The sequence below is a fragment of the Chenopodium quinoa genome, unplaced genomic scaffold, assembly GCF_001683475.1.
Source record: "Chenopodium quinoa cultivar QQ74 unplaced genomic scaffold, ASM168347v1, whole genome shotgun sequence".
Classification (NCBI taxonomy): domain Eukaryota; kingdom Viridiplantae; phylum Streptophyta; class Magnoliopsida; order Caryophyllales; family Amaranthaceae; genus Chenopodium; species Chenopodium quinoa.
The window spans coordinates 6,966,507-7,038,595 of record NW_018743574.1 but is presented as its reverse complement, the minus strand read 5'-3'; the positions used below and the strand labels follow the sequence as shown (position 1 = coordinate 7,038,595).

The window sequence follows — 72,089 nt, the reverse complement described above, 5'->3', positions numbered from 1 at the left end:
CATCTTTTTAGAAATCATATTAACATAATATAAATATAATTTACTTACAGGCTTGCAGCTTCACTGTACCCTTTTTTTTTTCCTTTTTTTTTAATTTTTTTTTTTTTTTTGGTTTGGAATGAACTAAACTAAAAGTGTGGCTTGTTATCTTTTAGGAAAAAGGTGGTATAATCGTAATGAGTTTTGTTTGCACAAGCAGGATTCTGCAGGGGATCTGTTTTTTGGTATGCTAGTGATACAACTTTTTTAGGTTGTAATGCTTTGTTATTACATTTAAAGTTTTTTTTTTGTTTGCAGCATAAGTGCAGAAAAGAGGAGTAGAGAAAGTTTACTTGAGTTCAAGAAAGCCGCTCATTTCAATTGCGCCACAGAAAGAGACTTCACCATCCCCTTGAGAGAAGTGCATATCACCTGTGCTAAGATTAGCTCCTTCGACAAACACTGGCAGGTAAATCTTTGAACCTTTGCTAAGATTTTTGATGTCGCAATTTCCTCCATTCTCTCTACCTGGAATTGTTCTTGCTGCCTCTTTTGCAATTCTTTCCCATTCTGGTGTGCCTTTATCTATCTACTCAGGAGTCAGGACCAGTATTCCATCAGAATAATCAAACAGCATTCTCTTAGTATTTGTTTACAATTAAACTCCGTACTTTTCTTACCTTCCCTAATAGGCAGCCTTTGGGTGATGGCAAGTTTGCTAGTGGTCTAGAATGCAGAACTTCACACAGCTTTAGAGACTTCAAACCGTTTTCTTGAACTTCGCTTTCCCTTTCGTTCCATATATCAAGGAGCTCCTTTGAAGGAGCAGTCCCAATTATTCCAGGGTGGGTTAAACCTGGGAAACGTACTCCTGATATATATGCATGTAGAAGCAAACATAGATCTTGTGTCAGAACTCAGAATGGAACAGTAACTTCACAAATCTTTCTGGGTACCTAGTTAACAATTGGAAACTATGTAACTGAAACTTGGGTATCCATGTCTAACTTTGGTCTTCGTTGAAGTAACAAACTCAATTATTGTATGAGCTGTTTTCTGATTTTTGGTTCAAAAGGATATGTCAAGTGTCCATACTCATATTGAAGTGTCAAGATTCCGGCATGGGTATTTGAGGTGAATTGAAGAGTCCGAGTAGCATAGGTTGGAAAAGCATTAAAACCATAAATCATCCATTGCAGTAAACCTTAACTAATAGTTGCGGACTAGTGGATAAAGGTCTCACCTGGTATATGAGTTGAGTACGCGTAAATCCCTTCAAAATACCAAATAGCCTTAGTAGCAGAAGGGAAATGGTCAGTCAAAAATCCACCCCCATTTTCTCTGTCAAAAGTTGCAGTATATCCCCATTCATCCCCAGGCAGAGGACCCAAATTGCATATTTCCACTGAGAGAAGATCACCTGGTTTAGCCGGAATTCCATCTACATCCGAAACTTTAATTGGCCCACTTAAGTAATGAACCTGGTTCAATTTCAAGTCAGTTATAAACACAACTAAACTTCCAAATCATATGATTGTATTCAATCAGAAATGTTGTTGATAATCTGATGTCTGTGCATAAAGTTCGGCATCTTAAACAAATAATAGTATGAAGTTTGATATACTACAAACTAGTATAGCCTAAAGGTATTAAGTTCTTACAGTTGAGAGGTCTATAAATTTTATATCAGAAGCAGAGTCATTATCACTGATAACACCTCCTGTCCAATCTACCATCTCAATTCTGAAGAATTCCCCTGCTTTTACCTCCGCGACTGGAGGTATTTGAGGGTGCCAACGATTATGAAGAGGTAGCTCTTGCTCCCATGGTTTCTTCTTCAAGTCTACTGGTACCACTAATGTTGGTGTACGAGGACCCATTTTTGTGGTTTTAGTTTACTAGCATACCATATGTTTCTGACAACTCAACTTAATAATATTCCAGTGACATTCCATGCATTTGGTTGATATATTGTCTGATTTAGACTATAGAAAATGCCTAATAGTGACAAATTTCTGTAACCTGTTTTCTTTCCTGGTGGTCCTTTTCTCATACAAGTATTAATTTTCTTAATGGACAAATATGAGATGATAACTATCAATCAAGGCCTCAAGGGTACTGAGTTTGACATCTAGGGTCCTGGTTTGCTTCTTTTCATAGATGAATATCTTTTCTTGATACCCGTACACTTTTTTATTTATTTATTTATTTATTTTTTCTGTGTTTTTATATAAAGAACAAATCCTTTTCTTTTCCAGTACTTATATTCTATACATGAAAAACACTGCAATACGAATATACAATTAATATGTATGTATATACATACAACATACATATATGATGTGTGTTGGTACCAGCTCCCCCCCCCCCCCCCCCCCCCCCGGTCTCAAGTCTAACGACCTTAGTGTGCAAATTTGGATTGAGTTGACCAGTAAGAGATCCGATAATACTTTTCGTCTTACCATCCAAAAAATGTATAGAATTGTATATGCATAAGAAATTAAAAGCAAAGAACATAGTGAATTGTGAAGTATAGGTTATATTATAAGACTTCACTTATGATCACCTTCACCTTTCCAGGAAAAAGTGACAGTGTTAAACTGGACAGTCTGAAGTTATCATTAAATATACTACTAGTTTACTACGTAGTAGAAAAGGAGGTGAGAGTGTGAGACAAAGCAGCATACCACAGAAAGGTCAGCATGCTTGATGTCTTCAGCAGAGGAGTCATGTTTGATACCACCTCCAGTGAAGTCTACCATTTCTACCCTGAAAACCTCCCCAACCTTCACTTCTGCAACATCCGGTATATCGGGGTGCCACCGGTTGTGAAGGGGATGTTCCTGTTCCCATGGCTTCTTCTTAAGATCTATAGGAACTACAGTTCTTGCACCATATAATAAAGCCATTGATTCAGTCCACCTGAAAAAGAAATGCTCAGCTAAATGATTTACCTTTCCACTAGACTATTAATTTTTTCCCTGGTAAAGATGTTTTTCCTGTGTCATGTTATTGGTTTATCTGTCTTAGTGCTGATAGGTTGGTTAGTGTTGGCCGGGCATAAAATTGGCCCAAATCATGCACATAACTCGAGTCGTACTCACATAAAAGTAGCCCGGCCACAATTTAGGGTGGATAATTGTTGTCCAAACATGACTAGGTCTAGCAGGATTGTCATTTTCTTATGAGTTGTATAATATTCATTTCGACAAAAAATCTTTGAAGATTTTAACTAAGGCCCTGTTTGGTTTGATGTAAAATGTTTTCATGGAAAATGAATTTTTCATTTTTTCTCATTTTTCTTTGTTTGGTTTGTTAAGGAGTGGAAAACAATTTTTCAAGGGTGGAAAATTCCATCCTTAATGATGGAAAATATTTTCCTTCCAAAAACAAGGGAAGCCACATTTTCCTCTCTCCTTACCTTTTTTTTTTTACTTCCCTCTCATTCATCCTTACATTTTCACTCTTATTTTTTATTTTTCTTGGACTTTTCTTATATGCAACCAAACAAAGGAAAACTAATTTGCAATTGTGTTTTTCCTTGAAAATATGTTTTCTATGAAAACTAATTTTCCAAACGGGGCCTAAATTACAATTCTATACGAGCGGATCAGTAGTAGATATAAAGAGTTAATTGAAAATAACCACTAGTTAATCGTAACACCGCGACTAAAGTCCCTTTTGAGACAATTGGTACGTTGATATTGACGAACGAGTATATTATTTAGACATTGGTGGTTTCTGTTGCTTCTCTTAGTGGATGGACCGTCCTTGTAAATTTGATTGAAACTCATTTGTCTTTCCTTTAATTGGGAACTTTTCTTAGGACAAGATTTAATCGTTCTAGGAATAATGAGTGGAAAATTACGTCATTATTCATTAAGGAATCAATTTTCTTTTTCGGTTTGGGAACTTTCAGTCTTTCAAAGGACAACATTAAATTTTTTGAGGAATATAATTTCTGAAATCATGTCAATTATGTTGTTTATAGTGTTGTTACCTTTTGAGTAATATGGATCATGATTGAATTCGACATAATTTTTGGATTATTTTTAAAATTTAATTTAGGTCAAATAACTATTCATTTCAAATTATAACAAATAAGTCATAGGTTGAGCTCACATTATGTTGTGTACAGTGTACCCACTTCATGTTTCATTTGTGATTAAATCTATTTCCTTGTTTCATTTCAAAAAGCTCACATTTGTATGAATTGGTTTGGTGGAATCGTGTAATTCTCCTTAATCAGGGATATTTTCGTTAATCAATATATATAGATGTATACACCCTAACTACGATTTTTATATAATTTACGGAGACATGTTTATAAAAAGATGTTTATACGAGGCTATGTTAATCTTGATAATGATGCAATACTTTGTCGGATTAGTTATCAAAGTCGGATAATAATAATAATAATAATTATAGTGTGTGACGATTTTATGCAAGAGCTTAGGGACTTGATGATTATACTATAAGTACACTTAGTACATAGGTGCATGAGGTGGCAATTGGTCCAATCGGCCGAGCCCATGGGCTAGGAGCTATATCTAATTAAGTAGTGCTAGTAATAATGTTTGTTAATATGTGGCCATCAATTAATTTTCACCTAAAGTTGTAATACGACGCCAATTATATAGGGATGCTATCATTAGGACTTGGGAATTACATCTTAATCAAACATGACTAGCTGAGTAGATTTCATTGTTTAAGTACATTAGAGGATATGATTTAGACTAGAAACTACTTAATATTTGTTAATGGAGGTATTATTTGAATTTTTTTTTTTTTTTTTTTTAGAGTTATCATTACACATTATTTGGTGCACAATATGAAGATCGAGGATTATCAGGTGTCTACTATTTGAGTTAATTGAACCTTTAATTATTTACATTTCTTTGGAGCCTCCAATGCCCAAGTTAGTTCCCATATGTTTAATTATTTGTACACATTGAAAGTATTTAGAGGAGTGAGTGGTGTATTAGTGTATAGTCAATAAGAACATATCTAAACTCATATTATCAAAAAACTTCATTAAATACATGTTTTGTGAATACTACTTTAACCTTTGCTTTTCATACTTTAGGGCATTATGGTCTTTTTCATAATGTTACTCATAGTAATCTATGATCTATCCATTAAATAAGAGTATTATCATTTAATCTTAATTTAAAGTGCTAACGTTATGGAACTCTTTATACTTGTATTGATATGATTGAAGTGATTTAGAATTAATATTATAGCTAAACTAGAAAATGTTTGTCTCTTTTAGCTATACGACAAAATTACGGTCCCAGCAGCTTGCTTTATTGAGTTTGTGATATTTCATTTAATTTATCATCAAGATAACGATGTTGCTGACTTTTGCTTCCAAGTATTCTTCTTATAATATGTAAGGATTTATATAGATTTAACTTGGGTCACTTCAATTCAACTATTCAAGTGCAAAATACTTCCCTAACTCATCAAATTTTGGAAAATGTTTTCCTTCGTGCACCATCTTTTGTTCCCCCTAATTTAGAAATCCATTTAACTCCATGCCAAGGAAACTCATGAGAAATTTCGAAATTTCTCTTTTACCGATACATGTTTTATGTGTCGATTCGATTCAATTAAATTCATTCTTTCCGTTATTTTTTAAATAATAAAAAAAAAACAATTTAATACGAGTAATAATTAATCTTTGATTGACTTCGTTGCATGCCTTCATCAAGATACCAAAAAATAACCGTGTTTACACTGTGTTTCATTCAAAACTAAGGCAATAAGACGTATATCATTAATATAACCAAACTACTTGAGTAATATTTTATTTTCCTCTAAAAGCAAACAATTAACACTACAAACAACTCCACAGTTAAGTGTCCTATAACAACCAAGAAGGCCAATAATCAACAGTACTCTGTAATACGTAACGTACCATATAAGACCAACATAATAGGAACATTATATTAGGTCCTCCATTCAATCATAAGTATGATGTAATCCAAATCATTTATCAATATTAATACTTTAATAGGGGAATGAAGAAAGCTACAATAAATGGTGTAGGAGAGGACAATAGTAGTCATTATGAGTTATTAGAATGTGTGGAAAATTCATCTCCTTATTTATGATGCAACTCTTATTGACATGTCATAGAGAGACACGTTAAGATATTAACCCTTTGTTTTTAAAGCTATATGTCTTTGTGTACGATACTACTACTACTACTTTGTGTAAAAGGTGTAGATTATTGTATTCACTTTTTTTGAGAGAAGATTATTGTATTCACTTTATTTTCAAAAATAACAACAAAAAAAAAATGTTGATAAGGTCAAATTACAAGTATGTAGTAAATGTTCAAAAAAGGTCTACTTCGTAATACAAACAACTTTTGATGAATGAAAATAAAGTGAATAAAACGTACTCTTACTTTCTGTTTAAGATAATACGGAATAATAATAATACCCCAAAATATTTTACCTTAAAAAATAAAAATATAAGAAGACTAGGTAGATAGTAGCAGGAAGCCTACTCTTTCAAAAAAAAAAAAAAAAAAAAGGGTAGATAGTAGATAGCAGGAAAAGGCATGAAAAGATTGTAAAAGGAGGGTGAGGCGGATAAGGATGACACATAAGCAAAGACAAAGACATTAGTTAAGTAATAATGGCAGTAATAACTAATAAGTAGTCCGTAATAAGCTTAGTTGTTAGTTTTGTAGTTACAGTAGTTGTTGTAGACTTGTAGTTGTGGTTGCATTCCCTGACTTCTGGGTGGTCTCTACAGCCAACACTAAAAGCTTGTCCTTTTTCTATTCATTTTCACGCCCCCCTTTCTTTTGGGACTCCTCTTATTGGTCACTCACTACGGCTTCCTTTTTTCTTTTGTCTTTTTTTTACGTCATCTTTTTTGTAAACCTTGTTCTCCCTTTCCTTACTGTATAAGAGTAATACCTACTACGGAGTACTGTAATCTAATTGTCCATGTTAATCACCAAAGAGTTTGAGTTTGAGTTTGAGTTTGAGTTTGAGCTTGAGTTGATTTCATTGACCAAGCTAAGTCGACTTTGAGTAGATTCCAATGCTTGCTACAAAATTATGACCTAAGTAAACGGATTAACCATATAGTTAATTACTCGACGTACGAGTATATATTTTCCGTAATCCGTACAACTTTAGTGCGTATTAGTAACTTGGATGCTTCTAATTTCAAGTGGTTTGATCATGATTAAATTGATGAATACTATCAGTGGGGTTAGTTTATGATGTTAGTTGGATTAGCCTATGTTGTTAGTGGATAATTGTTAGGACTAGCTTTTGTTTTAACTTTTAAAGTTATTGGTTACTTGTCAATTTTAATTAGTAACTAATCAAGTCCCGTCTAATTTCTAGTTAACTTGCTAGAGTTGCAACTGGGATCTGTTAGGGTGATACTAGCATTTCTATTGTAGTATTGACTATTGACTTTTGTACATTTTCATCTTTTTACAAGTTTTGTTTAAAATTCCTTGATGTTTCTGGATATTTGTTTAGTTAATTTCATTCCTTTAATTTTAAAAAATAAAGTCTTGTCTTCCTTAAGTCATTTGGATATTAAGTTGTAGTAGACAATAGTAGTCTTTGTTTTAGTTTTTAGTTGTTTCGCGTAAAATTACAAAAACTACTAGTCTTCAAAAAAATAGTAGTCTTTGTAATTTTACGCGAAACAACTAAAACTAAAACAATGTTTTCTAATTAACTATTTGGCCATATTTTGGGGCTTAGACAAAGGGTAGATCTAGAACCTTATAAATTTACAATCCATGTTCGATATTATTTTGCTTACACGTGAAATCACTCCAACTAAAGTTCAAAATCTAATTGATAAAACTGATACATAGAACCCAATAGTTTATCAACCTTGACAAAAGAAATACGAAACACTTGGTATTTGTATAAATAATACAAGACGCGGCAAACCCGAAACAATATCATAGGCGGTGGTGGCCAAAAACTCCAACATCCTACAAAATTGTCTACCTCACTTATAATAATATTACAACTAGTTCTTCTCTAATGTCATCAATACAAGGCTTCCGATCCTCATATCATTATCTCCTCAATTAAACCTTGGCTTATTAATTTATAGTTTTAATACTATAGTTTATTTTATGTATTTATAAGTTGAGAGTCCACACAATTACACATCATCATACAAATGCAATATCAGTTTTTCTTGTTAATAAATAAATCAATTTAATTAAAAAATTATAACAGTAGTAAAAGAGTTTGGTGGCCTGGGTAAGAGCATGGGCATGGCTAATGACCTCACTACCCATGTGGAAGTGACTTGGATAATAATATTTTTATTATTATTATTTTCTAAAAGAATAATTCGTGGGCCTTACCTCTTTTGCTGATTGAATTGCTCCTTCAAGAATATATCATTGATCAAACCAAATTGCATGTCTCACATCCAAAGAGATTGGATGATTTTTATTTTTTTATAAAACGGCATGGAATAACATAATTTGTTGATTTTGAAATGAATATAATCTACTCCGTAGTATACTAGTGGTGGATTGCTCCCTTCCCCTCCTATTTTGTGCCTATACTATTCCAAAACATTTGCTTGCTTGATTTATTTTGTTACTATAATCCATCTTTCATATGTGAATTAATATTCACATCATCACATGTACATTTATTTAAAGAGGGCTTAAAGAATTCAGGGAATTTAAGCTGATAAATCTTGTGATATTATTCTCGTTAAAAAAAATTTTGTTATTTTATTGTGACGTAAAATAAACACTACTTTGTATTGTGTATTGATAGCAATAAGCTAATATTACTATTGTGGAAATTAGAAAGTTCATATCTTTCATGATGTGTCATGCACATGAGAAAAGTTGATGAATCGGTGTGGTGTGGGCGTGTGGGGTTAACTACTTGTAATTATGTCCATAACAACTTCAAGATACCAACAGTAAAATGTAGACTTCAATATGTAAACTAGAAGTTCTATGATAACAAAGAGAATATATTTATTAAGCACAAACTATAATTATTCAAGAATCATGTTCAAATTATAATTAATCCGGGGTATTATTTGAAATGTGATGTTGATGTAAACCTTAGTAACATCAACAAATATAGAGTATCTACATCAAGCGAAAAATGCAATCATACAATGAAAATGTTAAAATTAAATTATATTATATCAAAATTGTAATTTGTTTGAATAGATTCCTTGATACTAATAAAATTGTAAAGAAAGTACAAAGATTGGATAGTCAAATGTGAATAGTTGAACTCGAACACTGTTTTTGTTAAAAAAAAATGGAAGATCTAGATAGATCATGAAAGTGGCATTTATTTAGGAATGTCAAAGTATAGGAAGACGTGAATAGTTAGCAATGAATAAAACCTTCCAACAAGAAATATAAGAATATTTTATTTAAAAAAAAAAAAAAAGAAAAAAAAAGAGAGCAAGTTGATTGGGGTTCATTCTCCTTGGGTGGAGGAAGTGGGAAGGAATCCAACGGTGGACTCTCTTTCCCCATTTGCGGAGAAACGCGGCCGTTTGCCCCTCTCTCCCCCCAAGTCTTTTGGAATCTGACCCCTTTTCTTTTTTCTTTTTTTATTTATCCTTTTATACTTATTAAATTAATAAATTAAATTAAAAATAAATAAAACACAAATTGCCCCCTTCTTTCTTGTTGTTAAAAACTCACAAACCACATTACCACCCCACCACCAAACTAACTCAACCCTTGGGTTAACTTAACCTAACCCAAGTACCCAACCCATCTCTCAACTTTGTTTCTCTTCTCTTAAATCTATAAATCTCCCTTCTTCTGCTCCCTTCACACCCTATTATTCTCCCCTTTCTCTTTCTTTTTCTCCAAGTTTTTAAAACAGCCTTCTTTCTTCTTCTTTCTAGTTAATGCACCTCACTTCTTAATTAATTGATTATTTTCCTAAGACAACCAAACAAAAATGAGTTGCAATGGTTGCCGAGTTCTTCGAAAAGGATGCAGCGAATCTTGCATCTTAAGACCTTGTCTTCAATGGATTGACACCCCTGAATCTCAAGGTCACGCCACTGTCTTTGTCGCTAAATTCTTCGGCCGTGCCGGTCTCATGTCCTTCATCTCCAACGTCCCCGACTCTCAACGCCCTGGTAAGAACCCGTTTATATAAGCATTAAATATATTTCCTAAAAATATTTCCGCATCCATATTATTTCTGGACCAATGTTTATTGATTTTTTTTTAAAAAATTAATTTCAGCTCTATTCCAGTCACTATTATACGAAGCATGCGGCCGAACCGTGAACCCAGTAAGTGGCGCCGTAGGGTTACTATGGACAGGAAACTGGCACGTGTGTCAAGCCGCCGTTGAAACCGTCCTACGTGGCGGAACACTCCGACCAATCTCCGAATTCCTTGTCGGAGCTCCACCATCTCCGGTCCCGACAATTGTTGACGCCGATGACAATTCCGAGGTTGTTTGTCCTTCCAATTCTAACACCAACACGTGGCGGAAGCAGATTGGTGGATTAAACATGATGCACCAAGATGTTAACAACAACATTAAGAAATCACGGTCATCTCCACCACCTCCAAGGTTCACCAACAGTAAAAGGCGGAAAGAAGAAGATGATTATCACGTGAAACATCTCGATCTAAGCCTTACACCGCCGACTTTTCTCCACGCGCCGCCGCAACAACGGCCGGGAACGCCGTCGTTGAACTCCGAAGAATCGGCAACTACTGTCAGTTTCGAGAGTGATAATTACTACCAACCTAAACTCTTGAACTTATTCGTCGGTTAAACAAAACGAAGCGTTTTGGTGGAGTAAATCCAACTTATTTTAACTTAGATCTATTTACAATTTACCCTCTTTAATTAATTTAGTGGTGAGGAAATTTTGTGTTTGATTAAAAATAATCAAGTGGAGTGGGATAAGAAGGTTATTTTCGGAAATTAGATTTTTCCGGGAAGATTTTTGTAAATGACCGGCGGCAAAGATTTCTCACCCTAAAATGCGGGGAAAGGAAGATGAATGCTGGGCGGCGTCTATTTTCTTCCTTTTTTTTTAATTATTTTTTTCTTTTTTTTTTTTTTTTTTTTAATTTTGGGGTAATTCGGGGTTTCTCATTGGATCTGTCACTTTTTTTGATCTGTGACTATGACTACGTGTAAGTTTACGTATGAGTAAAAATAAGAATTGTATTTTTGGCTCAATTATTTTATTTACTTCTTGTTGGTGTAGTAATTTTTAATCTTTAATTAATGTTTCTAATTCTGAAAGGTGAGGTTGGTTGTTAATTTGGTAGTCCATCACAAAATAGCTATGAGCCTATAATATTGCTTCCTTTGAAATGGGATTTATTTTCAATTACCACAGGTTGAAATGTTAACTTTATGATCTATGATCTATTCATTTAAACTGTGTATATTTTAAATGAAACGAATTATTTGTATTTATCAAAGTTGTACCTAACACTTTTTTTTAATATAATATATTCAGATTCTTCATCTTTACTCTACTCTGTTACTTGAAAATCTTTTAATTTGTCCGTCAAAAATAATCCTTAAAAAGTTATAACATTATCCTCTTGTAATAATGGTTTATTAGTTAACCATGGCAAGATCTCTTTAGGTGACTTAGTTTAGATATGAATGACCATTCAAGTACAAAAAATAGTGTAATTATAATAGTGAGTTTTGCTCTTTAGCTTCCAACCAATCCTTGATCTTTGATCTTGTTGATAAGTTCATTGCATTGACTTGCTCATCTCTAAAGTACGAAGGGTGCCATCCCTAGTTAGTGGGAAACATTTAACTAAACCTTTTTGGATTTCATTACATCAACAAATACTGTTATTTATTGAAATTTGAAAATATATACTCCAATAATGATAGAATTCACCAGCTCCTCAATTTAAGAATTTGACTAGAACATCAGTGTGTAGTGATAGAATTACTCTTGAGAGAAACGTATTAAGAGAATGTGATTTCATAGTGTTAGAATCAAAATCAAATATTGGAACAAAAAAGTCAATTATCAAAAATATCATTCATGTTAATGTTATTGGACCAAAAAGTTCCACGTCGATTTTGTAATGTTCCTTCACCTCCATTTACCTAGAGACTCCACACAAAATTATTATGGAGTACAATATTAATTTCATTCAAGTAATAAAACTAAATTGTGATGTATCATATTACTATGTACATAATTGTATTCGAGTGTGTTTAAATCAACCAAATCGATATAATGGAATATAGCCAAATAGGCTAGTTTGGACGGGTACGGGAAGTACAAAGCTAGGGAGAGAGCAAATTAAGAGCCAAGTAGTTAGTAGTAGTAGTACGAAGAAGAAAGCGCGTGGAAAGAAATGAAAATCTTGGAAGATAAAATATTCGAAGATCACATTCTCAGCGTTGCAGGATTGTTGCGTATCGATCCACTACCTTTTAATATTATCCAAAAGGACGACTATCCACAGATTATAGCTGCATTTAGTACACCCATTTTAAGAAAAACTCCTTTTTTTTCTTTTTTATTAAAATTCTAAGCTCCAAACTATTGGCTTTACCTCACGTTCAATTATGAGCTTCTCGCCTTTCGGCGGACAGCCTAACTTGGGTGACCTAAGAGAGAGAAACTTGCAACTTGTTTTATTTTCTAGAGAGAGAAAGTTTTGTATGTATCATAAGACGGCTTTTCAAGGGTTGAAAGAGTCGTATTAATAAGGGGAGGGGTAATAGTGTAATTTTGGTGGTAAGCGACCCTACCAATTCTTTATAAACTTTAAAGCATCAAAGTGTATTTGGTATGGTACAGTTACTTGATGACCAACTCTTTATCCAAGTCTCCCACTTGCATCCAATTGTACGGTCCATGTCAGCGTTGATTTTGGCTGTCTCCATGATAACCATATACTAACCCTTCCCTCAACTGCTTATTTTGCTATCATCTTTTTTACCCCACCCACAAATCTACAATTATACAACTAGAGATTGGTCGAGGCTAGTTAGGTACGATATGAAAATAGTCTCATTTGGTACGAGCTTATTATAAGTTGGGTATGGAACATCGATAGGCTATGGTTTCCGCATGAACCTGTCATGAGCACAATAGGTTGGCTCACTTTGCTTGTTCTTATTTTTACACAAGTCTAGTACAAATACAATTATTTCTTGAATCTTTAAGCACAACCTACTTAAGCATAACACATGTTGACATATCATGTGAGCCCAGTGGCGTATCCAGAAATTCCGAACTGTGGGTTCGGAATCTTAAAAAACAAACGATGCTCATATATTAATTAAATATTCAATATATAAGTTCAAATTTTTTATTACAAATGGATGGATTAAACAGTTACAAAATAATAAATAAATAAAATAAAAAACTCTACAAAAGCATTCTTCGAGTTTTATACTTTGAAAGCGTGCTAAAACATTACTACTTCTATAAATGATAAATCTATAATTATATTGCAAAAAATGAATATTACACGAAAAACAAAAATCCCAAGTCCCCAATAAACACAAATTTGACAATGAAATTTTTTTCTAATTATCAATTAAAAGACCAAGTAAAAATTTTAAATTCTAAGTTTCTAAATTCAATTTGTACGTCAACAATATATCAAAACTAATTAAACAAATCAATAATTAATCTAATTATCACTAATTTACAAACAAATAAAGATTTAATAATTAAGAGGAGTAGAGGAATAAGGAGACTGTTGAAACTAATACGTACTAGAGGATAAAAACAATAATAATATTAGATAAGTATGAAGCAAGTAAAATAAAGAACTCATAATATTTCTTCATGCTTAATTCACTAAATACAAGAGCCACATATGTAGGCTAACAAACAACAAATAATAAGCTAAAAAACTGAAAGTATTATGCCATGATTAAACCCACTAAATAAACTCATTAACTTCTAAATTCATTTGACTCTCTAACTTAACAAAATGACCAACATACTACTCCTAAAATTATTGAACCAACTATGGACTAACTCATAAAGAACAACGGAAGAAATCGAAAGGAAAAAAAAATTAATTTCACTATCATACAATGTTTTCATAAACCAACTATGGCTGGTCTCGAACCCATGATCAGGATAAGCCTCACTACTCTATTAGTTACTCCCTTACCAATGTGCCAAAGTTACATATTTGTTTATTTACTTCACAAAAATTTGTTTTAACCTTATTTTTTTTCTTTTTTTTTTTTAAAAAAAAAATCAAAACTTATAATTTTTTTTCAAAAAATCTAGGGTTCAATGAACCCCCTTGAATCCCCCTAGATCCGCCCATGTGTGAGCCTACACAATCCAGTTTGTGCCCATTTAAGTCTTTAACACTATCAGAGCTATAACTTAGTATATCAGGGTTGCAATTTGTAACCCAAGGACATTCATTATTAGATGGATTGTAAGTTGATTGTATGCAAAGGTAAAAACGATTACTATACCTTATAATTCATGATATGTATAAGCATGTACTCTTTAACTCTTATTAAGAGTTCAACAAAAGATTTTTACGGTCAAAATTGACTATCGGGAAAATAGAAAAAAGATATTAATAAATAACATGAAACTTAGGAGTGATGCTAAGAACTAATATGGGTTAGTTAGGTACTTAAAGCCACCTATATATTCAATTAAAAAACACTTAAAAGGGCTAAAAAGTTATAATGGTACAAGTAGTCTACTTTGGGTTCCTTTCCTCCATCTTGGGGATTGGTGGGCCAGCATAACACGTCAGATCTATTTGTCAAATTGTTATTGAAGTGTCCAAATAGATATTATTAGTCCAATAACAAATGAATGCCTAATTAATTAAATAAAAAAAAAAGCACATAAATAAGTTATCTTTTGCGCTATTTTCCCCTGCGATAATGCAGCGTCTCGCCGCATTTGCAGTGGGGCCCAAACCAGAATTTAATTTCGTCAGCGCATTATCTTCCACCTTCTTCTCCTTTTGCTGCCTTCTTTTTGCTGCATATATATCACCATATCTCTCCCTATTCCACCTTTTTTATGCTTAAATTATTGTTTAAATATAATTGCATCTACCAAATTATGAAGTCATGCAAAAATAAAATAAAATTATGTAAAAGTAGATTATAAATCTAGAAGTTTTTTTTAAAAAAACAAAAGTAACCTAAAGCATGTACAAATTTTGTTATGCTATATTGATCAATATGTATTTTTAAAATACAGTATTGAGTAACTAGATATTTATAAGAATTATTTAATCTAATTAGTCATAAATTAGATTCATTGATGTTCAAATATGTGTATTAGAAGTTATAGAAATGCAAATAGAAAAAAAAAATATATACTCCTATAAAAAACAAATTGAATACCCCTTCAACCCTACGTGTATTGTTTATAATGTTGGTTTAGTGGTATAAATTTTATAGGAGTCTCAACTTCTCAAGACCTTACGAGTTATAAGCTATACATACATTGTATGGGTCTCGTCATTTATTATAAGACGATAACCACACATATGATATACGTAGTACTTCATAATGTTAGTATGTGTCACACACACAACTATATAAGAGGTTGTTCCTAGTTTTCTGTTGCCACGCCACCGGCCTACTAAATGCATGTTACTTGTGATCCAAAATTGTAGAAATTGTTTTCAGCTCTCCTGTTATGTTTATGAGACTATGATTCCTATGTCCCATGTATTCCTTGGGTAATAAATTGGGGACCATAAAAAACTTGTCATTTGGTGTAGCTTAGAGATATTCTTAGAGCTTACATCAATTTCAGTTAGATCTTTGTAATTTTGGACCACAAATTACAAGTTGCTTTTTAAAGCCAATTCCTTGCATTTGGGGGATGTTGTCTGTCAGCATCTTTTGGCGGGGTACATTAATCTAGCCTGTTATTTTGATTTCTTTGTCTAATTTCACAATCAATATATTTACCAAAATAATGGTCTGAATTATTATTGAATATATATGTAACTCCAAAGGACAAAGTAGCTGGAATAATGAACATCCATATAACTCTAACAGTGACAAATTGACAATACTACGTTGAACATATATACGCTCGGCCCTCGATTGTCCACTGATTGAGAAAACAAATATCATGCATTGAGCCCACTGCACTAGTGCCTTCTCTCTTCTACTTAAATTACATCGATTTCAACAAATTAAATCAGCACCATAGGATACGTTTTATTCGACTTATTTTGAACGATATAACATGAATATATATATGAAGTACGTACTTGTATGTAATAAGACCATGGATAAATTGCAATTATTTAATAATCAATTTTATCATACAAATATTGGTGAATTAAAGTTATGTTTACTTCATCTTGTTTCTACTCATTTTTTTTATATAAAAATAGGTTTCGACGAATATTAATATATGTTCATAAATTCAATAAGATAAGTCTTAAAAATATAAGTTATAATTAAAGGGACATAAAAAAGAGCTACCTAAAGATAAAAAGAAACTACATTTTGACCCAATAATATAATCAACCCAATATATGTAGTATTTGACAAATGTCTCATGATTCAATTCATGATTATCACATATATTTGTAATAATATTGATACAGGACTCATAATAATCATAACCAACCAATGACCATTCAAGTTTATATCTTTTAAACAATTATTTTTATAACAAACGAATCTGGTTTATAAATTCATAAATCATAATGGACGTCGTTATTGCATTTGTAGTTTTTGCACTTGTTAAAAAATCAACTTGTGTACGTTCAATTGAAACTATTTAAGTACGAAGTACGTACTTTGTACCAATTAATGGATTATTAATGTGTATTATTAAATTAATAATGAATACAGTTTTGCTTTGGTTAATCAAATAAAATCAACTAATCATGTGGCCGGTATGTTTAAACAACCAAATTAATTACAGATTACGTAATACTTGGTACTAATTAATATTATAAAATCTATGTCTGAATCCAGCCCCTTGTTCAATTATTCTTAACTTAAGATGAAGGAAACCAATGGGCTTAATTATTAAGGTTAAGGAGACAGGAGGCTTAGGTTAACTGGTTAAGGAGGCAGAAGGCTCAATGTTTAGTGCAAAGGTTGCCAAAAAAACTTTATTAAAATAAAAGCCAATAATAATAAAAATTAAAATTGATAAAGAAATTAAAAATAAGAATCTTCTAATTAGTGAGAGGACTATGAATGAGCCAATTGCATAAGAACAACAACTTATTTAATGAGGGGCCCAAAAGGATGACCAAGTTATATTCTTATTAACAAAACAACTTATATAAGTAGTACTAGTGGCTCTACTATATTATTGGAGGTTTCATGAACAATGGCCCATTTTTTGCTTTCTTTTATTTTTTTAATTTTTCTTAAATGATTAATAATTGTAGAAAATCAGAATTATATAATGAGAATGTGACGCGGATTTCACCACCGTTCTCTATCATTGAATTTAGACACCTACGACAAAATTTCCCAACTCCTGGGCTCAGATCTTGTCCTTCCATTAACCTTTTTTTTTTTTTTTTTTTTTTTTTTTTTTTTTGGGCACCAAATAAAAATGTGTAAATAATGATAACGGTTAAATACGGGTCTGGGCCGCACCCGTCACGGGAGAGTGCAAGTCCACCACTTTTACAAGACCAAGGAGGTTCCACCTCAAAACCATATGACAATGAGAGGAATAGCCCCTTAGCCTTATATAGTGGTGGTAACTCTTGAATTCTTTCAATGTGGGATTTCATTACCACTACACTCCCCTTTTAGTGTTTAGTGTAGGACAAGAGAATGCTCACATGTGGGTTGTTCATGGGCTCAACAATAACCTTTCTTTCATGTCACAGCCAATTACAAAATAGTAAAATACGGACTACTTAATTAGACCAATTATTTATAATATTTTTGTAAGTTTGTAACAATATACTTTGTTTTCTATAATAATATATATTGATGAGGTCTTGATCTGATGGTTATAATTAAGAACCTGTGTATAATTATATCATGGATTCAAATCCCTACCCCTTGTTAAAGTAAAGGTATCAACATATGAGTTATGAAGTAGTAGAATTATAGAAGATAGGTAAGTCAGTTAGAATGTGACAATATGATTTAAAGTGGAATATTAAAACTAGACAAAAGGTGTCCCAAGACACTAAATGAATGGAGGAGAAATGAATGTATGTATGGTAAACTAGTACTGCCTACTAGACATTGTGGAGGTAAAGACTAAACAGAATTATTGTATGTATCATATCTCCTTTTATTTTCTCTTTTTTCACGAAGTTTGCCCCATGCTACAAAAACATAAGAGAACCATAATATTCTCACATAAACTATTTTATTTCCATCAAATTTTCTCGCATTAACTTTATCTAATTATAAAATTACGTTTTTTTACAAAGACAATTATAATGAAACGAAGGACCTAAAGAGAGTGCTCGTAAATCATAAGTTCATAACACGTAAGTGGAGTGTAGTACTCCGTACTAGAGAGTTAGAGAGTGGTGGTAAATGTGTAGTACCACGACCAAGTTTTTAGGAGTACTTCGTATAATGCAACTTGAAAAATGGCAATTAGAAATTGACACGCAAGTAGAAAGTTTTGATTAAGATTATGATTTAGGGATGAAGCAATAAATAAAAGACCTTTTGAGGAAAAGCAAAGAGAGGTTATACTGTCATTCTGTCAACTGTGGTGGTGGATGACGCAACTCAATGTTACTCCTCCCCACCGCCGGGCCCCACCATGTGCTTCTCTTTAGATTCCTCCGATGTTCCTTCCTCTATTCTTTGTTTTGCTTTCTTCAACATTTATGATCATCAACTAAAATACTAATTAATTATTAGTAAACAAACTTATACTATTATGTAACATAAAAAATATACATCTATATCGACTTAGTAATGAATGAGAAAGCCGGAAAGGTAAATTATAGGGTAATGATACATGTAGTTTTTAGGGTTATATATATAATCATTAAATATACTTCCTAAATGAAATTAAGTTGGAAATTCATGATAAAATCACGCACAGATCGGTGTAATTAATGTTAATTTATCATCAATATATATTTCCCTTTTTAGTTTCTTATACATATCCCTAAGGACATTACCCTACATATATTATGATAAAATCATGCGCAGATTGGTGTAATAATTTTTTTTAATGATATACTTATACTAAAGAGTTTGTTCATTAGAAAAACCTTCATTTAATATTCCTATTTTATTTTTACAATATAATTCTCAATGCATACACTTGAATGAAGTACTTCGTATTCATCATCTTATAACATGAAATTTAATGTTTTGAAAAATCAAACCAAACTTCTTGGATAGCTGTATCTTTTTGTACACTATAATAAATAAAAAAACATGGCCAAATTTTCTTAGGTGTGACCATACAATGAATATATAATATAAAGATAAATCAAAAAGAGAAGAAAGAAGATAATGACAAGCAAATTGATGGTCGTCCAAAGAAATTAAACACTAAGCTAAGCAATTACGGCGTACTCCCAACAATTGTTCAAGACTTTCAACTGATTAGTACATTAGTACGATATCCTTCATTGCTTTTGAGATAAGAAAAGTGGAGACTTATCCAAATTTCATTTGATCTCATATATTTTATAATCTTGTTAATCAAAGGATTGCTTACTTTTTCTTGTTGCTGAATGGGTATTCAGGACTATGTACTATATTAAGACCTAGAATTTTTGGTGCCCTTTGATGTGTTTTAAAGCTCTGTCTTTCTTCCATTTGTTTAATACCATAACTAACATGTAAATAAGAAAATATACTCCATGCTTTCATTGCTAAATTACTTCCTTCATTTCTTTTAATCGTTTCATTTTGCCTTTTCAGTTTGTTTTCAATACATCTATTTGAAAATTTGTTCACATACATGTCTGAATTGACGTGATTTTTTTTTTAAATGAGGTAAAACAAAAAGGGTTAATAGAAGGCCAAGTAACTAATTAAAATTTTACTCGTAGTTTATAAAAATGGATGTAACATAGTACGAATTAACGATCATCTTATATATTTGTAACATTAGTAATCTAAAATTAAAGTTTTGGAGGAGTGAAAATATGCCAAAACACATCTTACGTAGTATTATTTTTAATATGTTATTTGGGTGATATCTTTGTCTACTTCAAAATTCATCAATAATGTTTAATTATGAAAAAAACCTTAAAAAATGAATTGTATCTAGCCATTAGCAGTTAGCTATCGTAGCTTTTGATGTGAATCGAGTCCCCTTCCTTATAACTATTTTTATTGCTTTATTTAGGTACTCTCTTGGTTTTACCTTACTCTTAAAGTAGGGGTTTTACAAGTGAGTTTTTAATAATGTTTTTATTATTTTCTTAGTAGTAGTTATGGGGCCTTGGGCTTCCAAAGTTGTGTTAATTAATTAGTGGGCTCTCTTGGTTCATTAATTAATTATTAGGGCTTTTTATTTAGTTTTCTTGCAGGGCAAGTAGGATAGATTTATTTTTCCTATATATACTAGTTGTATGTCAATTATTTTAACAGGATGTTTTATGAATTATAATTTGAGATTATTGAGCTTTTGCTTGAAGAGAACTTTGTTAAGGTTCAAACTAGTTGTTAACTAGGGTTTTGGGATCGTTACTCCTAAAATCAAACTTAGAAGTCGTTGCCTTCTAAGACTATCTTTCAAATTTCCACCATTAAAATCACTCAAATCCTTCCATCAAATATAAACCGTCAAAATACACATCAAATTGGTACTAGTTTGGTACACATCAGCTTTTGTCATCAAATTGGTTACTCAATTGTAGTATCAAATAAAATTTCAAGATACTCCTATTGTTTAGTGTAAAGCGGACAAAACTATGCGTGCCTAACTTGCTCGCCTACTGTTTTCCACGTCTGAAGGATTTATCAGGAGTTTAATCTTTTGACAAAATTTCCACTCAAATTTCGCGTACTATGTATGTAATACATATTATAAAATTTAAGGCATGAAATACAATTCATTTTTTATGAATGAAATGAAATTTTTTGTATTTAATAAATTGAACTATGTACTCAATGATAATCCGTATTCATCTAATGTAAGGAGTATGAAGTATTATTTTTTTCGAGCAAAAACTATAAAAAAACAAAGTCGTGAATGAAGACATCTAAAGCACTTATACACTTAAAAAAAAAAAAAAAAATCAATTCTTCCTTTAAGGTTTGGATACCTTAAATTTCAATTGAGACATCACTAAAAGAACAAATTTATTAAAAGTTGTTATTGAATTGGCAAATGCTGAACATGATGTACCTCAAATAATTGACTACGAGTAGAGTGTATCGTAACATACGTACTATTTGTATAGAGCTATCAAATTATTTGTCCGGTCCCTTAATACGTGGATGACTAATGAATGATTTAACGTTAATTACTAAAAATTGTCAATTAGTCACCTCCCTAAAGTATCAAGTTTAGTGGTCTTTAATTTGATGGGATGTGAGAGGTGATTTAACGAGGGAAAAGAACGAACCATACATTAAAGCCTAGAATGATTATTAGTGAAAGTGAAAATGATTTTACTTTTTAATTTACTTGGCCACTTAACAAATAATAAAAAAATAAATTTTAAATTTTAATTCATACGGGTTTATAGAAAACAGAATGTTGTAATAGTTTCTTAAATGTTTTAAGTAAATGTTTATATCTTACTTTTATACCCGATATCAGTGTTATTTATAATGTTAGGTACAAGTGTGAGTATGTTTGTTAATGCTAAAAGATGAAGTAAAGGTCGTTGATTATATACCAAGTGAGCTACTTCTTTTACAAATTGATTTTAAGAATTTTTTCGGTGTGCCTTGTCTTAGGTCACCTCCATTCCTAACATCTGTATAGGTCTTGCTCAAGATTGATGACTACATAGTACATCAGTAGTACGTCCTCAACTCCTCATACATGCATTGTAATAAAAAGGGAAAGATTTACGAAGCATCAATTAATGTTACTAATATTGAAGAAGTTGGATCAACAAAAATTAATCTTAAGGAGAAATGAAATCAACAAGGAAATTTATCTCGTATTCATCCTACGATCCTCAGTTAACTATTGTATCATATCCCCTTGGCAAGCATCTTAATAAATATATTGTACATTGATGGTCACACAATTTAATTAAAAAAACCTCAACTGTAATATCCTTACTCTTCTTTCTTACCAATGATTTATTTATATTGTTAAAGCTTAACCCCTCAAATGTGTAATCGAATTCAAATTGTCAACCAAAAAAAGTGTTGTAGCTTTAGCTAGATTTTGAAAATGAAAATGGCTGACTCACAAACAACAAACAAGTAACATAATGATCATTCTCAAATCAAGCAACACTAAGAATGAACGATATATAGAATAAGAACATACTAGACTAATTGGTCAAAATGAAGTGGAGTAAGAGATCAAATTTTAAATGTCATTTTCTAATTTAAATTTCCCAATTATAATTTCATGGTCACTGTCCAAAAGAATCAGTATCTTTGGATTAAGTTGCTACAATAACACTATGTTAACTTTCACCACTTATACATACAAATAAATAAATACCCTTTAGTATTTCTGGAGAAACATCTGACCTTTCATGCAATTTATGGTCGTTTATAACAACACTTCACAATTATATTTTGTCCCTCTTTTATTATTTATGATTTATTTGGGACACTTATTCATAAAATTTTGGGGTTAAAACACATACTAGAACCTTCCAAGATTCTTTGTTTTACCAATTTAATGCAGTTATGCTATAGTTAGGACCTACAAATATGCTTGCCTTTGCTTATGCTTATAAATTTTCTTTAATTAATGACTTTGTTTATTAGTAAGAGCATCAAGCTACAAGGAAAATAGAATTTACTTTTTAAGTTCATTTATATTTTACAAAAGATAGATTAAGGTAAGAGATTAGATTCCTCGCTTAAGTATAGACTTCCTTAATTTGATGCTAAACGTGTGATCAACACTAGTTTTAATTTATTCATCTTGTTTTCCGCTTCTGAGATTTTAAATGAGTTATTATTTGACCTTTGAACATACTCTAAAACCAAATACAAATAAAGGACGTTGCGTAATGAGAGATGCAATGTGAGTCGTGTTAATTAATAAAGTAACAAATTAATAGTAGCCCCAAACTAATGTATGCACTTGTCTTGAACTTAAACGAACCTATGAGTGAATCAAAGAGGTACAAAGCAAGAAGAAGAATAAGATGCGTACTAGTTGAGCTCCTGAGACAGAGGAAAGAATGGCATAAAGCAAGGAAACGTGATAGGAGGCTACTTTCACGTGTAACGCCGCAAGACAAGACCAACGTAACAAAGATAGGATTAAAACGTACTTGATAAGAGAATATGCTTTGATTTGAGCGATGTATAAACCCATAACCCATGCATTTTCATCATTGAAAACTATAAATATAATGAAGATAGATATTGCATAATTATTATTTCCTAAAAAAAAAAAAGCAGAGGATAATTATTATGCATATATCTAAATTTATTAATATACTTTGTAATTTATAACTACTTGCTTATGATTGCACCCATAAAATGTGCCCATACTCTTTGTACTCAAATTCAATTTGGCTTCTACATCCTCCCTTAATAACAAATTAATTTCATTGTCAATACTACTCTATCTTTAATGATTATTGTATTATTAGTACTAGTAGAAACTACCCCATAACAAGTACGGAGTGTTACTTTAATGTTGGAGGATTATATGATAGATGGAGTACGGATATTAAAAAAATGACAACAACTAAGATAAACAAGTTTAATAAGTCAAATAGAAACTACTTATATTTAGAAAGGGAGGAAATTTATATACTAGTACATAGTATATAAAAAAAGAAAAGAATTTTTCACCGAGGGAAAGAAATTACATGGTACTAAATTTTTAAGGTGACTTACATCTCATAAAGATGAAAAAAAAATAAAATTCAAATAGGCCATCAAATTTAAGTGTAAAAAAAAAGGAAAAAGAAAAAAAGTTTACTGTTGCAAAATTGGGCCAATGGACAGCTAGTTAGAAATCCCCTGCATTGTGGGCTTATCAGTATAGTAACCGAACCGTCCGAACTGAATTCTACGTCAATATATATTTTTTTTTCTAAAAAGATAAAAATAAAAATAAAAATTGGGCTTGGTTTGTAACTAACATGAAATTAGCCCATAAGCCATGTCGTGTCTTAAATTCTGGACCATATGATGTGGGCCTGTTAACTAAAAGAGGAAACATTTGGTGAATGATTTACGAGACCCGATTTCTGGGCCGGTCAAAAGGGCTGCCGTCCGACCGATTTCAAAGGGGAAAAAAAAAACAATTATACTTCGTATAACACTTTGAAAGGTATTATACGAAGTATATTACTAAGGTATTATACGAAGTATATTCTGGAGGAATACGCGACAAGTAAATTGAGACAAATGTAGTAGGATAATACTCCATAAATTGAGACAAATATGTCTTTGATTATTGGGCCACGAAGATCTAGTTTCAGAAGTTACAATCAAATGTAATAAGTTTCAATTTAAGAGACTAGGTGAAGAAAAGACATCCTAATGCAAGCTTCTCAATATCAAATATCAAACTTAAAACAAGTAATTTCTTTCTTTTTAAAATAATACAAAGTACATAATAAAATCTTTATAGTTAGATTTACATCAAAATAATACTACAAGTATATGAATTGCTTGTATAGATTGCTATACGAAGCATATTATTATCTATATTCACAATTTTATCGATATCTCTTGTTATTAAAAATGAATTTAAATTAATTCATAAAAAAAGAGTGTGTCACAACAATTTGACCTCACTTCGTTGTCACAATTCATAAATGAAATTCCCTCGCTAATTATGCTAGATGCTTTGCAAAAATTATTTTGAGAAATCAGATTTAGAAGAAAGTATAGATAGAACTTAGAACTTCGGAGGATATTATATATTGACAAACTTTAGATAAGATGTGTGTACATTAAATAATGTTGTACATAGGGTATAAAATCATCTTAAAATGGTAAGACTCATCACTCATGTACATAATCCACATTGTAGGTTTTCAACCTCTTCATGTAGATGACCTAGTTTAAAACGTACTTAGAGTAACAAATTAATATGAGAAAAACACTCATAATTTTACCAAAACTTTCATTATAACCAATAAGGTTTATAATGAAAACATAATTGAAAGGATTTGATAATTGCATTATCATGAACATTATCGTTGTAAAACTATATATAAATTCATTCTTATTAACTCCACTTCGTTGAGTTGTACTCCGTAATTAACTACTCTACCAGTCAACCAACCAGGCTAGGCCTTACAAGTGTCATACAATAACATTTTTTTTTTTATTTTTTTTAGTAGTCAATTTTTGTATATAGATAGAGTTATTGAGTAAAGTAATAACACTACGTACTAAGCTACTAGTAATTAATCCTAATTAATTGCTAAACAACCAATGGCAATGATTACTCTAGTCCTTTTGTAGTTGCCAAGTATAGCCAAGAGCCAAATATAACAACTAGCTTAGTCTAGAATTTGACGAAATAGGTAATCTTTTAGCTAGCACACCAAAGTTCTATGAAGTTCTTGTCTGTTTTCTTTTGTTTTCGATATGATATAAGTCGTTCAATGCTTAAATAAAATGTTGGTCCAGTGAATATATATGGTCGTCTCTTATTAAGATGGGTATCTTGTGCACATGCTTGAATTCAAAAATTCAAAGCATGCAAAAGATTAAATGAACTATTAGTTCTTTTACTGCAACAAAGATTATTCCTGTAAAAGTTACAAAGTATGCACATAGTGTTTAGGTTTTACATAGTGTGTCTTTTAGTTCTTGTATGTCTAGGATTTGGAACCCTTTTCAATGATACTACTTTTTATAGATTTTTTTTGTGATTTTAACATTACTCGATTCTCATTATATGGATCAACATCGGATTCTTTTATTTCTCTTAGTCGTCAATCTATAGTATGAAATTCATATACGGAGTAAGAAGTATATGCTAGATTTTATTTAAATTTTAGGTTTGTTGTGTATTAATTAAATAAATTTGTATATGTGTCCGTATATAGCTAAATTTATTTTGTGATACTAATCAATACCTTTTGATTGACTTACTTGATATAAGGGTTAGTGCAACGAATTTCAATCAAAAGAAATTTAATTAATAAAGATTGTGAAGTGTGAACCCTTATATCAACTTGCTTAATTTAAAGCAAGGTTTAATCAGAGAAAACGAAGTAACAATAAATAGATTATTTCTTATACTCAATTTGTTAATTAGCTGTATTGTTAGATATTTATTTGACTATTCAAATATCTAATTTTGTACCCTTTTTATTGGAAGGAAAATGATGAAGGCTTTATTAATTCATAGGAGGAAAATCAGAGGAAATTACATCCAAGAGCCACATTTCGAGAGTCGGTGAGCCACCTCATTACATATCATTCAATAAGAAATCTGGTTAGTTAACCATATATATATCATCATCCAGTACCTTATATTAGAAAAAATAAGTTCTGAACAAACATTATTGTTATATATTTGTGATTTCATGCTTTAACTTTATAATAAAATACTTAGGAAAAGTACATACTACCTCCGTTACATATTATTTGCAACGATTAGACATTTTTCTTCTCTACTTTATGTCAAATTGTTGCAAATAATATGTAACGGAGGTAGTATGTGAAATATATAAATTAATACAAGTCTAGTATATACATATATATCAGCGTTCATATAAAGTTAACGTTTAGTCAAATCAGACAATTTGATCAGTTCAATTATGATAAACAAAAAGTAAGTTCAAATCTGATCATATAAGAAAAAATAAGATGAACTAAACATAACCAAATTTATTATAGAGTATCGATTTGGTTTGTACTATCTATCTAGGATTCTAGGTCAACTATCTAGTGAATGTAAAATAAAAGGAGGTATTTCTTATACAGGAGTGCTGGCTGAGGTGGGGTTAGTCGAGTTGTCTATTTAAGGTGGGGTTTGTAGGTTAGGGTACATAAGCAAGTCGGCAAGTTTGAGTTTGTTGGCCTAAGCAATTTAAAACAGATGTTATGATGTGAAATTGAGTATCACGTGTTGAGGATTTTAGTATAACATGGTTATGCTCCAGCTTATCTGATCATTTTATCTCCTATGATTTCATTTTCTTGTATTTGTTTATACAGACAAAAACATAATTCACATTGATTGGTGAATTCCTGTTTCATTTTTTGTTTATAATCCCTTTTCAAACTTTTAAATTTTTGAAAAAAAATAAAAATATGATAGGAAGTTATTGAAACATATTTGTAAAAGCATGCATTTCTTTTTCTTTTTTTTTTAAATGAAATATTTTTCATAATTGTGATACTAGAGATGGAAGGATATTGGCTGAAAAATAAATAATTGAATATCTTTTAGGAATATTGCAAATAAATGTGGATCAAGATGTTGACAAGCCATAAGGTGACAACAAACCTAAATTCTTGTACTCAACTAAGCTTTGGGGAATATATATATATAAAATAAAGGCTAGTGTTTGAGTTGAATTTGATACAATATACTCCTTAGTTTGTTAGGATTTGCTTAATTTAATTTAGTTATGCATGCATGAGAATTGGTACAAATTTCATTAAACATGAATAAGACATCTAAATCATTGAATTGTTCTCTTCACCTAAAAATAAAGATAAGTATAATTTTAGTTTAGAGCTTATATTTATCAATGAACATATTGTATCATTTACTCATAAATTTAATCCATATTTTTAAATCGGACTGACTTTTACGTGATTTGAACGACTAACCATGACTGTGTTTATAAGTAGTCACGTACATTAGTACACCAATTTACACAAAATATAATAAATTTATAATCCAAGTCAATCCCTTAAACTCACGAGCTTATCCTAATAATAACAATTAACATACTCTTTCTTATTATTGATTCATTTCTCTCTATATATAACAAGCACAATTGTAACCTTTGAAGAAGTCCCATAATATAAGTTTCATCATCTTCTCCCATAATAATACTAAAAGCAAAATAAACCAATAAATTCCTACTCTTCCATTTTGCTTGGTTAAAAAAAAGAAAGATCTTCTTTGCCTATTTTAGACCACAAAATTTCAAAATTCATTACAAAAACATCAGACAACCTTTTCTTCCCATTTATCATCAGTTTTCATAGATATATTACTTTCAATCACAGAACTTTTTTTTTTGTTCTTTCTCATTTTATTTTTGTCTTAAATTAAAGAAAATAAATTAAAAAGCTGAAGTGTCAATTTCTTCGATTCGTTTTGCCCCAAAAATATTTCTTTTGGATCGTCTCCCTATGTTTTGCTAAGCCACCCATTACTAGTACTATCCTCTCTTTGTCGAGTCTCTTTCTTTCTCTGATCATTTTTTTCTCTCTCTTTTTTTCGTGTGAACTTATATTCAAAACCCAAAAAAAATTCAATCTAACATCAATAATAATGATGCAATTTACTGAAATTTCAAATTTCCCAACACCAAACACAATTTCTTTCCATCAATCTACAACCATGATGAATAGAATTAGGCCTTGGCCTGGTTTTACGACTTCGAAACAAAACACTTCCTCTTCTTCTTCTTCTTCATCATCTTTCAACAAGAATAATTGTATTAATAATCATAATTTAGGTGATGCTAATTATATGGAACAACTTTTAGTACATTGTGCTCAAGCTATTGATAACAACGACGCTACTCCTGCTCAACAAATCCTTTGGGTTCTTAACAACATCGCCCCGCCTGACGGCGACTCTAATCAACGACTCACTTGCGCTTTCCTCCGCGCTCTTATCCTTCGCGCTGCTCGTACCCCCGCTTGTAAGTTTATACTCAACTCCGCTACTAGTAACAACAACAACGACAACAACAACAACAGCAATATTAATACTAGTACGACTATTACTACTAGTAGTAGTATAGCTTGTGGTATAAACCTGAATATACACAAGTTCTCTCTTCTGGACTTGGCTAATTTTGTCCACTTAACACCGTGGCACCGCTTTGGGTTCACTGCGGCGAACTCAGTCATCCTAGAAGCCATTGAGGGTCGCACTGGGGTCCACATCGTGGACCTCAGTGTGACTCATTGCATGCAAATTCCTACTCTTATTGACTCCATTGCTACTCGTTACCAAGGTAGGCAACCCCCCACGGTTACACTGACCGTGGGGGCGTTTACCCAACAAGGTCCGCCGATGTTTGATTTTATTTGTTATGATGATCTTGGTGTTAAGCTTATTAACTTTGCCCGCTCTAAGGGGGTGGTGCTCGAGTTTAAGGCCGTCCCCACCACCCCCTCGGACGGATTTGCCTCTGTCCTAGATGAGGTTAGGACGAGGCAAGAACAAATGAGATTTCTCTATGGAAACCCTCATCATCAAGAAGAGTTGGAAGAAGAAGCTTTGATCATAAATTGTCAAATGTCGTTACATTACTTAAACCACGCAGAGCCAGAAGAGGACCCTAGCGTGGTGATGTCAATGAGGTCAATGTTTTTTAAGGCATTACGGAGTTTGTCCCCGACAATGGTGGTGGTTGTAGAGGAAGACGTAGATTTTACGTCTAGGAATCTGGTTGGAAGGCTAAGATCCGCGTTTAATTATTTTTGGATACCGTTCGATACGGTGGACACGTTCTTGCCTAGGGGGAGTAAGCAAAGAGAGTGGTACGAGGCCGATATTTGTTGGAAAATTGAGAATGTGATATCTCATGAAGGGGACCAGAGAGTGGAGAGGCAAGAGCCGAGGACACGGTGGTCACAACGGATGATGGAGGCGGAGTTTAGGGCGGTCGGGTTGACGGGAGAGGCAACGATGGAGGTGAAGGCAATGCTAGAGGAACATGCTACAGGGTGGGGGTCTAAGAAAGAAGAGGAGGATATTGTGCTCACTTGGAAAGGTCATAATGTTGTTTTTGCTACTGCTTTGGTACCTTCTTAAATTAGTTCAGTACTAATAATATATGAGTAGTCATTAACATTCTTAGTCAGTGTTTGATGTTGTGTTTGATTATTAGTTAGCTTAGCTTCATCCTTATTTAGGCAAAATTGATGTTATTGGCCTTATTGCCACTACTAATAATTCACTAAATTGACGCCTAACTATTCTCCGCGTCCTTATTATTCTAAACTGTTTCAATTTTTGAAACTTTGAAAGCATGATTTTTGTCATTTGTTTAAGGTCTTGTCAATTTCGCATATGTTTCAATTTTTCTTTCTTAAATTTGCCAATTATTTTCAAATTAAACTAGCTTGCTTGTTATTTCGCATATGTTTCTTGTCAAATAATAATAATAATAATAATAAAAGAAATATAAATGTTGAGGCCTAATCTAATATTGTTGTTCATCAATCATATGGGATATATATATGCACTCCTGTGAAATTAAATAATACTGGATGAATTAATACAATCCTGCGAAATTAAATAATAGGGTACAACAAACAAATAAAAATAGAAGTAATATTTTAATTCCATTCGTTTAATTAGATATAGTATTTGGATCAAACAACTGAAATGTGTCAAAGTAGTGAAGGACCAGTATAAAAAAAGAAGCAAAGGTATTGGAATCTATCCAATGTGACAAGCAGAAATAGATAAAAATCATTAATTAGTACAGTTGTAAAATAGAGTAATATAGTGATGTGTTCAGTACCCAACTTACAAAGGTAGTTGGCATTCTTGTTGCAAGTGTCGTAGATTCTAGTCTAGGTTACATTTATTCAAACTCATTGTTTACTAAGTTGCCAGATTCTTTCCCAGTTTGGTCTAGCTCTTTACGTCACTAACCATAAAGTTAGATACATTGATGAGAAAGTGATCATACTTTGAGAGCACTACTGCGTAAGTGTGTAATACTTGATATGGTTGTTGGTCGTGTCAAACTGTGTCTCTTATGGAGTATGCGTATGATTTAAGGCCAATTTTACTAGTTATGTGTTATTTAGGATTGACAGTCTTATCACAGTTCAGGCTCATGTGCCATTATATTGTTTTATATAGTTCCATCAACAAGTATATAATTTTATTAGAGCAATTGGTAAAGTAAATAAGATAGAATTAAAGCTGGACCATTAATCAAGTTGCTGTCTAGCTGATAATAGTGGACAAATATTCAGCAACGGAATGTAGGCGCTAACGTAGCAAGGGGCTACAGTAATATAAGTGGCTAGTATCCGCAAGATTTATTGATTTTGGATAACAAAGTAAGCAAATTGACAAATGAGTTCAAGAATAATATGCTATTTCACATGCAAACTCAATGTGATCACTTATTCCAGTTACTTGCCTTCGTCACGCTGAATGTGAGAGTGACCATCTTAGGAAACTGGTTAGGGTTTATTTTTTGGCTTTACGTATACAAGGATATGATGCTTTTTTCATTTGGATTTTAAAGATGTGGCTTATAATACAGGCCAATGACTAGTTAATTGAACTTTATCATTACAAAAGTGGCAGTGAAAACGGCTAGTACAACTTAACGGTTCAAAATGTTTAAAAACTTTGAAATTTCTTGCTTTCCATTTAGACGATGATAAGTAGTAATTGGAAGTCCAAGACATAGTTAAACCACAATAAGGTTTTTTTTTTTTTTTTTTTTTTTTGAATAGCAAACCACAATAAGTTCAATTCACATGAAATGCACTTATTTGAGCCTTTCTAATCTTTATTTATTTTAGTTGTAGATTAAGTTTGTGTATGTCACTCTTCTAAATCTTGATTTATACATCTATTCAAAAAAAAAAAAAAAAAAAAAAATCTTGATTTATACATAAATGTAATGTCTCCAAACTTTCATATAACTAGCACTTATCAACTTTAATATTAAAAATAAAATAATGCTTGTACGTAGAAACACATTATACACTTACATAAAAATATAATATCAAGCATTAACTTACTATAGGAATTTAGCAATGTAATCACATTTTCTTTTTGATATTGTAACGAGATTTGGTCGCAAACACTCTCACTCTTAGGGCTTGTTCACATTTACTGAACTAAGCTGAACAAGACTGGACTGAACTAGCTAATTGGAGCTGAATTGAACTGAATAGAGTTAAAATGAATATTTTATGAAAGAAGAAAAATTAAGAGCTGAAATGAAGTGATTGAAGCTGAAATGAACTGAACTGAAATTAAGGGTCTGTTCTCTTACGTTGAAATTCAGTTAAGTTCAGTTCAGTTGAATTTAGTTCATTTCAGCTCCTAATTTCCTTCTCTTATAAAATATTCATTTCAGTTCAGTTCAGCTCAGCTCTGTTCAGTTCAGCTCAATTTAGTTCAGTTCAGTTCAGCTGATTTCGGTCAATGAGAACATGCCCTAAGTTGAAGTTAACAGGCCCCTAATCACATCTGAATACCCTTTAATGAGGATCAGATCGTCACCACTATCCGATCTCAACAATTTGGACCCATAATTTACAACAATATTTGTACAAATAAAATGTGTTGTCAAAATGAAGCATTGTCCACAATTTCTAAAAATAAACTCAAATAATACACTTATCCTATTAGTGACTCATGTGTAACTAACTACTTGCATTAACTAATTAGCCACCAAAGACCATTATGTATTTATGTATGTGTGTGTGATTTTTTCTTTCTAGAAACATTTAAAAATGATAATAAGAAAAAAAACCTTGATCGAGTTTGACTTCCAAGTTCCAACATATCTGAGTTAAGAAAGAATGACAACAAATGATTGGATAATGTTCCAATCAAAGTTAACCAAAGATGCAACATATCATCATATCATATACATTGACAATTCAACCCTTACCTTAAAAATAAGCCCACGTGCGTTTTAAACTTTGACTCCTAATGACTTTCAGAACCTTCTTAGAGTCTCTCTCTTTACAACCCGTAAAATTGCCCTAAAATTATTTCCCTTTTTCTCTCTCTTCCCGCTATCGCGATAACTCTGATTAAGCAGCTCATCTAATTTTCAGCTTTCAATTTCATCAACTTCTGCATTATTCTTTACTTATTCAGGTTAGTCCGCTTATAATTTCTCTTTTTTGTTTTGTTTATGAATTTGATTTTTTCGATCCCAATTTTGGTATTCTAGGGTTTTTGATTTTGATCTTTTTGATCGAACTTTGAATTTGCTTTATTGGGTGTTGGGATTTCGATTTGGTTCTTGAATTGCTTGGTTATTGATGATTTGTAGCTTAATTCTTGTGATTTAAGTTGAATTTGAGATGAATTTCTAATTTTGCTGGCGAATTCTTTCGCTGCTTGAATATGAACACTAATTTGAGGGTTTTAATGTTGATAGTTGGTTGTTTGATGAAAAGATTGAAATTCGAGCTTAATTTTGATATGTGTTTTGTTTGTTTTTGTTAGTGGATTCAGTATTCTGGGTTTATTCGACAACACTGTTGTTCTTGCTCGATGGCTGATCTAATTAGAAGATTAGGGTTTGGAATTTTAATTTTAGACGCTGTTTCTGTTTGAAGTGCTATTAATAATTTCTGTGGTATTAGGGTTTAAATTTTGATGGTTGTAAGAAATATGGAAATCAAAATGCCGGGTGATCGGCATTTTGATAGGATTGACATATTAGAGATCAAAATTCAGATTAGTAGGAAAGTAGGAAGTCAGAGGGCTGAGAAGTACTTTGGTCTGTTGGACAGCTTTTTCGGCCTCAAAATCGGAAAGTCTGAGTTTGATAAAAGCTGCATTGCTGCAATTGGGCGGGAAAACATCAGCCTGCACAATCGCCTGATTAAATCCATTCTTCAGAATGCTTGTCAATCAAAGACACCTCCCTCGAAAAGAAGCAAATTGGAGAGTCCTGTTGTTGATAAGGTTGCTAATGGGTATCAAAGAAGTTGCCTTCAATCTCTCTGTAGGGATGTGTTGCCATTGTCTCCACGCAAGGGAAGGACTCCTTGTTTCCGTGATCGCAAAAGCAAGGACCGTCCTAGCCCACTTGGCCCTCATGGGAAGCCCAATGCTGTTGAGGCATGTAAGGATTTGGGCCATAAGACTCTAGAGCAGCAAAGTGCTACAGAGTTGCTGTCTTTAGGTAGCAGACCTATTGAGGTCAACTCCGTGGAAGATGGGGAAGAAGTTGATCAGGCAGTAATTAGCCCGGGAATTCACAGCAGGAGTCCTGTCACGCCACCTCTAGGAATTCCTTGGAATGGAAAAGGAAACCGGAAAGTTATCAGCAGTTTATCATCATCTAGTTTATCATCTTCTAGAATTCCTGTTGAATCGTGTCATGGAGATGGTGAGCTACCTAACACAAGCTCTTTAAGGAAGCCATTAGAGCAGAAATTGGAAAAGGAAGGGTTGAGTGTTTCACCGGATTGTGTGAATCTGTTGAACAATGGGTTGGATACTTACTTGAAGAGGTTGATAAAGCCCTCACTAGAATTGGCTAGTTCAAGGAATGGAAGCAAACGACAAAAAATGAGTGCCGAGGGTGTTCATGGCCTAAATGGACTTTGGCCTGTAAAATACTTACAAAGTCCATCCATGTCTTCTTCTGTTTCTCTTTTGGACTTTCGAACTGCTATGGAGTTGAATCCACAAGTACTTGGAGAAGATTGGCCAACGCAGCTTGAGAAGGTCTGCCTTCGAGAGTTTGAAAGTGGGATTAGTGATCAGTTTGGAGAAGACATGGTGGGGTAAAATATGTTTTTGATAGGAACGAGGTGCTGCTTTGTTGATAGAATAACCTCTAACATTGATTTAAACCTCAGTAGATTTATCAGCAGTGATCCAGTGTAAAATTGCCGGGAATTTTTGGATTAAGTCGATTCCATTGTATATACACCATCAAAATGGTATCTAGCAGGATTATTGTTGGGGAAATGGGGGTGACGAGATATAAATAGGAAACCATTGTAAGATTTTTGTTACTAATACCATTTGGGGCTCTCTGAATAATATAAGTGTCTGATTCTTCCCACTTTCAATGCTGGGTACTCTTTTCCTTGTCGATTATTCCAATTTTTTTTTGTTCTAAGAAGTCAAGTGCAGAAAAGTATATTTCTGAGAACGAACACAATAATATACGAAGTATAACTTCTGAGTTCAAACAGCTTGTCATCGTAAAGATTTTAATTGCAATACCAATCAAATGACGTTGCAATTGAACAGGAAACAAGAAAGGTATGGATTATATATTTCATTGATGCAAACAAGTTTTAAAAAAAAAAAATTATTTTTTTGTAAAGGAGACAAAATTTTGCTGCACTGCTTGTTTGCGTCAATGCATGCTTCTCAAATCTGTATATGGTCAATCCAACTGCAATATCCTGCCCAAATTGATTTACACAGACAAAATATGTGAATTCATAGAAGATATAGTCCGAAATGGACACAAAGAAACATTACATCTAATTCGGTTTTATCGAAATACAAAAAGGTTGAAATTTAATTTGTCATGAAGATGGGGATCTTATACATCTTACTAGCAGAAATATAAACACCAAGATAAAAGTGTGTGTTGGAACAACAAGTGTGTAGTGTGTGAATTTTGTGAAAAAACTCAAAGTCCCACATTGGTGGGAAATGAGAGTTTTACTCTCTTTATAATATAGAGAGTGGGCTAAAGGGGTGTGGCCCTTGGGCTACCCACATTTTGTGGAGAGGGAGGACCTATATGGTAAACCATATATCACACACGCGCGCCGAACCGAGCCGGGCTGGGTCGGGTCGGGTTTGGGTTATTAATTCTCGTTGCTGCTAAACGTTGCTAATTTTTGTTACCGGTTTGATTAATATTCAGTTACAAAACGTTTTACTGTTTTGGTTTACATTTTTTCCGTTACATTGCTTGATTCTCGTTGCTGTTTTACTGCTAAACGTTGCACCGTTACACTGATTTAACGCCTTGATTCTTGCTTAACGGATACACTAATTGCAGTAAACGTTGCTAATCTTTCTCCCGTTTTCATGCTTAAGCTGTTACGTATCTTTACCTATAAAAGGACGGTTCCAGCTTTGTTTTTAAACACACGAAAAAATACACAAAACCACTTTGCAAAATATATTTTCTCTTCCTCTCAAAACAGTCGAGCAGTTTCTTTCTGATTTTCTGGTGTTCCGTTGTCCGGTGGTTCGGTGCAAAACCGCCGGTATTTTAAACTTGTGAAAGACTGTTTTATCCTGGGGGCATCCGGTTTGGTACGAGCTGCTTGCACAACTTTGAGGCAGTGCCGCGAATGTTCTAAAGAGAGCGACATAGTCCGCGACTCAGTCTTATTCTCGGTAACATTGTTTTTACTATTTTATTTGTGCAATTCCGTTTATAACAGTGTGCATCTTCTCCACTGCACAAAAGGGTCAGTTCAGACACAAAAGACCAAGATAAAACAGTTTCAGAGACCCCTTGTATTGATGTCATTTTTCCTTCTCAAAAACCAGTTACTTGATTCTGAAAAAGAAAAACCCAAAGGCGGAACTTGTTAGATAGTGCAAAGGTAAGAACGCTGATCTTTGCAGAGACACTGCTGCCAACGTACTCATAACCTAAATCCTTTTCATGTATTATTCATTTATGCCGACCCTGTTTTCTTAATTAAGCTGAACTTTGCAGAGACACAGCAGGATCATGCTGAGCAGAATATTTCAATTCATTAAACCATTGAAGAGATTAGAGGAGCAGCTAACTAACACTGGTAGTGTGTCAATGAGAACCCGCTTGATCAAGCTAAGAATGCTCCTATTACAGTACGTAACGTACAAGCATTCAAGCTAATTTGCTTAACAGGTAATTTCAACAAATAAGATTTGTATGTTTAGGACATATTGTACAAAATTGCCTTGTTTACACAATCTGTAGTTGAAATCCTTGTTGAAATCACTGAACAACTGTCGTGAAAATCTTGCAGATCCTACAATGTGAGGCATCAACATTAGCCCAAGCAACAGTGTCGTCCAAACTGCAATGAACGAAGGAATTCTCCAGGTACACATGAATTTTTAATTTTTGACTACTCGAAATAAATGTCATTCATATGAAATTTTGCGGGGAACATGATATGAAATATAAAGCCCTGTTCAATGTTGACCAAGTAATTCATAATGAATTGAATTTACAATCATTTACAAGTACTCTATTTAATTGAATTGAATTTACAAGTACTCTATTTAATTGAATTTACAATCATTTACAAGTACTCTATTTAATTGAATTCATAATGAATTGAATTTACAATCATTTACGAGTAATTCATAATGTTGACCGAGTAATTCATAATGAATTGAATTTAGAATGTTTAAGACTTTTAGGTTTAGTCAACAATCATTTACAAGTACTCTATTTAATTACTGTAATTTGCTGAGAATTTCATCAGAAATCTGAATATCAGTGACATTAGTTGAGTACCTTTTGTACTCTGTAGCAGACTGTACCTTGTGTTCAGTTACAAAAGTTACAATTTAGTAATCTCACTTTATTTACACCCTGACTTATCATCGGAAAGGAATGTGTCAAGCGCCGCGCACTTTATACTTAAGGTGTTGGCTGTTGTCACATATAAATCTATTTTCTATTTTGTACATAGAGGTATATATGAGATTATGGAGCTCCTCCTGGTGTAATAAATTGATTAAGATAATATATCGGCTTGTAAGTTATCCAAACTCTCTTGTAAGCCTTAAGAATGAACTACAAAGCAAACACAAAACACACAGCACACAACGAAAAAATAAACGCCACAATTCACTTGATATAACATTTGAGTTAAACTGTATGTCATTCTAAAGAATTCAATTGAGACACAAGTTATATTGTATTGACTATTGAATAGAAAGAATAATGCAATAATGGAGGAAAGAAGAAAAGATATAAATACATTACTGCACACAAATTGAGATAGATTCAGCTGAACTGCTTGTTTGCTTCTTCAATGCATACTTTCTCAGATGTGCAAATGATCATGGAAAACTAGGGCCAACTCCAAAGTCTCCGGATCCAATAGAATTACAATTCTGCCCAAATGATTCATGCAGACAAAATCGTGAATTCATACAAGAGATAGTCAAAATTAAACAGACAGAACACAATCATATTTGAACTTATGAATCCTGTTTCATGGATTTAACCAGGTCTGTTTTCAACCCCTAAAATAATCGTTACTAAATCAAGAACTAAGGCAAAATAGTTACCGTGAAGTTGCAGTCTTTGAAAGCTTGGTCTTGAAAATTAACTTGGGCTAATTCCCGGGGAATTCTTGTTGATGCCGAAATGTTAGGCATGATCATCAACATAAACACGAGTCCTAGCCATAGCGTAGTACACAATGCCACAATCAATCTGGGAAATCCAGAACACTTTAAAAATTTCTGCATTTTTGTATATGGCTAGAAATAATAGGGAAATGTAATTTAATTCAATCTGTTGGAAACAATTTTTTTTCCTTTCATTATATTACTACTGTCTTTTGAAGGTTGAAATGGCAATACTGGCCAGTTCTAATTACAGTATTAATACTTAATTATTTGTTTATATTTTGGTACTCATGTATGATTGTAAAATCGATCGTGCTAAGCAGTATTCTTTATGTGAAGGATGTTTGGTTTGATTTTCTCTCATTTTTGCTTAAGATATATAAAATCCAGATGGAGATTGGTTTATTGATAGTGACAAATAGGTACATCGAATGTTCATATGAACATTGTCGAGAAATGAGACTTTTGTTATGGGCTACTCGGTAACCTTTGTAATTAAATCAAAACACAGAGGGAGTACATATTACTAATTATTAGATCATGACTTAAAATCTTACAAATTCACAATTTTTAGAATTTACAAACAATAAAGGAAAAAGAAGTAATTCAATTTTTTCATTACTTCCTTTATTTCCAATAGAAGATATAACAAAAAGAATACTTCTACGAGTGTACACTTATACTAGTAGCTTGCTAGCTAAAAGAGAATTCATCTACTAGAGTATTAGTTGAAGGCATCACATCGAATTCGAATATTACCATTCTTGGAATTCTTGACTCCGACCCGACCCAATCTGATCATGGACTGGGCAAAAGCCTGTTTAAAGCTTTGAGAACTTTGGGCCCAACTTGTAACAATGCCCCTAGTTCTTTTATCTGTATATAGGACTTGATCCGAAGTAAAAAGGCCCTTTCCATTTATCAAGTTTTTGTAGTAAGCGTTATCAAACACCCTAGGTGATTGTACATCCATGTTAACAGCAATTCTAGGATCCACATTTTTAGGGCACATGCTTTGCAATTGGGCAGCAAATTGCGGGTTCAGGGTTGGGTCAATCGGGTTACTTGGTGTGAACCCGTATATCCGGTTAGAGAACTTGTTGCAGTGAGAAAATCCCACCGTATGTGCCCCTGTACATAATGTAAAAATTTAACAAAATGATAGAGAATTTGCGTAGAATATTCAAATTGAAGTTCTTTTTTGGAGTAATAATTTTGTTATATACGGGTGCAATTATTTACTCTTTGTGTCCAATAAAGCTAATTAACACAGAATCCATACAAAAAGATCACGAGCAAAAGTTGAGTGTCGGTGTTTAATTTACTTTCGAAGGTCCAAATAATGCAGCTGACAAGAAAGGCTACATGCTATTCTGAAACCGTCCAAATATTTGGGCCAACCAATTACGTAACGGTAACGCATCTAATAATAATTTACTACCTTTTTCTAAAAGTAATCCGTATAAAGCTATCAAAAATTCGAAATCTAAAACATCTTGTTAAATGGTAATTATTGGCCAGCAATAGTAGTACTTTAACATATCTATAGCTTTATTACTACTGAGCGTTAATCAAATACAAAGTATAATATGACCTATAAATATATGAAATATATTTATATTATGTAGTATTAACCTGTTTTACTTGAATTTGAATTACTTATATTTTACTCCGTACGGTCTTTTTTTTTAAAAAAAAAAAAAAAACTCTGTACCAAAAATATTATGTTCAAAGTTCAAATTTACTGATTTTAAAACCGAAAATATTATATTACTACGTATTTGTTTGTAGGACTAGCTAGCTGATCATGACATTTTATATCCATCTATTACTCTGTATTATATAGACTCGATCATGTGTTAGATTATATATATATGCATTACTTTTCAAAATTTCATATACTCCGTATACGTATCTATTAACGAAACTAGTGGAAATACAATATACTATCTCCGGTCCAAATTACTTGCAATTTTGGAATACATTATACGTATCTCACAAATAATTCTAAAGTTGCGAGTAATTTGGACCGGAGGTAGTGTTTTTGATGTGTTGTGGAGTATCATACTATGATATAAGAAAAAGAAGAGTAAGAGTACCTGAGAGAGCAACCATCTCAGCTTGGGAGAGGCCATTAGAAGCAAATAAAGAATTAAGGCGATTCAAATCATCTGAAGGTTGCGGTAATCTTCCATTTACACTTGTTGCTGTTGATATCAACCCGTCAAGTCTTCCCAATTCTACTTGCCAAAACGGTCCACCAGACTACATTCATACGCGTCTAGGTTAATCATCTATCTCATATATATATTAGTCATATTAATATGTATTAATCTTTGATTTATCCTAGCCCAAAATAGGGTGGTATAGCAAATTTAGTTCTCAAAACTATGAACGATATTTATATCAACTGATTGTAGAGACACGAACCAGATTAACAACATCGCGAGTAGCAAGGGCAAGAATATCAGCACAAGAAACATTATTAGTACATCCTGGAACAGCATCAACCGCGGCTTTTGCCTTAATCACGGTGTCAAATCCATCTCCCGCTAGTGAAAGATTGTCTGGATGATCCTTTTCTGCCTTGTTGTTACTCGTCGATTGAATGATAACCGAAGCATCACATCCCTATTAGGAAAACAACACAAGGCTTAAGAATAGGGAGGAAAATTTGGCATAATTTTTCCGTTGTTTAAATAAAAGGTACAAAATTGAAGAAATAAATACTTACATTGACAAAGCAATCATGGAAGAAGAGGCGAAGAGTACCGGGGATAGTAACGAAGGTTTGCTGGATTTTCTTCTGCACGGCTTGCCTAACGATTTTTTCGACGTTAGGACATGTTTTTGCGTAATAATTTGTACTAAGTGAAGTTGCAGTGTAAGGCGTAAATAAGCAGAGTCCAATTAACAGGGCAGAAACTAAACTATAATGATATCGATGACTCATTGTTTTGGTGTTTTTCACTAAAAAGCTAAGCTAGCTAATTTATTTCTAAGTTGTGTAGTTTGAAGCGATATATAAAGTATATATATGTAGTTAAGTTTAATAGCTAATTATAGTGTTAGTAAAATTATTATGATTAGGTGGGCATCACTTTGCCAGTTGGAGTAGAATCTTAGTGCAAACTTTACTGTCTGGCGGCATGTTCTAAGAATTATGACTGTTTTAAATGTGACGATGAGAATTGAGAAGACGCCAACGTTGGATTTCTGATATGTCCATGCATGAATGATGTATACAGACTAGATAAAGCTAACCTTAGCTTACTAGAAGGACCCGATTTGTGACCCAATTTACACGAGAAAATGATATTCGAATGAATTGACTCGATCCAACCTCACCAACTCGAATAATGTAGTCTGAAAGTAGACAAATATGTAACATTAGAGGCATCATTGTAAATTTGAGACGCATTAAACCACAAAAATAATGTACGGGTGTTGGCTTCTAAAAAGTGGTAAAAAAGAACACCTTATTATTAATTACGAGTAATCAAGTTACCCTATTAATTACGAGTTATCAAGTTTATCACGGATAATATCAAGAGAGGCTTGTGGGACAAATTATTAAGAATAGAGTAAAAGATTCGGCAAAGTACCAAAAAAGTGAGGGGAAGCGGCTAATTACTCCACTAAACTAGTACTAATTTCTGTGAAATTGTCAGAATTGGGATAATAATCTATCATATGACAAAGATCCTTTACCTGCAAGATTGCTACCCCTGTCTTTTGAAAATTTTATTTGCCAATAAATCCGAAATTATTAGGAATGTCTATTTCATTATCTATGGCTAAGAACGTGGTCGACTTGGTCCACTTGGAAATGTTTTATTTGTGAATGAGTCTATAATTCAAACTTCAACATCAACGTGCATCATACTTCATACATATGATTTTGGCATATTTTGCAATTGAACTGAAATGAAATGAACTGAATTGAATATTTTATGAGAGAAGGAAATTAGGAGGTGAACTGAACTGAAAATAATCTGATGAGAACAGACCCTTAATAGAACTCCTTAAGCGACACTTTTACAAAAAAGACTAAGGGTGTGTTTTCTTCAATTTAATTTAAGTTCAGTTTCTAATTTCCTTTTCTCATAAAATATTCATTTCAGTTCGATTCAATTCAATTCAACTCAGTACAGTTCAGTAAATCAGATCATGCCCTATGTTCACCGTGCTTATTGTTCAATTCTAGAAAAGCAAGCTTAGTATGTACTTCGTATACTATTGGATAATACTTTTTGAGTACAATCCAACTTTGTACGTTGAATGATTGGCATTAATTGTATATAAAGATGGAAATTAAAATGAGAATAGTAATTGAATTGTAAACACTTATGCCAACAAACAAACAAGTTTAATTATTTTCTATACTTGAAATTATCTTCAAAATTCAAAAATATGAGGAAATGAAGATTTAGGTTACATCTTACACGTATGAACTGGCATTTTGGTAGGAGCCTAATCTTAACTAACTCAAATTATTGTATGTCAATTATATGAGTGTTAATACTTGTGTATAGAGCAGTGTATATCTGTCATGGAAAAATCAATAATGATACTCGTATACAGTATCTGCTGGTGAAGATAATTAGTTTCCTGTAATTTTATTATTTGTGCTGTTAGCTAAACTTGTTTCATAATATGCAATGTCTAGTTGTAGTTTAAAGAGTCAAATTATAAGTAGAGTGTACATAATACAGTACGCTAAAAAAATAGACAAGAATAGACCACGATAAACCACTTGGTTTTGAATATTATGTCTATTAAGAGATTAAAACTTCAAAAATCATGCAAATAAAGAAGATTACGAACTATTTTGTCAAAAAAAGGAAGAAGATTACGAACTATCTTTATGAGTTGAGCTGGAAAGAGGATTGAATAATGAACATCCTCATAAAGTGGTAGTCTTAATCATTAGGCATAAGGAACGTTCCTTCCGTGAGATCAATTCCATGTTTTGACTTGTTATAGACTTTATAGTTATGTTTATGTAAAGGATATTGTCCTACATATTCCTTTTTAACATGTTAAATAAAACGTACCAAGTAGATGTTTCTCTTCTCTAAATATACAAAATTTGTGATCGAGAGGTGTTGATAGATAAATTAAAGATGTTTATTTTTATGGTAGTAAATGACTATAAATGTATTTGATTATTACAGAGTATGTATTATTATTAAACACATGCATTTAAAGAGTTAAAACGGTAAAATCACATGCGTAATCAAATTTTCACAAAGTTTAAATTTTAGAAGACCTGTCCACGTATTGTTTGTTTTTTCTTTTACAGTGAGTACTTAAACTAAATATTGTGACTCTAAAATCAAGATGTTCCAGGCAAAAACGTCTTTTAAAAATAGAGGGAATATAATTACGCCGTACTATACTATTATTGGAAATATCAATTGGTTTATTGTGGAGTGTGGATGTTTATCCACGATATCTTCACGAGTAAGATATACATAAAGGCTATCATCTTTACAGCAACATCTAGTGTGCTTAATGTGTTGTATGGATTTTATTATGGGACAAAGCAGCTAGGCCAAAGTGTTTTGGCCATTAGCTAGGGTGTTGAAAGGGAACATAAAACTGGCATTCGATAAGACTTTTCTAGAGCCGTTGGAAGGCGGGTTCAAATTACTTCCTTCTACAACATACTGTTGACATTTGACCAATAATTGGGAGCCACAAGGAGGTTTTCAATTCGAACCCTCTAAGATTTTAAGCAAATGCCACGTAAATGAAAGCAAAAAAAGGAAAAAAGATGACTAATGATTTCCAAGCTATCTTATGGTGCCGTTTTAATTAGTGTTTTCTTGTTTATCAGTGATTTTTATTTTTAAAAAAAAATAAAAATATGTGCTTGTAAAAGAATAGGTTTACTCTTTAAAGTAACAATAATAAGATTATCCATAAACATGCATTCTAGGAGAAAATGTCATGGCATAACTGATTATACCTATTTACAAGATAGGACCAAAGTCATACGGAACCAAAAGCAACCGAAATCCGATTAGGGCTCGGGGCTTCAGGCTTCCAAGGTTGTTCCAAAGAGTTAAAGGGCGAAGTCGTTTTAGATCTTGTGAGTTGTGAGTTTGTGACTATAGTGTGGGAACATTTTTATGAATATGTGTGGGAACATTTTTATGAGCTGCAACCAAGAGACTATAAGTCAAAACATTTTTTTGGGCTGCAACCTAGAGTAACTCTTTTTGGGCTTTGGTATAGTGAAACTAAAGTTTGGCCCATTTACACATGTAAGGATTATGTTTTGGGCCAGGTCTCAAGCCACAGACGTGGACAACATTTGCGAACATTTGTTAAAGGTTTTGGGCTGGTCCGTTTCTTTAACTGGGCCGAGCCTTGGGTGCTTTGTATTGGTGATACGTGATAAATTTCATACTAGAGCAAGTCTTTTTTTAACCCAAGTTGTTTGGTAATTACTCGTAAGTCGTAACACTTATATCGGACATATATATGCACATCTAACACATGCAACGAACAACTTTGACCAGTATTACTCTGTATTGTATTTATGATCATCTGAATTCATAAAACACTACATATTAATGATATTACTTGTCCTGTTGTCCATGAGTAATTAAAAGAGAACAAGTTTTTTTTTTAAAAGAGATTACAAAGCCCTTTTCACGAGAGAAATTCTAATGAATAAAAAGATATACAAAAGACTATATGTGTGGCTTAGAACTCATAGAAGAATATCTATGACACTACTAATATCTCTCATTTTGCTAAAAAAAATGAGTAAATAAAAAAAAAAAAAAATGTGACTAATAAAAGTGCTTCTAATAAAAAGGTCGTAATTTGATGATGTGACAACCCTCAAAACGACAATACAAAGCAAAGAAGATAAATATTCTGTTATGGTTGGCTAGTGAGAGCTGATGCTGCCCCCCTAAAAAGCATAATCTTCTTCTTTCATTGATTAAATGATGCGATCCTCCAAATATTAGCCGTAAAATTACATTTGTTTAATTAATTATCTTTGTCATTATCACTAATCACTTGATTATTTTATTAACAAGGATTCGAAACTCGTCAGACTCGACTTGATAAGTTAGGCCAGTTTGGTAATAAAAAGACATGTTACAAGAAATCGTACGTATTTAGACGTTGAAAAATATAAAGTACTATAAATTATTTCATGTTAATTTACTTTCTTGTGCTAATATATATTTTGCATTTTAAAGTCGTTTTCCACTTCATATGATCAGTGACTATTGGATGACAGTTTTATATATAATTGGAAGTTTGGCATGATTTGAAATGTTAATTAATAAAGTTTCATACTGCCTGTTTGGTTTTACGCATTAAAATTTCACCTCTTTATAAACATGTACTTCAACGGAGTTATTAGTAGGAGTGCTTACAATGGCTTGATCGTCAAAATTTTGACATTTTTTTTTACTGTGGTATATAAGTGAATTAGTAAAGGTTAACATATACTGCCGGTTTAACAACAGATTTAGCATTTTGAGTTTTGACACTAATTATTTATTTATTTATTATTTAACTTTAACTGCACATTTTATGTATATGATAATATCATTTGAATTTTTTTTAGTTAATTTGTATCTATAAAATTAAATTAGTGTTGGTCGATTGGAGAGTGGAATATTACTATTACTTACTCCGTTTGATTCCGGAATAATTGACACGCTTTAACTTTTTTGATCACTATTTGTATATCAAGGTTGAATATAGTATATTTCATATTAAATTAAATAATCCTATCCTATCCTATATATAAAGTGAAAGGGCCTTTTGGATGATAAATTTTACTATACCCTTCTCAAGTTGTAAAATTACCTTTATTTATTTATTTATTATTTTTTTACAATTACAGTTAAAATTTAGGAATTTTTTTTTTAAAATAATTCTATCATAACTACCCAATAATAACCGCTCCCTTTCTTCCACATAAATTTACATATTCAACTGTCCTCACTCCCTATAAAATATCGAAGTAAAACCACTCTTGAATCGATTATTTTTTTCCATCTAATTTCTTATATTGTACACGCGTAGCGTTTATCTCTTAACTTGTATTGATAGAGTATAAAAACATATTCTTGGGCCTCAGCCATCACCTTAAATTTTTGGTTGAGTTGGTCCTCTAACATGGTATCAAAGTCAACGTGATATAAAAGTCACGGGTTCGAATCTCATCCGCCCCTCTTTTAAAGTGGAATCAATTTGCACCAAGTATGGGTGGGCATGTGTTGCATCTACATTTTAAGCCCAAAGGGCCTTTAATGTAAAGGAAAGTGATAATGTACAAAAATATATTATTGGGCCTCAACTGACAACTTCAACTTTTGGTTGAGTTGGTATATATACAAAATTGTTGACTTTTTTCTTATTTCCGTACGAACTAAATGAACAACAAAAGGCGATTGATGATAGAGTGGTAGTGACTTTGGCAAAATCTTCTAGAGCTAAAGATACCGATTTTCTCAAAAAAAAATAAAAAAAAATAAATAATTAAATAAAGAGACAAGTTGTGTAACAAAAGTAAAAACATAGATATGATCTAAATTTATCCCTAAAATTGGACCAATAATGGGGGTCCTAGGTGAGAGAATGAAGCAAACAAGCAATACTATCAAATATCAATCCATGCAAAACTCAAGCTATACTAGTCGTAATCTGCAACTACCTCAGCGTGCATTTGCAAATTAGAATTTCAATTGATTACGATAACGCTATTGAAATCTAGACAACCTCTTACCTAATTTAAATCAATTTATTATATAGTATATGATCATCACTAAAATTTTATACTTTCCTAATATTAAGGAGACAAGAAATGACTAGTCAGCTACCTTAATATATGGATCCTCTTTCCAATTATTAAACTTTGCTATATTATTCTTAGTTCGAAGTTGAGCATATTAATTTGATTGTCATATATATTCTCCATTGCTTAGATTATAAGTGTAGGAGTTCATACTAGTTACTAGTCAAAGCTAATGTCATTTGTATAATTTTGAGGAGTGTTTCACACTATTTGAAAAATTCTACGCGATTTTTTAAATTAGGTCATGCATAATAAAGAGAAAAAATATATCATATATAATTATATACGGTTGATTTTGTCAAGGAATTTTGTGTGAGGATATGTTGAAATTGTACTCAAATACTTACATATGTTTGATAAATGGTTGTATTGTAAAGATCGAAAGAGACTCAACTCGCTCTCATTGATTAAAACAAGATAGTTAATTTTGAAAGTCATGGATGATTGCATGCTAGATTAATTGCCTATTAGCATATTGGTAGTTGTTTCATTGAGGCTAAACTAGGGTGTATATATATTAGACATTATTGTTCTAAGATATACTTGTGTATATATTCTAATAAAATACGTAGTGAATAAGATAAAATTGTCTTTAAATTAAAATGAAAACGTGTATCAAAGGATTAGTTAAGTACCTACCATAAACCTTATTATGCTTCAAAGCAAACTAAGAAGTCCAATGGGTGTAACATAAAATTTGTGCGGGCATTACTATACCCCCTCAACTCACTTAGATCAAACAAGCAAATTTCGAATTACACTCAAATACAATAATAAGGCTCTCCCTCTAAATACAACATAATTCAAAAAAAAAAAAAACAAAAAAAAAAAAAAAAAAAACAAACAAACAAACAAAATTTGATTCTCTGGCCAATAACATCGTTATCCACCTAATGTAAACAAATAATTAGGGATTACAATAATACGATAAAAGCGTTGTATAGATCAGAGATTCTTTTATCCTCCATGATTACTATAGTTAGGTATATATAATTACTCTAATTTAATCATAAAACCTTTAATCCCTTAACCGGCCAATATCATAATGTGCCCGTGATCATGACAACAGAAATTAAAAGTAATCATATTCATTAATATAATTACTCTATTTTTGTATTTAATCAAGGTCTTAAGTACTCCTTGATCTTCTGCGAAGGTCAGAAAAAGAATAATTATATGAGTTCCTACGCACCCCACGCGTCAATTATAATAATCATATTATTAATTTTTATAATAAGGTGCTCTTAATTATATTCATCTCCTGATCCAATGAACCTGTTGAGGAATTGTTTTTAACATATGAAACAAATGAAGGTGCATTTTGAGCTGGCAAGTTAGCCCTTCAGGGAACATCCTAACCATAGTTCGTTTATTTTTATACTATAATATATATATGATCATATAATATAAAGTTTTATCTTTATTTTTTTTTATATGAGATGATCATATAATATAAAGTATTTTTTGTTATGGCATGGAATTAAAAGGGCCAATGGTTCATTATTTGTGGTTTAGATCTGAAGTTTATGTGATCAAGTATCTAACTTTCAGTTTATTGAAATAAATCTTTTTAATTAAATGATAAGTTATTGGATTATTGCTAGAATTATGACACGAAATCAGCAAACTCAAGCGCCTAATAATATGATTAGGGAATATCTGATATAACTAATTAGCAAGAGAACATGATGAATCAGATTCATGAACATTTCAAGCAATGTGATTTGATAGAGAATATGCATATTGTGGTGTACTTAAAGTAACTAATGTCTAGTTGGATTGGATTCGCAATATAGTTTAAGGCATTAATATAAGATTTTAGATTAGCTTATCATTTCTTCTAAGTTTAGACATTTTGTTATAATTAAGATTTAGTTTAATGGATTATACTTAAAGGGATCGTAACCTTTTCACTTTGTTCTGAATTTGTGGGAGACTTTTTTTCATGCAATTTTTTTTGATATTTTTTTTTTTTATTAAAGGTTTTAAATCAATCAGGTTCATAAACTTTTATATGTACAATCTTTTTGTCAATGTTGTCATGTCATTCCTTTAGTTTTAATTTCTAGTTGAGATTATGATGAGTTATTATATTGTAGAATATATTTTTGGTCAAAGGATCGGAAAGAATTTAATGTTATTTTTCAAGAAAGCTAATGATATTTCATGCGATGTGTATGGTGAAATTCTACTTAAATTTTATCCAAATTTACTATTAAATATTTAATACATATTATAATTGAGATCATATTAAAGTGTATTAAATACATAAAACGTATTCCCTATGGATATGTTATGCAAATGTCCTTATAGATTAGCTCCCTTTGCCTAGAACTTGAAGACCACCGTCACAACACCACATAGATTAGCTCCCTTTGCCTAGACCTTGAAGACCACCATCACAACACCTCATTACACACACGATAGAAGTCATAGATTACAATCACACAAGTTACACAAAACTACCACTAGATCTCAAGTAGAACACATAAAAATCATTCACATACAATATATATTAAAAAAAAAATTTGAAAGACAAATTTGTCCACTTTATATAGAAAAACAAATGATGAGTGGCTCTAGAAAAATTAATTAAGAAGAATATACATTCCGTACAAGACTAGAATAGTGGGGAAAAAAAAACCCCTTCTCGACATGATAATAAAAATAAAATTGTAAGTGCATGAAACGAACCAATGTGGGTGTTACACAAATACACTTAAACTTTTAATTAAGGATAAAAAGCAAGAGACAAGAAGGCGAAGATAGTCAAGGGAACACAAATTGCATGCGCCCAAAAACCTTAGCAGTGGCCTTAGATTCCCCCACGGCCACTTCCCTTTTTCAAAAATTTCACCCTACCAAAGTTTTAAGCATACTCTTCTTGATCCAAACTCCAACCTCCCCTACTACCCCCCTATTCCTATCTCATCTATTTGACGTCTGTCTAGTGACATTATAATACCAAATTAATAGTTTTTGTTTCGTGTGGATCTGAACTTGATTAATTTTGTAATATGTTTTTCTCAAGATCAATAAAACTCTTCGATCTCCTTAGTGAATCATATTAATTATTAAACATTTGTTTGTTCTTGTTTGTTAATTTCAGTTAAAATTTTAACAAAAGAATTATCTTATTCGAACAATAATTCATTGTGGACAAAACCCTAATAGGGATATTGTGTCACATCCAATCATCTATTCAATCACGCTCATGTGAGAGAATTTTTTCAGACATATATTTTTTTTTTTCTGGTTTTCAAAATTCACACTATTTTTATGTTGAATTGCCTAAGCTCAGCTTTAACCCTAAACTCTCAGCATTTCTGTTCTAGGTATAAGTTTGTTGGACCACAACTAGTAGTAACCATTGGCAACCCTTTGACCTCAATCAATATGTATATGATAAAGTCCGCTACATGCATCTCAAGCACTTGAGTCAAACTCGATGAATATTTGAGTCACACAGACCTAAACTAAAGCACCAATATAATTGACTTTGTTATGTGTCACTAACAACTGATAACAAGCATCAATTCATACAATCTCAATACGTGTACTCAATCAATTCAAATTATACTCGTACTATATATATAGACTTTCTTGCTAGCAATATGTGTTCGATTATGATGATGATTCAATTAACTATACACACTCACACAATAAAAAAAAATTCAAATTAAACTCCTACTACATACATATGTAGGCTTGCTAGCAATGTGTGATTATGATGATGATTCAAGTAACTATGCACACAATATAGCTAGATTCTCTCTAGCCCAAATTAAAGCAAGAAACAAAATAACAATAAAAATAGGAAATGCTTTAAAAATGAAGCTCAACTTTAGAAATGGGGTCATCCTCATAAGTCACAAGTGATAAATATGTCGTTTAATTTTGGTTCCTCTAGGTCCCTATAATTCCTAATCACATAAAAAAACCTTTTTCATGGGAGTTGAAAAATAATAATGTTGGGACCAGAAAGCAAAGAAAAAACCTTTTAAAAAAAGGGTTAACTAAATTGTTATGGCTGAGTCTCAGGCTTTTTGAGCACACTCGCAGTGCAGTCCCACCCAAAGGACTACCTCGGCCCCACCCTGCGCCTCCGTCCACCGGCAACGCGTGCATGTCTTCTATCTCGATACCCGCTATATCTGCACTTGCTAAACCCTACATGCATGTGAATTGTCAAGTGTGAACATCCCTTTTGGTACTACTAGCTACTCTAGAATATTACCTAGTAATTTTTATTTTTCCGTTATTAATATAAAAACACCCGTTAATTCATTTTAAAGTACGAGATATATTATGTATCTGTAATGAAAAATGAAGTTAAAAGTTAAGTAAAATTATACTTTTGAGGTTCTGATAGTAATTTTTATTTTTATTTTCCTGAGTAAAGGAATACTACACACGAATTGATCTATGAATACTAAGAATTTGAAGGTCCGTGGTTGAAAATTGGCCAAACTGTATACTTCGTGTATAAATTATTACTCCATATTATTTTTATTATTTATTATGGATTTTTTTTTTTTTTTTTTTTTTTTTGGGAGGGCGTTTAAAAGTTAAACAACTTGGGTAGAAATTGAATGGTACAATAGTAGATACTAGGGTAGCTAGGTTGGAGGACCACTTGAAGATAGCAAAAAAAGAGTTGAAGTTGAAGTGATCGATGACTTCCAAGAGTTCCCTAAATTGAAGTACTTTACAATTGATTTGTCTTCACTAGATTTAGTAATCTACAGTAATCTTTTTCTGATAAAACATCTTGGATAAGCTCAACTTAGCTTGTACGATATTTTTGTAAGGAAAATCTTGCATTAAAGTATAAAATTCATCTTACTTATTGATTATTGTGCATCATTTATTCTATTATTATGTGCAATTGTTTCATTTTGTAGGGTTATGTAACTTATGTTTTCTACTTTCGTCTAATTCTTTTTATTGGTTGCGCTTTTGATATTTTCTTTATATGGAGTAGCATCTTGACTGATGTTGTGTGAGGCATTTATACGGATTATAATTATATATTGAAATCATGTAAAACTGAAGCTAACTATGAAGTAGGGTTAAGATGACCAACAAGGAGAACTAATTTAATGCACAACATTGAAATACTGCTTCATAACATAAAGAATAGGTGTCCGAAATTAGTGACAACTTTCTAATATTGAAGTTATTACTGATAACGTTGTACCATCAACTAAGTGTGTGATGCAACAAATGAAATTGTCATTTTTTTTTTCTAGAAAAACAACATTAAGAGGTTATAGCTAGCCTAAATAAAGCTAAAGGATTCCATTTGTAAATATTTGACTAAATTAATTGACATAATTCAAGGTTTAGCTTTACTATCCATGCATGATCAAAAAGGCAAATAGGTCTTTTATTTGACACAAAGATTTCAAAGTTAGGCCTACCTTAAAAATAACCTTACTACACGCCCTAAATTATGCTTCGTCGTCCCACTTATGTTATGTTATTAGTACTAACCAAGGTAAATGGACTAACTTTTTCTTAATATTATTTATGGGGAAATTGAAGAAGGGAGAAGTTTCTTATAGACAAAGTATAGTGATTTGCTTTTTCTTCTTTACTCTCTAACTAATATATATATGGATGATTGACATGCATAATATAAAAACTAAGGTGTATACATAATTAAGGTATATATATTATGTAGTGATCATATGTCAACAAACTTAAATGCAATTACAGACTTATGTCCCCCTTTTTGCATATACATGTAAAATCTAAGTGACATGAAGTCATGAACATATATATTCCTTATGAAAGTTGAAAAATCTGATAATATAAATACTAGAAACATAATTTTATATTACTTACATAATCTTAATAATATTAATGAATAAAATCATAATTAATATATAAGCTGTATGCCAGTTAGAAAGTACATGGAGATGTAATCTTAGATTGATTTTCTTAGTACTCTATCCACATGCTCCAATTAAACATCCACAATCATTGTGGTTGGATATATTTGATTAAAATCCAACCAATTAGACCCACCTATTTTAAAATTAATAATATTACATCATACAATATGATCATGCATATATATAACTCCTCCATTATTTAAGCACTAGCTAACCCCTCTTATTATTCCTAATAATCTGATCTCCCTTAAATGTTGCATCTTACAATAATTAACTTACAGCAATATAATTAATTAATCAACTAATTAAGTAATTAATAAAAGAGGTATCAAAATAATAAAGCAATTGGTAGATTAATATTGAAGATCCTGCGGCTAGAGTTAGAACTTTTGGACTATTCCAAGAGGTACTCACAAAGATCGTACGGTGAGGATCATTTTGTCGGCGGGCCCGGTGGGTGATGCTACTAACTTGGTCTTGATTTAATTTGGATTATCATTAAATTTAATTTAATTTAATTTAATTTGTACTATTCATTTTAATTATTTAATTAAGTCATCAGCCAACTGTATCAGATTACATACATTACTTGGCTCCATGTGATTCTCCAATCGGCCGTCTTGTTAGCTAATTAAGCTGGAGCTCTCTATTATTCTTCCACTATTATTCTCTATTTATTTCTTTCTTACATTTTTTTTAGTATCTTTTAATCTTCGTTATGTTGCGAGTATTTTGAACTAGATCGATATATACGAGATTTGATCACAAGTTTAAGTACCATGTATTCTTCAAGAATTAACCAACTGAATTAGCTAGCTAGCTGATGATCATCCACTTCGTGAAATACTTACTTTGTCCTTCGTTACTTTTTTTTTTTTAATAACACTATGTGTTTACGTTACTTATTAGAGATACTATTAAATTAGTAGTCTTGATACGTTCTAAAACTTAAAAAACGTTACTCCATATGATTTATGTACGGTGTTCCCCTCATCCATTAAGCTATACGACTAAGAGTAACAAGGATCATCATACATATCATTAATGCATGATAATAACTTAATAATGATTTAGGTTCTAATATAAAAATACCCTTTAATTAGCTGGTGATATTCTCTTATAAGTTATAACACCGCCCTCCAAAGAAAAAGGAAAACTATATCATAAACATAATTAATCAATAAAAAAAAGGGGGTAGATAATGTGATGATCCTAGTCCTATAATAAGTGTGTATATTTAGGAGGGCATGGTATCATTAATTAATTAATTAAAGAAATAATATAAAGGATCAGACTTAATAGAGGGGGTATAATAAGGCCTGCAGCAATTGCTGGGACTGTCAATAACATCTCATCTATATTTCCATTTTCTCTCTCCTCCTAACCAAATTAGCTCCTCACAAATCTAAAATCAGATTGGTTAAAGAGTTTTATTCTGGGATTTGTTTGGCATGCCAAAAGTTGGAACACCCAAAACCACCAAACTCCAACAACAATAACAATAATTCTCATAGGTTTCTGTGTTTGCTAGTACTACTAGTTACATACCAAGTTTATTATATATAAACCATTTCATATACTATATCATCACTAGTGTATATCTGAAATTTATATATTCTTCCCTTTTTTATTTTGGTCCCTCTCTTTTTTATTTCCTCCTCTTACTATATATATATTTGAAGATTTACTTCCAGATCAGGTGATCTAATCCCTTTCACTTTCAACCAAATCTTATATTCAGAGTTTGTAAAAAGGAAAATTTCCTTGCCTTCTTCATCATATCATATATCATCATCTTCCTATCCTTTCTTTTTTTTGTTGAGAGGACCGGAAATTGTCGTCAGTGCATTAATCAAGGAACAAAGTGTCCATCAGTACATACGGAGAGATCGTCATCAATCGATCTTCAAGTGAATCATTGTTGGTCCATCTTCTCATCTAAATCCGAGATATTTTACAGGTAATTAAGAATATTTTTTTTTATGTTCTAAATTTGAATTTAGAAAGTTTTATAAATTTCATGTATGTTTGAATTGTACTCCTGATGTGAAGGAAAGAATAATCAATAAGATCCACAATAAATAAAAACTGTAGAGAAGCATGCAAAGTCACAGAATTTTAAAAGTGATAGAGAAATAAAGGAGATGAGTATATGTGTGATTAAAACTTGGTGAAAATGATTTGTCACTTACTAGAAATATCTAATTTAGCTAACTGGCTAGAAATCTACATATAACCTAAGGTTTGATTTCATTTGGATGTGTTTTATATGGCCCCTACAATTTGATGGGTAAGATATTATTTGGAAACTTGCAGGGCCATTAATATTCTTCTGGGCATATCTTATCACATTACGACACATAGTATAGAATTGCACACGCAACTTATAAGAGAGTTTTATGTTATTACGTTAAGATTCAAACTTAATATGTTACATCACATCAACATTTTAAATTGTTAAGAAATAGTCCATTGATAATTTAAGCAATAAATTATATGAAACAAATTATATGGAGTAATAGAGGTGTACAAAAATATACAAGCTAATGTACACCAAATTACCTTTTCATAAGAGGTCCAAAATAATGCCCTACTATTCTACTATGTTTTTTTTTTTTTTTTTTTTTGTCATATTGCTTGGTCTTAACCAATCAAATAGGGAAATAGAAATTGTCATAAAATCTTAAGTGTCTTTCTTTCTATTAATTCCTTCCTAATTTTTTTTTCTCCATATTTCAGGAACAAGATCGGAAGAAGACTTGATTCTACAATCGTTTTCTTAAAAAAAAAAAAAAAAACTATCGTTTTTTTTTTTCTTTCTTCAACAAATGGAGACTCAAAAGTCCAATAATGATAAAGAATTTATGCGAATGGCGATGCTAAAGCATGAAGAAACATTCAGAGAACAGGTAATAATAAATATTTACATACTTTATATCTTTGAATTTTTTGTATAAACTACTTATATATAATTAACAATATAAATTCCGTTGTAATTAACATGATTAAAATTATTGAATTTTAGGTGAGTGAACTTCATCGTTTATACCGAATTCAGAAGGTGCTAATGGAAAGTGTTGGAGTAAGCCAACAACAACAACAACAAAAACCGCAAAAACTCGAGCGTTACCCTTTGGTCAAAAGCAGCCAAAAAGCCTTTACAATTGGTCATTATCAACAACAACTAATTCTACAAGCACAAGCACAAAGAGATAACATTGCGAAAACGAAGATCAACCACAACGATATTATGGTGGGATTAAATGTAATGCGACCTGATAATCAAGTATTATTAACAAGCAACGGCGGTCCAAGACCATCCCAAGCTTATGAATACATTGCAGAATCCAAGGGCAATAATAATAATAATACTAAAATGATGGTGTTAGATGAAGGTGATGAGATTGAGCTCACTCTAAGCTTAGGTCCAACTACATATAACCCGAGACGAAGAAAGAATGGCAAGTCGGAGTCAGGTCAAAGTATATCGTCTTCCTCAACGGGGTCAAGCCAGACTAGAAAAACAAGTCCGAAGAATAATAATACTAGTACTACCACTAGTAGAAGCTCAATGACGACGACGACATGGGGTGGTTTTCCTCAAGGTTCTGGCATCGAACCCGGGTTCTCGAATAGTCAACAAAATAATAATCCTCCATGGTTGTACCAAGCTTTGAGTTTGAAGCTGACTTAACCAACTGAGTTTATTAGGTTCAGTTTATCTGTAGTTTTGTGTGGAGTTGTTCTTTTGTTTATTTTAATTTTTTATTTTTTTTTTTTAACTTTTTAAAAAAAAAAATCTCTTTTGCTGTTAGTTTTATTTGGAGACTAATGGAGAAGCTATTTGACAGATTGATCAGGCATTAGTAGAGGCCTTTTGTAAAAAGTTTAAAATTGTTATTGAAATGACAACCTTGTTAATCTTACAAAAGATTAGTCATTAGATTTGTTAAAACTTCCTATTTGTAGAGTACGTATGTACTTCATATAATGTTGATGTTCGGATTTAGTTATCACATTTCTCATTCAAAACATGAATTCTATTGGGTTAAAGATATAAGAAGTACTTTACATGTTTAGATTTAGATTTTTTTTTTTTCAATTTAAAATGTAATGTTGAATTAGTTTTTTTTTTTTTTTTTTTTTTTTTTTTTTTTGAACGAATGTTGAATTAGTTATGCAGTTTAGAAAATGGATTTGGTAAAGATATTATATGGGACCTAGATTTTAGCACAAAAAAATGGCAAAGATTCTATGGCTGGAAATGGTATCAGCAGAACTAGACAAATATTGTCAGTTGTTGTATCCTTGATTCCTGGCTATGTACAAGTTTAGTTGTATGATGAGACAGGTTCCAAGATCTTCATCAATTTCTACCCATTATGCCTAACCTGTAAATAACACCTTGCTTCAATTCATTTCTTAAATTAAAGGATTGAATTTAGAAAGTAGGAATTTCATTTTTACATCCTTGCTATTGTATATGCCTATTCGAGCTTCTAAATTTGCTATTCAAACTCATTGCGTGTGCGCGTGATTAGAGGGAAGGATAAACAAAATCTACCCTAAAGAGCGCCTATTGAAATTTGATCCCATAACTTATCATTGGCCAAGTCTTACTCCACTTTAAGATTGAATCTCTTTTTTTTCACTTTAAGATTGTTTCAAGAATTGGTGTAAACTGCATGTTTACAATGCAATCTCTAGATGGGCATCTCACACTAATTTCTTTTTTTAGTATTTTATTGATCTAATATGATAATATCTCTCCATTAATTCTAATACTAATACATGCATATTTCATATTGTATACTGTAATTAAATTGACTTAGCTGAAAATAAATCCAACAAAGAGATATGATACCGCAACATCTTCTAAGAAATAAATGAAAGCATATGACCAATTATTCCCGTCCCACGTTGTAGTTTCTTCATAAAAGACAGTAGCTAATTAATTTCGTTGTCTTAATTAGTTTAATTACGCTGCCCTAATGAATTAGTAGAATATCAAACTAACCACGCTATTTAAGATAATTAAACAGATAGAGATATATAATACGTTAAATAGTGTACAATTGCCTCCTTCTTATGTTACGGTTTTACGGACTGTACTGGGCAAATATATCATCTTTGAGCTTGAGGTAGATTGTCCATTTGATTAGTACATTATCTACTCCAAATTCAAAATATATGACAAAATCATATACTCTGTATATATCGATCTGTGTTATTAGTACTTAATAATTTTAATTTTAATCTTTCCTATTATTAATAGAACTCGTAAATGAGTATAACATTAATATAAACGCGATTACAAATTTACGAGTATATTTCCACGTCACCTTTTGACTCTTTATAGAGCAAAGTTCACAAAGTTCACTTTATTAAGAAGTGAGACAAAACTATGCACATAGGGTTGCAAATGCGGTTACGTTAATGAGAAGAGAGAGGGCACAAAGAGACGGTACCAATTAAGCTGAAATTACAGATAAGAAATTTACCTATTAAGATAATAAAGCGATTTCAAAAGAGCACCTTAAACAAAATTACAGAATAAACAAAAAAGGACGGAGGAAGTAACGTATAATAATGTAATCCCCTTGATAAGTTCTCTTAGTTTATTATCTAGACAACAAAGGGAGTATAATAGTGTATAAGTTGTTGAAAAGATAGTAGAATATACAGTAGTAGTCTTGTAAGAGTATAGTTGGAACCTGCAAAAATAGTTGATTTTGAATTGTTTGTGTCTGCCACCAAATGGTAACAAGAGATTCCTTGTCTTGAATTAATTAAATTACAAACCAGCTACTACCATCAATGGTTTTGCCCTGTCCTCATAATTTAGCTAATTAATGATTTCTGTTTAATTTTGGAAAAACATTATTTGGAAGTATCCTAATCTTCTTCCCCAAAGATAGAACTTTCCTGTAACCAACTGTGTAGTGTTACATTGTATGTATGACCCAGAATCATGCTTTGCTAGCCTGTCCTTTTTTTTTTACTCTATCTTTACTTTAAACTTTCTTTTTTGATTTCATATGTATAAAGGATACTTTCTAAGACGACCCCCACCACCGAATCATTCATTTCGAGTTTTTCTTGCTAATTAGGGGTGTGTTCTATTCTCCTTATTTATGATTATTTGATCGATATTTGTATAAATTTAGCTAAATCTTAATGGTTTGGTTTAGTCACATCTGAATTTTTCTAGTCTAATTATAATAAAAAGTTCAAGAGAGAATAGTATAACTGTATAAATGTCCCAAGTATCGTTGTCTTTCACGATTTTATCTTTCAAATTGTCCTTACACATTCTGCTTTTGTTATGATATATGTGTAATTCTAATTGTTTTGACTTTTCAACATTTATTGATACTAAATAATTGTACTTTAACACGGAGAATAGACTAATAGTTGTGTTGTCATTTTTCATCAATTATGTTGTTATTTTTAGTCATTTAAATTAGTTATCTAGACGGTCACATGTTACAAAATTCAATTATTTTTCTACTGATCTTGACTGAATATAAATATTTATTACTGATTAAAATCAATTTTTACCTAGTCAAGATAATTTCTACAAATTAATCATTATTGGATCATTATAGTACTGTTTTTGTTTATTAAATTTTTGATTTACACTTATTGGAGAACAGATTGTTATAAGATGGGCTTTTGAATGAGATGGCTCATTTTTTAAGGCCCAAATGAATGATAATTGCATATAATTCTACCTGACCAGCCCAATTTCCCTTTGACCGGTAAATTAGGCATGGAGTTAAAAAATCTCATTAAAGGATGAATTTAACTACTACCTCCGTTAATTATTATGTGCAACAAAGGGGTATTATTTGTGAGACATAAAATATTTCTTTGTTGCACATAATAATTAACGGAGGTAGTACTTAAGTGCTTCCTCTGGAATTCAGACAATTGAACTCCATCAAACCTCTGAAAATGGTGATCTAAGTATTATAGCAAATCATTAACACCACCATATAGCAATCCTAGGCTAAATCAAGTGTCGCCCATGATTCAATAAAAGCAATACTAATAATACTTCCTCCGTTTTTTTATTATTGCACCATAGGGGTTGGGTGTAAATATTTTGGTAGTGGAAAAAAGTAAGAAAGAGAAAGATAAAAATACAAAATTGCCCATGTAACATATTGATAAACTAAAAAGTAAGTGTGAAAAAGAAAGGGTATGTTGGGTATTTGTAATGTGAACACATATAATTTTTTTCCTAAAGAGGAAATGGTGCAATATTTGTGAAACTTCCTAAAAAGGAAAGTGGTGCAATAATAAAAGAACGGAGGAAGTATTGATTATATCATGTTTATGATATAAAATGAATTTTACAGATAATATACAAATACATATACTACACAACAATACATTTAGCAAACCGAAGTTGAAGAAAAGAAAGTGCAGTTTTTTTTTCTCAATCCTCAAAATACTGACTGAATCATGAGCTCAAACTGTACATTACCAAAAAAGTCCTACAAGACAAACCATGTAAATCGAATTTTAAGAGATGGAATGGCGACGACCCTTACTAGCCTTAGCACGGCGAGGAGTTGAGAGTACTCCTCCATCAGCAGGAATAAGAAGCCTCCCTAATTTCTTCACAGAGGTCATAAAAGACTTCCTAGGCAAAGGCGGCTTTTGATCAGAAGCAGACGTAGTACTTTTTGCAGGACTGCTAGTAACAGATGTATTATTATCAATCATATTCTTAGGTTTCTCAACTTCCTTCAACTTCATTTTTAATTTAAGGAGCTCAATTTTCAGGTCCTCATTCTCCCGCTTAAGCTTTACAAGCTCATCTGCAGAGGGTGTAGTCGAGGAGTAAAGGTTCAGAGTTTTGCTAGGGATTATGGCTCCTGTAGAGGAGTTGAAATTGCTGTCATTATTTTCATTCATGGACTCACGAAGGCGTTGCTGCTCGTAGTAGAGGACTTGAACAACTGTTTGGACAGGAAGACGGTCATTTTGAGCCGCATGAGCACATGCCTCCCTTGATAGCTTCTGGCAATCCATTAAGCTGCACACTTTCTTCCTCTCCAGGTCAATTAGTGTAGGATGAGCCTGCAAAGTTTTCTAACAAACTTGCACAACAACGTTTTTTCTCTCAACCTTATACAACAAATGCAATATGATATTATGGACGGCCATTCATATTTTAGTGCAAATTTTGAGATAATCAAGGTATTTTTTCTCATTCATATTTGCAAAATCTAGAACTATTTTAAGGTGATGAGTGTATGATATCTTTATCAACTGTTCAAGTAGACAGGCATGGAATACGTGGACTATATCTTAGGGAGGAACACCTGATCTCAGGGATCGGTCTACAAAACAGGCCAATCCTAAATGCGTCGATACAACAATACATAATGTGATAATGATATAAAAATATTCAGTGTTTATATATTTGACCTTAAATTCAAACATGACATATTGTATTATTTCAGGATGAAAGAAATCTGAAGCAATAAGAAGTAAAAGCGACAATAGCTGCAATAAGATAACAGAACTTTGCAGGTATTTTAATTCGAATTAGCAGCTCTTTGATCAGTGGAATTAATATCAATAAAGTAGATGATGTTATTATACTGAATTTGCAAAATTAAACAGAACATACCTTGAGGAAAATGTCTATAGCTCTATACATCCCATCCTCAGTGACTCGAGCTTGTTCAGGAATGATCTCAGCTAGACCAGTAAATTTGGAAACTGTCAAATTTCGATCAGAGGCAATCTCAGCCAAGTAACTTTCCATCAATCTCCCCACTCTTTCCAAGTCATTAGAAGGAGGAAATACATGTTCCTCCCCAGCACCATAACCCAGATGATTACCCTCCACTTCGCTCTCAAGGAAGTTCATCATGATCCTCCTTACTGAATCCACATCAAACAAGGTGTCCCCAGTGAAACAATATGAAGGTATCAAAAGGTCATCTAAGGCTGCCTGACCAAGTTGTAAGGCCATCCTCTTTTCCAAATCAAGGCGGCAAGCAACTGTTGTCTCGAGCCATATTGAAGAACGAAGCAATGTGGCTAGGAAACTAACTGATAACACATTTTTTTCCCTGGGAAGCAGGCTTACTATGGTCTCTAAGACAACCCTCTTTTCATGTTCTTGCTTGGGCTCCAATTTCTTCCTCCCCTTACCGATCACCTCCTGCTCCACAAGATCATAACAGTGTGTGAATTTATGAAAGAGATAGGGAGAAGTTATCATAAACAATGCCTAGAATAACACTCTTGTGTGGTTTTCTATAATGACTCAATTGGGTCAAAAAAATTAGTATTGGGGAGGAAAATTGATTAGTTCCTTAGGTCGAGTGCAAAGTATTTCTCAGATACAAATTCCTAACATTAAAAGTTTTATAGGACAAGGCTATCATTGTTTTAAAACACAATATATTCAAGGGGCAAATTTAAAAATACTTTTCCAACTGTAAGAAGATAAATTACTACACAAATCCGAATCAAGAAGAATCAGGGCATGAAGAAAAGCGGAACCAGAAAGGCAGAAAGGAACATATTCTCTCCTGATATTAAATATTTCCTACATTGACGGGAATTTGTAAATGTTTTTCCCTTACTCTCTGATTTTATACCATCAAATAACAGAAGTGGAAACCGAAGATGCAAAAACATAGGTTAGGAATTTGAACAGCTAAATAAAACATGAACAAAAAGTAATTGAGGAGGGCATCTCACCAAACCTCTAAGAGACTTTTGAGCATAGAGCATGAGTAGTGGACCAAGAGCATATTGCTTAAATCCTCTAGCTGTCATTGCTATCAGAACCCTTTGAAACATATCAATTCTAAGTGTAGTTAAATCTTCTGCCCACCAAAACTCCACGATAGGTTTTTGCTGAGGAACTAATGAAGAATTGATTTCTTCAATGCCGCCTTCCATCCTGTTGGTCCCTGAGAATTGGCTATCCTTGCAGGCTAGAAAAGCTATAGCGTCAACACAACGACTCACTACCTTTACTTGCTCTGCCATAGGTAGCAGGCTTTCTGATGTAAGCAGAATCGAAACACAGGAAGAAAGGCTCTTTAATGCTACTTCATTCAAGTATGTCTCAGTCCTTCCAACAAGGTTCTCTACTGCAAAATCTTCTGTCATTTCAAGATACTCAGCCGCACATCGAAGCATGGCAATGTTTTCAGTGCTTATCTCAAAATTAATCCCATAGCAGAACTTTGCTGCAAGCTCAAAAGCTTCTGCTCCTCCCGGAATGTCCCGAATTTCAACGTTGCAGACATCAGAATCATTAGATTCTGATACCAATTTCTTAAGGTATCCACATTTTGACAGGAGTGGGAACTGCACTTAACATAAAAAGTATATAAACCTTCAGCTACGCTTATGTTAAGTGCCATTTTTTTTTTTCACATCAAATAAAATAAATTTATAAAAAAAAAGGAAGATGGATGTTTTTGTTGTATAAGATTTTCCTTTTTTCAACTATAACAGTGAAAATTACCTTGTGCAAAGAAAAGGAATCATCACCAATACGAATGGTGACATCACTAGGAATTTCCTGAGAGATAATCCTGCAATTACAAAAGTTACATCAATAATCTCCTGTTTATTAATGATTATAATTTAATTTTTATGATAAACTTTCAAGATACATACATCTCTAGGAAAAAAAGTCGGTGATATATATTATAATAATTAAAGCATTAACATAAATATATAAATAGGAGATGAGAGGCAAACCATTCATTTGTTCTCTTCATAGCTGAAGACAGCAGCTCTTTCTTCTTAGAGGACATGTCACCAGTAGTAAGTGGAGCTTCTTCTTGATCAAGTCCCATCATGAAAAGGATCGAAAACCGAAACCAAAATCCTTTATTATCATAATCACATCAGAACAGTGCCATAATATAAGGCCATAAAAGCAGCAGTAAAGAAGACAAAGTAGAACCAACTTCACCCCAAGAAAAAAAAAAAAGTTGTGGTGAAAAAAGTCACTCAATCAAACTGAAATGATTTCCTTTTCTTTCCTGGGTACTACTATGTTTTCTACCCTGATCTTTTTTTCACAATGAAAATCCTGAACTAAATTTTGTTCAGTGACAGTAGAAGCTCAATTTCCAATGAAGAATTATGTAAGAAATAATGTTGGTAATACACAATCATCGAACCTGTGAAATTACACAAATGGGTCTCGAGTATGAGGATGAAAGCCACCATAGAAAGTGTCACATCTTGGTAGGGAATAATGATAATGAAAATGGACAGATATGTCAAATGAAGGATGTCCTCCAAAATCTCTCCATAATTGTGTGGTAGTAAGCTGAGGAAGATAACAAAATAGGATCAGATAGAGTGCTTTGCTAAATAGACCTTGTACTTCATATGTAATTATGTAAAACACTAGTTAAAAGTCTCGCTGGATTTTCCATGTGGGAAACATCTCAAATCCAACTATCCAAGAAGTACCCATGTTTACCTGTCCTAATCATCATCAATATTGAAGAAAATACGAACCATCACTTGTAGCTAGTTGTGATTAAAAGTTATCGTGGGGGGTGAATGTCAAGCAGCTTAGTTGGTAACGATGTTTAGGGGTACATTTGCATGCCAAGAATAGAAACTCGGTTTTATCTTACCATCATTAATAATCAGTCCAAAATGGGCATCATAATGGAGATTATTTCAATGTTTTAGTTGGTTTTAACATATATGAGAGAGGGGTTGAAAATGTGTCTCAATCAGCATTTATTTCTTCGCAACAATATAAGAAAACGGTCACAACGGATTGGATTTTGCTTGTATGTAAAATTCAAATGTACACAACAACCAACAAACACTAGCTTGTACAGAACTACTGATAGACTCCAGAATGCACGTACTGTGAGCAATAGAGGCAATCTTTAGTTCTTGTACGAAAATTATTGATTTGCGGCATTCAAAACACCAGTAATATTGTTCTTATAATCAAACTACTGTAATTAACTTTGGACAATCTTGTCAAAATTCATGTATATTCTATATATTATCAGTTGGGCCTATTTAAATTAGCCAAAGCAGTGATGCTAACAACCATCACGCTTTACCAACATATATATGTATGCATGGTGCAGCCTGGAGTACCCAGAATGTGGCTCTACTAAGTGACAAACACAAGCCTCTCCATGCGCGTGTGCCGCGTGCGTGATGTGCACATTCCAAATCAGGAGCGCTATCTTGGGTACTCCCGGGTGCACGAAAAAATTGCCACATTCTTACAGATTAATGATCCAGCTATCCACATGGATCCACCGATTGGCTTGTTTGATCTTAACCAGCCTTGAAAAGTCCTACCAAGCCAGAAGACAAGGAAAAAAACATTATTAGATCAAATTTGTAACAGATAAGGTAACATAGAAATGTTTGCATACCCCAAAAGGCTCAGATCTGTCAAGATCAGAGTGCTTTATCTTTTCTAGAAGACTTCAATTAATAATTGATAGAATTATGCAAACTTTCCCCAGGAAAAGTTATCTACGGCCCCTCTATTTTTATTTATTTTTTTTTTTTCTGGAGAAAAAAAATACTTGTATGAAGACTTGAACCTAAGACTACGGCCCTCTCTTTTAGTTTTCTTTCATTTTCATATTTAGAAATCAAGGAGACACCAGTAGGTGACCCAAGTCAAATAGTTTCCCCACAAGGAAAACCAGCACCAGAAGATGAGCTTTCTAGAATAAAATTAGAGTACTTTTCTTTCATGACAAGAATCAAGACAGCACATGTTATCAGCGGGATTTTCTGCATAAAATTGAGAAACTATTAACATATCAGGGTCAGTACTTTGTTACAATCTGTATTGGAACACCCAAAGTCATCATTCTCAAGCCAAATGACACATAACAAGAAGACTTCTATACTCTACCATTCAAACCCACACACACACACACACACACACAAAAGAAGTATGTTAAGGCATGTAACTAGCTGCAGTTTGGGGTTAAAAAAAAAAAAGGGAAATAGTCATGTCAGTAAATATGAAAACATCATACCATAGCCAACTCGTGCCAATAGTTGAGGTTCACAATCTATTTTGCAGCCATCATTTTTCTGGGTCGAGTAGTCACCCATTGATTGATTGAGTGGTCGACCATTAATCATTTGATCCTGTAAAATGTAAATCAGAAAAGTACCAACTACAGTTATAATCTTATAATAGCCATGGGAGAGAAAGCAATAGATGAAGGTTAACATATTGCTAAAAAAAATATTGAAGCTTTTGTTTAAGTCAAATCACATCAATATATCATCATGCAGATAAAATGATAAATGGGTCCTTCAGGATACAATGCTGTTATTGCATTATACAGACACATATCTTTTGTTGAGCTGTAAGCTACCTACTCTATTTTTACACTAACATTTGGATTCTTCACACCTAGAAAAGGATTGGTAATGATCCAGAAGGGAGAAAGAGAAAGCACTGTTCAAGTAGCTACCAGCTAGCTACAAGAGCAAGAGGCTGCTCTTTCTGGCATTATATTACCCACAAAGAAAAACATAAAACCACTTAAAGACAACAATATGCAAACAATGCATCTGTAATTATTGAGACAAAGGCCACATGCATAAAGGTTTTTGTTTGTGTTATCTCATTTAATAAAAGTTATGAAATTGAACGCTCAACCACTGGGGCATAATTTCATATGTTCCCTCCCCTTCACAGACCCAATGTCATTTATCAACCAAGACGAAATGCATATATATACAGAATGTTGGAATAACAGCATGTTTAAGATGATTAAACACAAAAAACTAATACTCCGTAATAATTTAACATATAATCATATGCTAAACTGGCATATCAATTGACATGAAGCACTTGTCGCAACTGACAGAAGCAAAGGGGTCATGACTGGAAGTAGCCTAAAGGCTTTAAAAAGTTCTGACATGATAATCACGCGCCTGCTCTTTCAGTCATGAAGCAGGAATTTTTAAGGCACATAAGACTCAAATTTCCACCTGCCATGAACATTAAGACATTCGGGATAAATCACTACGTGCTACCTGTGACCTGTCCCATTTGAAAATAAAGGCCCCTAACTAGTGAAATAAACACAAAAGAAAGAGAGAATTCAGAATAATCAGCCAGAAGCAGCCAATTCACATGCCTAAACAGGCATAAACCACCATCACAAATTGTTCTATGCACAATGAAGCTTCTGTGTGAACTGTGAAGCTATACATTTTACTCTGCCAAAGCCCTACTTTGGCAAGGCTGCACTATATTGTTGTTGTGGGGGTGGATAACATGTCTTACCTCTTACGTATATAATACTAAATGTGAAAGGGTTTGGATCTTTGATACCCAGCTGCAGGAATTTTAAAATATAGTCAAAATTTAAAAGACTGTTGATCAAAACATTAACATACCCCAAACCCAATGCCTCTAAACTCTATAATTTTTTTGCCAGGATAAAGAAAGCGGATGGGTGACACATAAGATTTAGGATCTAGCCTATAAAACAGAAGTATAGATATGTTTGATACAACATTTCGCATCTATAATTATAGCACCATTCTGAATTCCTAAAAAATTGGAATTGTGACACCATGCCACCATTTTAAGATAAGTTGTATGAGTTAGCTAGCAACTAAAGACAACACAGACAAACATAATCAAGCCACCTTTAGTTAAAAAATGTACTACCTCTGTTTTTATTTACTTGCAACATACCACTTTGGCATGCACTTTAAGAAGGATTTTAAACTAGGTAAGTGAACAAATTAATAGAAATAACTTTACCATCGATTAGAAGAAAGTGTTGAGTTGTTATAGATAAATGTTATAGCTTAATCCGTCCCTCTACCTTTTCTAATCACTTCCTCACTTAGCATGTCAAAAAGGTGTGTTGGAAGTTTTTTTAAATAAACAAAGAAAGTATATTTACCACGACCAGATCACTCCGACTGACAACTTTATTGTTGAGATTAATTGAGAACTTATGATGATAAATTGAGTAAATTCTAGGTCAATCAATCAACTTGGAGTTTTTAATCCACCACATATAAAATAACATACAGCTCATTATTTGATATTTAAGGCCACTAGACATTGTGAAGATCGCATGTACTGCTAACTTTTTAACACACATCAGACAAGATATAGCGCAAGAAAAGAAGAATCAAAATACTCATAAATGTAAAATCAACCCTTATGGCCAAGGAAAATATTGCTTTAAGCTAGCAATTTGACTGATAAATACCACAATAAAATAAAAATTTAAACCACATTACCTTTTCATATATACTATTAAGTTGAACAACGGGATTCATAATTACTCATATATTTTACAGTGGTATACTAATAAGAGGAATGTCACTATGATCAGGGTGAAATATGAAATGAATAATTCAAGCACATATCTGTTATGCATGCTAAACAACTTACAGATCAGCAGCAATCATTGCAGTTTTTCAGTATACATTGAGGCCCAGACCTACCAGGCCACCCTCATATTGTCATATGTACAATTCCTAGTAACTGCCAATTAGTCAAATCACAGCCAAATTGCAAAAAACTGAGGTTAGCCCCACTTCTATTGGGATTCTAAAAGAAGTGGAGTTAAAAAAATTATCATTGCAATATATCTCTATCGTGGTTGCTAAATGAGTAGCATCTTTGGTGCTTCGACATTTCAATCAGGCTTAACAAGGGTTCATTCTCGATTGTGGACACAAAGAATGAAGTCTTTAGCATGGACAGTAAGGACACAGGCCAGTCTTGCAGTTTGACATAAGGCATGCACCTAGTTATGGCCGTCAAAGCTCACAGTCCACTCATGCAAGTAAACATATATGTAAATGTTAGTTCCCAGCTAAAGTTCATAAGCATCTTGCCTATGCAAGAGAACTTGCGGTTTGCTGAGACATTAGCCCTCGATATTAAAATCCCTTATCAACCATGTTAGTTCACCTATTTTCAATCTTTATTACTTATTTCATCTCAGATAATTAGATAGGTCAAAAAATCATATTATGTCAAGGAAACATTAAACAAAATCCCATAAGCTCTGACTTCTGATCACTTTACAATGGAAATAACTTTAAAACCATTCAAGTTTCAGGGAAATTTAGGTCAGACTTTTTTACAAAAATCTTATAAGAATAAATCATACTCCGATAAGATAACATGAGATCATAAAATATTTGGTAAGAAAAATAAGGGAGAGAAAGAAAAAGATTAAATCACATAATCACAGACAAATTAAGCATGGCTTTACTTCAAGGGATGTGAGCACATGAGGTTGGATTTCCATGACATCGAGAGGATTAAAAGATTGCAATTTCCTCCTTATTGATTGGTTATAGTGGATTAAATAATTTTTAGTGGGTGGGGTGTCTTATTGCCCTACAGATTCTTGTATATAACGATCAAATCACACCATCACAATTTCACCCTCCTTATCAATAGAACTCATCTTACTTTTCTTATTAGTCAACACAATTCTATTGTACACTTTTTTTTTAATAGATTATTCACTCCTAATTTACTTGTTGGAGAGATTTCTCACTTAAATACAGCATCTCCAACCTTCATAACCCAACTGTGATCTGCATTCTGCAATGAGTTCATATTCCCGTAATCTATCTATAACAAATTTATATACCGTATAGCTCCACGAAAGTTAAAGTTGCTTGAAAGGGGCTTTCTCCACTTAAGCCACCAAGAAAAAGTAAGAAAACCCTAGTGTGGCCTATTTGTCAAAAAAGAAAAAAAGAAAAAAAAAAAAAAAACTCACCAAGTGTCCTCCCCGTCCCCAAGTGCCCCACAAGGCCATGACACACACACCTTTCTAATTTAACCAAGGGTCAACAAAACTTCTTTAGATCTGAAGTGTTGCATATAGTATAGTCTATACAAAATTCAAACGACAACCACCGAAGGGCATGATTATCATGAACACTACACTAGATCATCACTTAATTATTCAAAAAGAACTATTTCTGTAAGGCTTATTGTCAAAAAGTAAGAAAGCCCAAGTAAAAACCCCTTTCACACACACACAATGACATACTACCTCGTCCCATAATACAATGCCTCTTTCTCTTTATTGTGTGAGGAATAAATGCTCAAAAGAGGCATTGTATTAAGGGACGGAGGTAGTACCTTTCTAGTTTAGCCAAGGGTCTATGCAAACTACTTCTTGATCAGAAGTGATGCACAATAGTAAATAGTCTACCCAAAAATCAATCCCTCAGCCTCAAAACAGCGATTTTCATAATCACTACACTAGACCCAATTACATATTTAGGGAAAACTATTATTGTAATAATTGGAGGGTTGGAATAAAGTTAAGACCTTTTCTTGTAATAGAAACATCAAGAAAGCAGTCACCCTACTTCAATCGTATCATAACAAATTGAATTTCTTTCCCAAATGCAATTAGATTTTCGCATCATAATTAATAGCTAAACTACACAATTGAAAGTACTACAATAAAGCGCTTCAATCTAACAGCGATAATGCAGATGAGAGAAAGAGTAATTACAGCTTTACATGTATAACACAACACAACATAACATTATAATCTCATATTTATCATACAACTATTAAACTAGAGTAAAAATAGCAAATTCACCCAATTAGACTAGCAAAAAATCTGATTGAATTCATAATAATAACAAAACAGGGAGAAAAGTAGCGCGGTTTCATACCAAGAGTTCAACTGAGAAGCGCAAATTTATAGCCTATCTCCTGCGGATTGATAACGCAAACGCAATCATTGGAAAACCGCAAACCTTCTCTTCCCAAACAGTGTGTAGTTTGATGTTTTCCATTTGTGTGTGAGTTATTGATTAAATGATTACTCCGTTTGAAGTATGAACTGCCAACGGGTCCGTAGGAACAAAAAGGGGAGAATGGATTTCAAGATTTCTTAGAATGGATAGGGTAAGTCTAATAACTTGAGCTACCCTCATTCAAATCTCTCAAATAGGTAATCTCTCCAAGTGATAAAGCCAAAGTGTTGGGGTGTGGGATGGTGCAAGGGGGTTTGTAGCATGTGCCACAAGACATGTGCACCCAAGGACAAGGCATACGAACAATTGGTTTTGTCGTTTGAGGGTATGTCATCATTGCCTTAAGACATGGTGATTAAGGATGAATGAGATGGTTTTGGGCATCATCCGTGACTCCCAAGACTCTTTGGGAACCCATAGAAGTACTTGGATGCAAAATCTTACCGGGGTGAAAAAATGATGTACAGAAGTCAAATTTGAACGCTATAATACACGAAATCAAAGGAATTTAGTAGGTGTCCGGATCCGGTGTCAAAAATTTACGGAATTTTACGGGATGCGTCCCGAGGTCATATGATGTTGTTCAGACCCATATACAACCATAAGTCGGCTACAAAGGCCTCGTGGAAGCTTGTAGCCAATACAAGTGGCGTGTGATAAATTGGATGCTTAAAGGCAAATTGGATGGTTTCACCCACCCAATTGGACTCCCGGAGGGTATTAGGGTCTATAGGTAGCTTCTCGGCAATTTTTTTTTCTGGGTAACAAAAAAAGTAAAAAATTGGCAAAATTGAAGACTATAATACACGTTTTTTTGCCCAATTTCGGAGGTTTCGGGACCCGATGTCGAAAAATATCGAGATACCAGGGGATACATCCTAGGGTCATATTATGTTGTTTGGAACCATATATGATCATTTTATGTTGCCATAAATGTCCGTGATAGCCTCGAGTTTATGAAATCGGTGCAAGTTTTAAACGGGTAAATTGACAGCTTAAAGGTATATTGGATGGTTTTACCCACCCAGATGGACTCTCGGGGTGTATTAGGGTCCATGGGAAGCATCTCGGCAATTTTTATTTCCGGATCTAAAAAAGTGAAAAATTGTCCAAAATTAAAGGCTATAATCCACGATTTCGGGTCATTTTTTGACATTTTTTCGAAAACTGAACTGAATACGTGAGGTGACTCCTGGGATCATATAAGATGGTTTGAAACCATAACACACCTATAAAGATGTCTCACTCACGATTATTTCGATCTAGTAAATTAGTATTTGAGGCCTGCCAACCAGATACTAAGG

General features: G+C 32.6%; 7 protein-coding genes and 2 long non-coding RNA genes across 12 annotated transcripts in view; 4 read left to right on the top strand and 5 right to left on the bottom strand.

Moving 5' to 3' along the window:
• LOC110682416 (formamidase-like) overlaps positions 1–3,110 on the bottom strand; it is a 4,902-nt gene extending 1,792 nt beyond the window's left edge. Inside the window, exons 1-4 of one of the 2 annotated variants that reach the window (XM_021858747.1) lie at positions 2,667–3,110; positions 1,223–1,460; positions 660–850; positions 333–568 (exon numbers count right to left, since the gene is read on the bottom strand). In XM_021858747.1, coding sequence (XP_021714439.1) covers positions 333–568; positions 660–850; positions 1,223–1,460; positions 2,667–2,888 — 887 coding nt within the window. In that variant the 5' untranslated portion in view covers positions 2,889–3,110. Of the gene's footprint in view, positions 1–332; positions 569–659; positions 851–1,222; positions 1,461–1,640; positions 2,026–2,666 lie in introns of those variants that run through there. The other variant, XM_021858748.1, reaches the window with a different exon arrangement.
• Positions 3,111–9,785: 6,675 nt separating this feature from the next.
• Positions 9,786–11,201, top strand: LOC110682415 (LOB domain-containing protein 38-like). Its single transcript, XM_021858746.1, has 2 exons — positions 9,786–10,122; positions 10,232–11,201. The coding sequence occupies exons 1-2, from the start codon at positions 9,939–9,941 to the stop codon at positions 10,774–10,776; spliced, it is 729 nt and encodes a 242-aa protein (XP_021714438.1). The 5' UTR covers positions 9,786–9,938; the 3' UTR covers positions 10,777–11,201.
• A 6,290-nt stretch (positions 11,202–17,491) lies between these two features.
• Positions 17,492–24,100, bottom strand: LOC110682414. Its single transcript, XR_002503412.1, has 2 exons — positions 23,233–24,100; positions 17,492–18,804 (listed from the first exon to the last, which is right to left on the bottom strand). It is a non-coding gene; the product is annotated as an uncharacterized LOC110682414 (long non-coding RNA).
• A 3,782-nt stretch (positions 24,101–27,882) lies between these two features.
• On the top strand, positions 27,883–30,170 carry LOC110682413 (scarecrow-like protein 32). The gene has a single exon (XM_021858745.1). The coding sequence runs from the start codon at positions 28,513–28,515 to the stop codon at positions 30,007–30,009; it is 1,497 nt and encodes a 498-aa protein (XP_021714437.1). The 5' UTR covers positions 27,883–28,512; the 3' UTR covers positions 30,010–30,170.
• A 2,687-nt stretch (positions 30,171–32,857) lies between these two features.
• Positions 32,858–35,023, top strand: LOC110682412. The gene is made up of 2 exons (XM_021858744.1): positions 32,858–33,063; positions 33,418–35,023. The coding sequence occupies exon 2, from the start codon at positions 33,571–33,573 to the stop codon at positions 34,711–34,713; it is 1,143 nt and encodes a 380-aa protein (XP_021714436.1). The 5' UTR covers positions 32,858–33,063; positions 33,418–33,570; the 3' UTR covers positions 34,714–35,023.
• Positions 35,024–37,740: 2,717 nt separating this feature from the next.
• LOC110682411 lies at positions 37,741–38,577 on the bottom strand. Its single transcript, XR_002503411.1, has 2 exons — positions 38,200–38,577; positions 37,741–38,022 (listed from the first exon to the last, which is right to left on the bottom strand). It is a non-coding gene; the product is annotated as an uncharacterized LOC110682411 (long non-coding RNA).
• A 197-nt stretch (positions 38,578–38,774) lies between these two features.
• On the bottom strand, positions 38,775–41,434 carry LOC110682410 (peroxidase 50-like). Its single transcript, XM_021858743.1, has 4 exons — positions 40,997–41,434; positions 40,693–40,893; positions 40,362–40,527; positions 38,775–39,393 (listed from the first exon to the last, which is right to left on the bottom strand). The coding sequence occupies exons 1-4, from the start codon at positions 41,213–41,215 to the stop codon at positions 38,987–38,989; spliced, it is 993 nt and encodes a 330-aa protein (XP_021714435.1). The 5' UTR covers positions 41,216–41,434; the 3' UTR covers positions 38,775–38,986.
• Positions 41,435–54,335: 12,901 nt separating this feature from the next.
• Positions 54,336–57,061, top strand: LOC110682409. Of its 2 annotated transcripts, none has more exons than XM_021858741.1 (3): positions 54,336–54,958; positions 55,738–55,907; positions 56,024–57,061. In XM_021858741.1, exons 2-3 carry the CDS (start codon positions 55,827–55,829, stop codon positions 56,690–56,692), a joined length of 750 nt encoding a protein of 249 aa, XP_021714433.1. In that variant the 5' UTR covers positions 54,336–54,958; positions 55,738–55,826; the 3' UTR covers positions 56,693–57,061. The 2 variants fall into 2 exon arrangements, with proteins under 2 accessions (XP_021714433.1, XP_021714434.1); XM_021858742.1 differs by lacking the exon at positions 54,336–54,958 and adding an exon at positions 55,393–55,573.
• A 3,336-nt stretch (positions 57,062–60,397) lies between these two features.
• On the bottom strand, positions 60,398–70,945 carry LOC110682408 (BTB/POZ domain-containing protein At5g67385-like). Of its 2 annotated transcripts, XM_021858739.1 has the most exons (8): positions 70,702–70,945; positions 66,036–66,150; positions 65,263–65,333; positions 63,748–64,327; positions 63,509–63,584; positions 62,731–63,348; positions 61,646–62,185; positions 60,398–61,089 (listed from the first exon to the last, which is right to left on the bottom strand). In XM_021858739.1, the coding sequence occupies exons 4-8, from the start codon at positions 63,846–63,848 to the stop codon at positions 60,529–60,531; spliced, it is 1,896 nt and encodes a 631-aa protein (XP_021714431.1). In that variant the 5' UTR covers positions 63,849–64,327; positions 65,263–65,333; positions 66,036–66,150; positions 70,702–70,945; the 3' UTR covers positions 60,398–60,528. The 2 variants fall into 2 exon arrangements, with proteins under 2 accessions (XP_021714431.1, XP_021714432.1); XM_021858740.1 differs by lacking the exons at positions 65,263–65,333; positions 66,036–66,150; positions 70,702–70,945 and having other exon boundaries at positions 63,509–63,578; positions 63,748–64,355.
• Between the last annotated feature and the right edge of the window lie 1,144 nt (positions 70,946–72,089).

Bases quoted from the DNA above. Each gene is read 5' to 3' on its own strand.
- LOC110682410 (XM_021858743.1), bottom strand. From the start codon at position 41,215: ATGAGTCATCGATATCATTATAGTTTAGTTTCTGCCCTGTTAATTGGA. The intron at 40,894-40,996 runs GTAAGTATTTAT...TTTTCCTAATAG, and splicing joins TCCATGATTGCTTTGTCAAT to GGATGTGATGCTTCGGTTAT. The intron at 40,528-40,692 runs GTTCGTGTCTCT...GTATGAATGTAG, and splicing joins CTCGCGATGTTGTTAATCTG to TCTGGTGGACCGTTTTGGCA.
- LOC110682408 (XM_021858739.1), bottom strand. From the start codon at position 63,848: ATGATGGGACTTGATCAAGAAGAAGCTCCACTTACTACTGGTGACATG. The intron at 63,585-63,747 runs GTTTGCCTCTCA...TAACTTTTGTAA, and splicing joins ATGAAGAGAACAAATGAATG to TTGCAGGATTATCTCTCAGG. The intron at 61,090-61,645 runs GTATGTTCTGTT...AAAACTTTGCAG, and splicing joins CTATAGACATTTTCCTCAAG to GCTCATCCTACACTAATTGA.
- LOC110682415 (XM_021858746.1), top strand. From the start codon at position 9,939: ATGAGTTGCAATGGTTGCCGAGTTCTTCGAAAAGGATGCAGCGAATCT. The intron at 10,123-10,231 runs GTAAGAACCCGT...AATTAATTTCAG, and splicing joins CCCCGACTCTCAACGCCCTG to CTCTATTCCAGTCACTATTA.
- LOC110682409 (XM_021858741.1), top strand. From the start codon at position 55,827: ATGGAGACTCAAAAGTCCAATAATGATAAAGAATTTATGCGAATGGCG. The intron at 55,908-56,023 runs GTAATAATAAAT...ATTGAATTTTAG, and splicing joins AAGAAACATTCAGAGAACAG to GTGAGTGAACTTCATCGTTT.
- LOC110682412 (XM_021858744.1), top strand. From the start codon at position 33,571: ATGGTTGTAAGAAATATGGAAATCAAAATGCCGGGTGATCGGCATTTT.
- LOC110682413 (XM_021858745.1), top strand. From the start codon at position 28,513: ATGATGCAATTTACTGAAATTTCAAATTTCCCAACACCAAACACAATT.